The 60,948-nt window shown below is 35.0% G+C and overlaps 2 protein-coding genes across 2 annotated transcripts; both read right to left on the bottom strand.

Annotated features, from left to right (window-relative positions):
- Positions 1-12,529: 12,529 nt before the first annotated feature.
- LOC127845376 (syntaxin-16-like) lies at positions 12,530-38,472 on the bottom strand. The gene is made up of 8 exons (XM_052376252.1): positions 38,329-38,472; positions 31,449-31,543; positions 25,919-25,971; positions 24,740-24,846; positions 21,276-21,438; positions 20,571-20,671; positions 19,592-19,735; positions 12,530-17,797 (listed from the first exon to the last, which is right to left on the bottom strand). Exons 1-8 carry the CDS (start codon positions 38,407-38,409, stop codon positions 17,615-17,617), a joined length of 927 nt encoding a protein of 308 aa, XP_052232212.1. The 5' UTR covers positions 38,410-38,472; the 3' UTR covers positions 12,530-17,614.
- An 18,363-nt stretch (positions 38,473-56,835) lies between these two features.
- Positions 56,836-57,625, bottom strand: LOC127843804 (uncharacterized). Its single transcript, XM_052373618.1, has 2 exons — positions 57,478-57,625; positions 56,836-57,253 (listed from the first exon to the last, which is right to left on the bottom strand). The coding sequence occupies exons 1-2, from the start codon at positions 57,584-57,586 to the stop codon at positions 56,949-56,951; spliced, it is 414 nt and encodes a 137-aa protein (XP_052229578.1). The 5' UTR covers positions 57,587-57,625; the 3' UTR covers positions 56,836-56,948.
- Positions 57,626-60,948: the final 3,323 nt, after the last annotated feature.

The following is a 60,948-nucleotide window of genomic DNA, read 5'->3' on the forward strand; positions in this document are numbered from 1 at the left end:
ATCCTGGTGAGACGCCACGTTCTGTGGCGTCTCATCTGGATCCAAACTGTTTGCAAAGGCCTTCAAAATTTGGTTCCAGCACTGAAAGAGTCAAACAAACCATCAACCACTTTTTCAAAGGTGTATCATGACCCAGCAGAGGTTTGTATAACCCAGCTATGCAGGTTTATGACAATAATACAATGACCCTGTCACAATTTCCATTGAAGTATTGCATTATTGACTCTATCATTACTTTGTATAATGATTGGGTTATGATAGTATAGGTATTGATGTTTGTGTTAATTTGTATGGTATGCCAGTAGTGTAAATGTTGTAGTTTACATTAATCCTTTGCCAGTTTGTTTTCTGTTTTCTTTGGTTGGATTCTTATTGAATGACACTTAATTGTGTGTATTCTTTTACTTGATTTCTCATTATTTGGCAAGATTGTATTTCTTATTCTGTGACTGAATTCTTTATTCTTTGACTTGATTTCTCATACAATTTAGCAATTTTGACTGTATTCTGTATTTCATATTCTGTGACTCCTAGCTGGTTTTATTAATCTTTGACTTGATTTCTTATTAAGTGGATTCATGGATTGGATTCCCTATTCTTTCAATGGAATCTAAAATCCGTCCTTTTTGTCTGAATTCCCATATTATTTGACTGGATTATGTATTATTATATGTTTTTTTACTGTCTTACTGAATTTCTTGTTTATGCTATATACTTTATTAATGTACATAGCCGGATTCCTCATTTGTTTTCTTAAATCTGTAAGCTTAGTAGTCTTTGGCTTCATTTCTTATCCTTTGGGTTAATTCTTAGATCATTTTGCTAATTTTATTCTTTGGATTAATTACAATTTGTTTGTCTGGATTCTGTGTTGGCTTCATTTATCTATCACCTTCCATTCTTTGACTTGATAGGTTTCTATGTCTATACTGCACTCTTGGGATGTATTGATATGGCTTGGTTATGTCATCAGCAAACTTAAGATTTGTTTGAACTGGGGTAACATAAACATTTAGTGCCTGTTGATGTTAAAGAAGGATGTCTAATGCTTTATCCTGGCAACTATCAACCAACCACATGCTGTTGTTTCAATCGCTTACTTTCATTTTATGAAAGTCCAATGTTTACTTCATGCATTTACTTCATGTGTGTTGTAAAGTACATTTTTAAAGTACATTTCTTTTAGGATGGAGATAAATTATTTTACCCTTTCCCACTCAGAAGCAAAGTGAAAATGGCTGTGTGCAAACAGCATAAACCAGAACAGCTTGCGAGTAACTCGAGTCACTTGCGGACTGTTCAGGTTTTATGCTGTTTGCTGCTCATCAGTATCTAAGGGATGGAAATGAAGCCTTTAAAACATGAATTCAAAGGTAAAAAATGGCCATAAATAAGCCTGTCCGGGCCATAACTATGTTGTTCATTGTGAGATTTTAAAATCATTTGGCACATTTGTTCACCATTATTGGACGGTGTGTCGCGCGAAAGAATTACGTCGATATCTGCAACGTCAAGTTCACACTGTGAGTTCAAAGGTCTAAAATGGCCATAAATGATCTTGTCCGGACCATTACTATGTCATTTATTGTGAGATTTTAAAAAAACCTGGTACATTTGTTCACAGTCATTGGACGATGTGTCATGCGAAAGAATTATGTCGATAACTCCAAGGTCTAGGTCACACTTGGAGTTCACAAGTAAAAAAATGGCCATAAATTTGGACGGCATGTCATGCGAAAGAATTCAAGATTTCAAAAGTCGAAATGGCCATAAATGATAATGGCATTATAATTCTAAAAAATCGCCATAAATTTAATTCTCTTGTTTTGTAAAGACAGCATGCAAAATAGTCTGTGTCAATGCGGCACGTGGGGGTATACATCACGTCTGTGACAAAGCTCTAGTTTGCTTAGTAAAGATCTTCATTAACTTTTATTCAACAAAATAATGGGAGAATGTCGAATATAATCATCGTACCTTTCTGTTGGTGCATTGGTTTTTAGAGCCTTGCATTTTCCTTTAATTTATAAAGGTCATGATATTTCAAACTGTGTATAGCGTCCCACTTTTGTCAAATAACCCTGAAAATTAGGTTAAACAAGAAGATTACTCATATTTTAATTTATTAATGTGTCATATAATGAAATACAGCATTCTCTTTGCTCCATTATATTATTTTGTATAAAAAGTAGTTTGGTTTTTTTGTGTCTTAATGTGATTGTATATTTATGATGCATAAAACATGAATACTTTTCACTGTCAATCTATCGTTCTTGCAATTTTATTTTCAGAAATAGTATTTTTTGTGAACACTTAATCTAGTGAATATAATGCTTTTCTAATTGCAAACAAATGTTGTTGTTTTTTACGTTATGTATGAATGACTTACTTTATTTCCAGACTGCCGAATGTTTGGTCAGGAAAAAGCATCCCACAATGTTGCGACAGGCCCATGTTTCAGTTTATCGAGACTAGTCGTGAAACACAGACTTCTGATTCATGGAGTGCGGCAAACATATCTGTGCGACTCGTTCACTCCACTGTAAAAACCCGCACGGCATTAAAATGGATATCATCCGACGTTTGCAAACGATGGCTGCATGAGGTCTGCGTCTCACAACCTACATCCCAAGATAGCTTTGTGTGTGATGTTTGTATTGCACAATATAGTTGATGTATTGAAACCAGGCTTTAAAAATAAATCAAGGTCAACTACAATTTAAAATTAAAACTAGAAATGGCGCGGCAGAGGCCGACGAGTATCCCCACGCCGCATGTTTGACCCAGGGGCGCCCTAGGTTTGGTAATGGGGCCATGCATAGTCGAGGCTTTGTTGATTCTGGTGGCGGTGAAAATGTTAAAATCGAAGTCCTTAATACAAGAGTAAAATTCACTTGGATTTAGGTCCTCATCCTGCTCTCCTAAAAAATCTAATACTGAATCAACTTCACTGACGTCCATTATGTACATATCATCCTCATTGGAATGAGATGGTTGAACTTGCTCTGTTATAGCCAATCTTCATGCTTCTGCTTTGGAAAAGTTATGTTTTGAGGTTAAATGGTTGACTAAATAGTAGCGTCTCAGAAATTTTATATCGCAATCTTGTACACAACAATGAAAATGTTAAATTTCATGTCTGTCATTGATGTGCCTGTTCAAGAGTCCTTTTTGCTTTAAATTGTTTGTCACATTTTTCACACTTGAACATTTTGAAAGATTTTCATAATGAGTCTAAAAGTGTGATTGAACAAATTGAAAGTTTCAGCCCTTTTATAGATTCTTGAGGCGCTATTCCAGGAGTTTCTCATGCTTTTTATGCTTGACTGCATTCTATCTCTTCTCTAAAATACAGGTGTCCCTTTGCACCAATATTTTATAATCCCTTGTATAAACATTAGATGGATGAGCTAAACCATTTCACAGATGAATAAACACAAATAATTGACTACTAAATACATCTCTGCGCCACTACTGTGTAACTATATATATGTTTTCAATACACAAGCTTCATTGTTGAATAATTCCTTTGTCCGATGAAAATGCTTGCACTTCTTCTGATTGGGTAGATAACCACTTAATAGATTTCGAAATTTAAACGCGGACCGTAAGTTCAAGGTCAAGGTCACAGGGGTCAAAACTTTTTAATGCGCATGGAAAGGTCTTGTCCAGATACACATGCATACCAAATATGAAAGCAATATCTGAAGGTACACAGTAGGTATGAGCCTTTTTCGAATCGTGTTTGCAGATTTCGAAACCTAAACGCTGGCCTAAAGTTCAAGGTCAAGGTCACAGGGGTCAAAAATTGTATGCGCATGGTAAGGTGTTGTTCAGATACACATGCATAGCAAATATTATACCAATATCTGAAGGGACACAGTAGTTATGAGCCTTTTTCGAATTGCGGTCGCAGATTCAGAAACCTGAACGCTGACCTCAAGTTCAAGGTCAAGGTAGCATGTACAAAATTGTATGCGCATGAAAAGATGTTGTCTAGATACACATACATACCAAATATGACAGCAATATCTGAATGGACACAGTAGTTATGAGCCTTTTTCGAATCGCGGTCACAGATTTCAAAACCTTAAAACTGGCCCAAAGTTCAAAGTCAAGGTCACAGGGATATAAATTTTCATGCGCATGGAAAGGTGTTGTCCAGATACACATGCATACCAAATATAAAAGCAATATCTGAAGGGACACAGTAGTTATAAGCCTTTTTCTAAATCGCGGTCGCAGATTTCGAAACCTGAAAACTGACCCCAAGTTCAAGGTCATAAGGGTAAAAAAATTGGGTGCGCATGGATAGGTGTTGTCTAGATATACATACATACCAAATATGAAAGCAATATCTGAAGGGACACAGTAGTTATGAGCCTTTTTCGAATCGCGGTCACAGATTTCGAAACCTTAAAACTATCCCAAAGTTGAAGGTCAAGGGTAAAAAATTGTATGCGAATGGATAGGTGGTGTCTAGATACACATGCATACCAAATATGAAAGCAATATCTGAAGGGACACAGTAGTTATGAGCCTTTTTCGAATCGGGGTCGCAGGAAAATCACTTACCCGGCCCCACCCTGACCCGAATAACTTTTGGCCAAGGGGTCAGATCAAAATTCCGTCGCTGTCACCGTCGTATATATGCTCATAGCTACCATGTGTGTAAGTTTCAAGGTTCTAGTGCTAATAGTGTAGGAGATAATAGTGTCCAGGACGGACAGATAGACAGACGGCGGAGCTAAACACAATATCCCCACGCTTTTAAAAAAACATGGGGATAAAAAAAGGGTAAAGATGAGTACTAAAATTTTGTGTGTACATGGTTTACCTGCATAAATAGTTTGAAATTGCATATATATTTAAATTTTAGAACAACAAAGTAAATGTTGAAAATGGTTCATGATAGTTCTTTGTATATTGTTAAATCACTCATTTTAGGGCAATTATAATTTTTTGTTTAAAAAGGCAATCTTACTCAACATCTGCGGATTTAAGGTGATACATGTATTGATACTGATTTAAAGTTGATGCCATGTTTTATACAGATAACTTGAATGTACCGATAGTTTTCAATTCATTGCTTTGTAACTGAAATAATGAATTTTTTACCACCTTCCTGTTACTTTTAATTTAGTGTTTTGTGGAAAATGAGATTTTCATGTTAAAAAGTATGCATTATTCAAGATAGATTAAATCAAAGACAACTGTTGATACCTGCACATGGATATTTCATTCCTTATGTGTGTAATTTCCTATCCTTGACATGCATAAGTAATCATGTAAGAAACAATTTGTTTGCAGCTGGTTGTTACTGCATGTGTAATTTCTATTCAAAATGATGGTTTTAATAACATGTGATTCAATGAGAAATGCATTTCTCAACTGAAACATTTCTTAAATTATAGGAATCATATTTACTATATCATGTGCTCATGCATACATGTTGCTTATTGTTGATGTCTTAATAAACCAAGAGTATATTATCAATATGTGTTGTTGCTCGAAAATATGTTTTTGTAGCAGGAAGTGCTTTGGGCTCGATTTATCTAAAAACTCAACAAAATATTAATAAAATCCTTCTGTGCCTTTTAGTTCTGAAAACAGAAGTAGCCAGTTGGTATTACACATCTCCTAAACAAGTACAGCACAATGAAACTTAAGGTCCTAAAATCATAAATTTTATAAAATCTTTATATCCACACAAAAAAAATTGATGATTGTGGTGCTCAGATTGCAAAACCACCTGTTTGGCAAAAATAATGCAGATGGTTAGATTATGATAAGTGCAAGAAAAAAAGAATAACTCTGGAGATAATAATTGATATGATAATCATTGCTTGACAGAATCACAATTGACCTAGATATTTATTATGTAGTGATGTATTTTTCAATGAGTGCCTTAAGATTCCAAAAACATATTGACTTAAAATAAATAATCGCGATGGCGGAAATGACTTATCATTTCATGTTCATGAACCGGTTTTAAAATACTTTGTAGACTTATCTGCTAGGCGGTGAGGACTTTTAGACCACCTGATAAACTTCAACTATATTTGCCCTAGTTCAGTAATCGACTAAAGATATGCTAACATAATACTGATGACTGATGAGTCTGTTGTGTCTTATATTCTCAATGCTACTTAAAATATTAAGTCCATTTCAAAGTTTAGACTAATAATAAGCAAATTCGTTAAATTAATATCCCCCGCAAAATAAATTTTGATTATTGATGGGTGCAGAACTAACAGAAAAGTTTATTTGAAGGGTTGTACCCTTATCCCACTTATTTAAAAGTTACAGCATAAAAAAAAACAATTGGCAATAACTCTTATTTAAGACAGTGTAGGGTTATAGATTTTGTGCATGACACCTCTCCTTATGATATGATAAAAAAAATGATTGGGATTATACATTTCTGGAATATATATATATAATCTGAAAATATTTTCTTAAATCAATGTTATATCTTTGTATTAAAACACTGAAACACTCATGACTGTAAATTAGGCATTACCATATTTCTTTACAACGTAATGCATGTACATCATCGATATATATAACATTTAAAACGAAAATTGTTTTAAAATTCAAATGTTTGCATGGTGTTAGAACTACTGTTTTGATATCTTTGTTGTGAACAACGTGTTTAGGTTCAACGTCCGAAAAAAAGATGTCCGAAAATAACTGCAAGCTGTTAAAACGCGAAATTAAGTTGAATTGAAACAACATTGCGTTAAATATTATTTTTCATCAATCTGACATTTTTCACGGCGACTGATCGAAGAAATCTCACGGGGTACTATGAAAATCGTCAGATTTCCGATTTATGTGACAGATCTCACGATCAAACAATATTCACGCTACACCGGTCTATTTCGTTTCCGTAGAGATAGCTTATGTCGTCCGTTTGAAAGCTTAAATTTGATTGGCTGACGGGTTCAATGGCTTATTCTAAAAATAAATGCTTCTCGAGCAGCATATTGCTGCTCGAGCAGGGATTTTGCTGCTCGACCAGCATTTAAATGCTGCTCGACCAGTAAATTGCTGCTCGAGCAGCAATATGCTGCTCGACCAGCATTAAATGCTGCTCGACCAGCATTTTTTTCTGCTCGAGCAGAAGTTAAAGTTTCGACCCCTTTGGTGCGCCATACATAATAGCGTCAGCTTCGTCGTCTGTTTTTGTAATCAGCTCGATTTGATAAGACCACCTTGATATATTTCAGTGGACGTATCTTGATCTCCTGTAACGACCAATGTGTGTGTTTGAGTGCACAAGAAGTGAAATTCTTTATCCGTGCATAAAGCATTACAAATCAGAGGGATCAACTATAGTCTATTCTCAGTGACACCTAGTATAACATTCTGTGGTGGTGATGTCATGTCCCGTTAGTTTGAAGACCCTTGAGACATTGGATTGTCTATCTGTCTGATCTTGTCCCACTCTTGGTGCTGAACTACATGTATCGGTCAAACACTAAGTACACATTTAATCAAATTTGATTGTGTTTCATAGAGCCATGTATTGTTCCGTCTAAGAACCATTGAATGGCATACATGATAGCAGATCCAACTTTTACTGAACATGAGATCTGGGGCTTTCAATGTGCCGGTCAGACACGTCTTCTTTTAATTGATTATTTAGCACTGATTTGGGTGTTCTATTCTGAGTTCCTCTGTTTATGTAAACATAGCAGTATGTACTGTAACCAATTCATGGTTTTGTATACGTTTAATGTCAATTTCCCTAGATATAGCGTCTAAGCCATTCACTCTTAAATAATTCAGATTGATTTTATACACTTAGGTTTCTGAAACCCTAATGTGTTTTCTAGACACTGACATGCGTTACAACCTATTTAGATATTGAGCCATAAAAGTTGTCCGGCAATGAGTTTTCAAATTTAATAATTTGGCTTTTACCAATATATATTGCTTGATCATCATTAGCAGACGTTGGTGCTATTGTTCCATTCATAATGTTCACTGAGTGGGTGGATACTTGCCTAGATCCAACAGATCAGTATATTCTGTCAACTTTCTCCGATACTTGCTTTATCCGTAGCATCTGCATTAATCCTCTCCCGCTTTTCTTCTTTGTTTTGTTCATTAGTGACCACTTAAGTATGGTAACATGAGCTTAACTGATGCCAAGTGCAGCGGCCAATCACACTTTCTTTATGCTCGAACATACATCATCAAAAGAAATACTACCTTATTCAACCCACAATTTAGACGTACGACCGACAGATGCTATGTTGTTAACCCTTTCAGTGCGAGAACGAATTTTAAAGGCCTTTGCAAACAGTTTGGATCCAGATGAGACGCCACAGAACGTGGCGTCTCATCTGGATCCAAACTGTTTGCTATTCTGATAGTATTCTTTGAAAAAAAATCGAAGAAAATGCTAAATTTAGAAATTCTGCAGACGACATTTTAGCAGACGACAAATTTCCCAGCATGCAAAGGGTTAAGATACATCTCTAGATCATCAAATGTCTGAACATTATTTTCAGTGTATACCTTGCGCAACACTTTCTTTGATACTATTCGCAATGCCCGCACATTCTATGGATATTTCTTCCCATTTAGGAGTTTACAAACTCAAGCAAGTGTGAACTGAAGCAGCTCTTTCAACCTGCTATTTGCCATTAGCGTCCCCCTGATCCCACAAACCTCACTAGGAAGTGCATACCACCGAGACGTAATATTATATCCTGAAACTGCTACGGGAATGCCCACATAATATTGACTGCAACTCTAAATAGTTGTAGACCACCTGTAAAGACAAAGAAGTTCTGACCATACCGTGATGATAATACTGTGTGGGTCTTCAGGTTTCATATATATAAATGGCAAATAATCTATTTTTGTCTTGGGTCTTACTGTATGCCCCTGCATTCGTCAGAACCGCGTATTATATAAATTGTATAAAGGACATGACTATCTTGAAGAAATAAAGTTTGCTTTAATGATTCGCGGACACAACCATTCTGCCCGGAAGTTTCAGTCGCAAAACCTGTTTTTGTGCCATTTCTACTGGAATCTGTGCTTTTTCCGGTCCTTGAAATCGCTCAGTTCCTTCTTACCTTTGACACTTCGTTTGCTGAATAAGCTGAAGAAACATTCACCCATATGTTTTTCGGCGTAAGCTGAATAAGCCAGCTTTTCACCCTGACTTGACCTTTGTAAGTGTCCAATAATACTCAAATAAAATTTCCCGCGGCTAGGTACGAATGAATACACTTCATTTATTCCATTGGCTGATTTGAGTATAACACCAGAACATTGGAAACATATCCGCGTCTTTGTAACACTGTTTTACTGCATGAAACAATTTTATCTCTAATGAAAAGGCCCAATAGATAGAACAGTTTTACAATCAATTTTCGACATAAATACAGTTTGTGCGTTCACCTTTTATTTTCAGAGAATTACCAGCGCAAAAGCGTTTAACTAAAGGCTATGTTGTCATATTTAGTACTTACTTGCATTGCATTTCAACCCGCGAGGTTTCGGGTCAATACGCGGTCATTTTGTGAAAGTCTGAGTTTATATACAGTTCATCACCGGAGTTCGCAAAAGGGGTTGCGATCATTGTGTCTTACTGACAATAACGTAGTGACTGTAATGCATTGCTTTCAATCCGCAAGGTATCAAGGTCAGTTTGCGGTCAGTTGCAGAAATCTTTATATAAACGCCGTCTCGTAAACTTTGTGCACTTGAAGTCTGTTTTGATCAGAAAGATACTAAATAAAGATATTCGGCGATATTATTGTGGTATGTCAATCATCGATTTTTAATATGGTTTCAAAATTTGCATGATAAGGACCAATTTTGATAAAATTAATTAGAAATATTTATCCATTTAGACCAGTTTATTAAGCATGACCACAATAATTCGCTATACTATAATTATGCAATTAAATAAGATTCGAGTATTGCCGGCTGACCTATATGCACTCGTTTATTTTCATGTTTCTTGTGTTTTTCAATTCTGTAAATATAGATATCTGAGTAATAATATCACATAAAGCAAAATAAGCCACGAAATCTGGCGCAACACCCCGTAATTGATTTGCTTATGATGTAGCTAACAACTGCGCAGAAAAAAGGCATCCGCTACTTTTTATCTCATAGAGATAACTTTTGATCGTTCATAAACATCGACCACAATCAACGCCGTATATCTTTTTTTAAAGATATTTCTTGTTTTGACTAAAACATATTTTGACGGAAAATAATAGTGAAAGCAACAAGGGAAATAACTTATCTTTAAATACGCTCCACTTATCAAAGGGAAGTAACTTGGGTATTTTTTTTGTAAAGTGTTAGGAACATAATGAAACATTATAATTAGTTTTGTGTGTAATCTAATCTTGCCCGATGTAAATCAAACGGGTGTCAATCATTTGTGCTCAACGAATTTGTGTGCTTGATGTGTGCATCTAGTGTATTATAGTGTATTATGCAGTAAATTTGTATGTAAATTATGGTTTTTTAGTTTCCTTGTCTGTAATCTCTTCGTGTATTGGTAAAATAATACATTTAAGGGATTGTATTGAATAATATTGAATTATCTTTATAAAATGCCAATCAGATTTACAGTTTGTTCAGTTTTTATAGTATGCAATTCCGATTAAATGTGGTGGAATTGAATCTTAAATGCAAATATTTGCATCAGCGTCCACATTGGCAGACATCTTGCGTATAATCTAGAATTTGATTTCGATTAAATCACTTCCAAAACATTGACCATCATAACATTATTCTTTTTTAGGCTGAAAAGATCCAAAATGATTGATTAAGTGATGGTAATATATCGACATATGTTAAATTGCTGAAAACGGTGGCAATCTTTGAAGCCACCTTGGATTTCTCAAAACCCACAAAGATACCAGCCCGACATAATTAGGATTCTTCATCAGTAACATGTTCCCAAACAAAAAAACACTTTAACATTTACCATACAACTCAATGTCGGGTATATGTCATTTTCTGCCGGACTCTAAAATATCATATTCATTAAGTAAATCAAGCATAATATATTACAAAATGAAATTTTAATTGAAACAAATAAGCAAAACGTCCGACAAAAAGTAATTTGCACGAGATCCCACCCACTCAACTTTTCTCTTTGTCAAGGACAAGCTACAACCTTTTATGGTTGAATTTGACGCTTGAGCTCTAAAAGTATAATTGACCTTTTAGGTAGGAACACTATGTCTCCTGATGGTGGTTCTTTGTGTTGGGTTATTTCAATATGGCATGAGGAATGACAGAGTTACAGTCCGGACAAAGTGTTTAATGACCGAATTCGATCTTTGACCTCAAAGTGTGACCCGTCGTGTTATGATGTAGAACATTTGTGCTTATATATATAAGCAAAGATATGGTGGGTATGAATTTTCAGACTGTAAAATGGCCATATTTGACTTTTGACCTCTAAACATGATATTGATCTTGACTTAAGGAGCGTAGATGCGTTTTACACGCTACAACCCGTCTTATGATGGTTTTCAATATGCAAAGCAATTTTAAAATCAATCAATATATGGCAATTTTTTTGCAGAGACAGGAATTTTCGGACGGTTATCCGGACACTCGGCAGAACGAAAAGACATGCAGTGCAGGCTCTATATATGCCGACTTCTTCGAACAGGAAGGGGGAGTGTGTATAGTGCAGGAGCAGTCCGCACCGGTCAATCAGGGACGGCACTATGATTGTATGGATGCGGGGGAGTGTGTATAGTGCAGGAGCAGTCCGCACCGGTCAATCAGGGACGGCACTATGATTGTATGGATGCGGGGGAGTGTGTATAGTGCAGGAGCAGTCCGCACCGGTCAATCAGGGACGGCACTATGATTGTATGGATGCGGGGGAGTGTGTATAGTGCAGGAGCAGTCCGCACCGGTCAATCAGGGACGGCACTATGATTGTATGGATGCGGGGGAGTGTGTATAGTGCAGGAGCAGTCCGCACCGGTCAATCAGGGACGGCACTATGATTGTATGGAATTGTTCGTTTAAACGAGGTCTCTGCTAAACCACAATTCAGTGAAGACATTCAACGGTATACAAGATTAGCCTGCGAGTTAATGCATTAAGCCCAGTTTTTCCAGAACGCGGCTAATTTTAAAGATTAAAAGAAGACAATTTGATTAGTAATATATAAGTTTATGTATATTATGGAATGACAATATTCAACACATACAATTATTCTTTAATAAACGATTGTAAGTTATGCTTCATACATAAAATATCATTTTCAAATATGGCAATACATATATTATATATATATTATACTAAGTATTTATATGCGGTATAGAATTCATATTCATTAACACGTGATTCCCCAGAATTTACTAAGGCTACAAAAATTAACCCATAACTAATTTATGACCCAACAATTATGACCAATACTAAATTGACATTTTTCTAAGCATACAATATGTACAGACAACTCCTTCCTTAAACCCTTTGCTAAACTATGAACCTATAACACAATACAACACGGGAACAGTTACAAAGTAACACTTTATTCTTATTTAAAAGGAATAGCAGATAGATGATAACCAAGAATATGTCCAAAGTCTAGATAAATGTAACAGTCCTTGTGTTAACACAGTGCAATTGTTTCACAGTGCAGTTATGGAAATAACATGATCTGGGTTTTTTGCCTGGTATTGTTACAAAAAATGTTTCACTGAAAACTGATCATATTTTTAATACTTGATAAAATGTCATTGTCCAGTCAACAATTTTGAAAAATGTCAACATTAAGCAGTATATTTATGGTTTATGATAGCAAGAGATTTGTTGATTAAAAGATCACAACTTCAAGATATTTAATATGAATTAAACTAGATCATCAATTGGAGATGAGAAATACTCGTTGCAGTTGCTCATTTAAAAAGGTGCAAAACGTTAATATAAGTAAAATTAATCTAAAAATCATTTTGTTTTGCAACTTAACATTGATCTCACACAAAGATAAACAAAAATCATGAAATTTTATGAATCAATTGAGAAGGTTCAAGGGTGCATTGCTCTTGCACTTCTTCATAGTAAACGACACATCTATACAATGTCACGTTGATACCCAGAAAACTAGGAGACTAGTTGGCGACACAAAGTGCACATGTACTATCATGTTAAGCATCCAAAAGTCACATAAGTTCAAGGGAAAATAACTCTGCAAAAATGATGCAACATGCACAAAAAATAACGTCTTGCAACTTTAAATAGATTTTTTTTGTATAAACAACACTTCCATACAGTTTGATGCAGAAACACAAAAAACTGAGAGACCAGATCGCGACACACAGTACACATGTACAATTTTGTAGGTATCTCAAATTTGCCTTAGTTCTTGGTACATCCTTCTAAAAAGAATATTGCGACATACTCGAAAATAACGTCTTCTACTCCTACATACATGTTTATATCTATAAAGATTCATGTTTAAAGCAAACTGAGATTTCTCAACACAAAGTACATGTGTACAAATGATTTAAGTCAAAATTTGCCTAGTTCAAGGGCACATTAATCTGCTAAGAGTTTCACCACAGACGAACATAATGTCTCGCATTTTTACATAGAATAAACAACATATCTACTACATATAAACTAACTGACTGACCAACAAACTGACAGGAGGACTCCATTATACGACACATTTCGTATGATGCGCTTTAATAAATAGCAGATGATGTACATGTATTAGACACTAAAAGATTTTTGTATGGGTTGCAAGAACAGAGTTTGACATTGATCACAGATTACCTAAAAAGGTTTACCTACTATTGCACTTATAAGCACATGCTTAATTATGACATAATTGTCATCATAATACATAGTATACATATTATTACTTACTTCACCATATATATAGTAATTACACATTTTATATTTTTTACCACTTCATTCAAACAAGCTATATATTGTGAAAATCACTGGTTCTGATATGGATATGTTTCTTTAATCAATATTCAAATGCGCAGAACGTTGCCCACTGAAGCATTCTAGTCAATTACTTTTAAAAGCAAGTCCCAGGAAAATGAGTGTTTAATTTCAGAGTGGGTAGTCAATTAAAAAATAATAATATAAATTTTATAATAATTATTATCATTATTATTATTATTCTATTACTTTTACAATAACTACTTCTACTACAGTAACTGCTAATAATAAATATAATTATAATAGTTTGTAATATAATTATTTTAGTATATTATTACACAAAATGATGTTTCATTCATTTGTTAAGTAGGTCATCAAACAGATATACATGTATCTTTTGGCAATGGAAACACTCAGATTCGTACCCTTTGGTGGAAGGAAATATTTTAATCAGTTTGAAAGGAAATATTTTGAACATTTAAAATATCACTCTCTCCTTCAGAAAAGTTTTTGACTCATCCCAAAAATCAGTTCAATATATGTATACAGATACATACAAATATGCTGAATCAGTAAGCCTTTACAGAGAATTCTCAGTTATGAGTAAAACACACACACACACATACCAATGATCATCTGAATTACAAAGATATATATGGTTTCACACATGTGATCTAAAAATTAGTGAGTTCAATAATATATTGACTTATGACACAAACAGAAAACTCATGGGATGTGCCCAGCACATGACCAGTCGGTGTCACACTCAATCTGTCATTATTTGTTTTATACATATGCACTACTATATCATTATCAGTCTCACCAAGTGTTAAAATACAAATACTGTCAGAACTTTAGAAGCCAACTGGAAAAGATCTTCGACACAAAAACAAAACAGCAACCTTAAAGGAATGATTTATCAGTTATATATTGTTTTAATAATAGCTTAATATTGCAAGCTTATGTGTGTTGTCCAAAAATAATAAATTTGATATTTTGTTGTATGCTTTCACAATTATATAATATATATTTGCGAACATGCTTGCCTTGAAATACAAAGCATAAGCAAAAATCTATGGATTTATGGATTTCACATACAATTATAAGATGAATCAATTATATTCATGTCCTTATAAATGGGACAATATATATATCATTGTATTGTATATTGACCAATAAGGACAAATTTACAGTATATGAGAAATATAAACAATGACCAGCATTGTGTACATTAACATCTGTGCTACAACATGTGTATGATGACAATAACTATAATACTGCCAATACACACACAAAGTACAAACATTTGAATCATAACATTTTAAAAACAAAATAAAATCAATTAATAAACAATAGGCTCATATTGTCATAGGTCACACATCTAAAGCGAAAAAAATGCATCTTATGTGTCCAAAACTATCTCATTAATTTGCCTCTGTGAAAAAAGCTTAAGAAACTCACAGCCCAATATGACACTCAACCAAACGTGTGAGGTTGATTGCACAAACAAGTATGGCCTCTAAGATTTTTCACAAGCATTTTTTTAATGACCATATTTGGCACACCGTATGACTCAGTTTCAAACTCATCCATTCTACCATCATAGGCAAATTTCATGAAGATTGGGCAAATGATGTTGTCTTCAGAGTATTAACAAAAAGTACAAGACCCTGTGTGCAATAAAAGCTGATCAGTATCATTTCATTGGCCCATATGTTTATATCTTAGTCCATTATTAGGTCAAGGTCAAGGTCAAAATGAGGTCAAGTGTTGTGAGTGTGCTGAGTGCTTGATGGAAGTATCAAAGCTTTTTAGAATAAGTTGTATAATGTTAATTTAACAGCCAATAAAGGTTCACAAAGAATGTTGACCTTCTCAATTATTTTACGTCCAAAAGTAGCTCAATTCCAAGGTCAAAATGAGGTGAGTTGAGAGTGTTCACATAACATCCATGCACATATCAAAGCTTTGTAGAAAACTTTTTGAGGTTACAGTAAATGAGTCATTTGGGTTATCCAAGTATCTGGAATGAGTCTGAAAGAAGATCAATCTCAAGGTCAACTTGAGGTCAGGTGATGGGGGCGGATGGAAAGTGTAAAAAAAAATCATCCATGTGAGTATGAAAGCTTTGTGGGAAGCATTACTGATGTTAGAATAAAAGCAAAGTTTTTGGTTAACAAAAGAAAATGAAATTCTATTTAAGTTCTTTCTTAATACATTCAAGTTTGAAAGGCTTTATTTCCAACCCTAAGATACTGTTGAGGAACAAACAGCATAGCACCTGAACAGACTGCCAGTTACTCGCAGGCTCTTCTGGTTTTATGCTGTTTGCACATAGCCATTTTCACTTCGCTTCTCAGTGGGAAAGGGTTTGGACCTTATGAATTGGTCTAAGTCCTAAAGAAGATGAATGTCAGGGTAAACATGAGGTGTATTTATAGTGTTCATATATAACATCCATGCAAGTATCAATGGGTGTAGAATGCTGTATTGATGTTAGACAAAATGCGTTATTTTGAGTTAACCAACCAACAACTTGAACCATCAAAATTAGACAAAAGTAAGGTGAATGTCAAAATTTTATCGAGGTGAGTCGATGTGGTTGTGATGAGAGTGCTAAAATATAACATCCAGCAAGTACCAGAGCTTTGTAGCAGGCAGTATTTATGTTATACAACACGCAGATGAACTCAATAACAGACAGGTTAATCGTTATAATCCTACTGGCATAAGTAGATGACGCAGGCATAAAAACTTTACAATGAATGAAAGACAAAACACATAAGTGAAAAGACAATCACAATAGCTAACAATGAGCTAAACAAACATTAAAATGAATAATGTACAACAGTGTTTTCAATATAACCCTTCTAGTAAAATATTTCGAAAGAACAGTTATGAAGTATTTCTTTCAATTTCCTTTTGCCTTAAATAAAGTTCACATTATTAAACATGGTGCCTATTGTAAGAACCCACATTAATATCAAAAACACTATGCCTCTTAACTGACTATGGGGTTTTGAATTGTCACATTCACTGTGACGTTTTTTATAATTTCAATTAATTGAATAAAAGATCATTGCTTACCAAACCATAGTCAAAGATTATAAGTATTAAAAAAGTCGTATTTGAGAGGATCTAAGTTGGCTCACCAATACTAGTTTTTATGAAAACAAAATGTAGCCACCTTTTTTCCGCACAGTAAATTATGTAGTGACAATGGACTATGTACTGTGGATTTGGATGAAGCAAGAACTTCATACAAAAGAAAGTAGTTTTTGATTTTCAAAATATTAAGAAGATCCGTATCAACATGGAAACATCTGATCTTCATCATAACATTTGAGTTGTGTTCTGAGAAAACTGGGCACAATGCCGCGTAAACTAGCTTATTGCTATGAAGAGACTCCATTTTAACAAATGTCATAAAAGCGGAAAGTGTCGCCCTGATTAGCCTGTGCGGATTGCACAGGCTAATCTGGGATGACACTTTAGACACATGCATTATGCCCAGTTTTCCCAGAACACGACTCATATGTTCATTCATAAATCATCTCTTGTATACAACATGGTGTCATTGGCATCACTATGTGTCATATATGACAATCTGCCTCTTCAGAGATGAAACTATACTTCCTTTACATTCATAAAACCAGTCATTCAATAAATTAACATAAATTTATATTACCTAAAACTTCATTCAATGCTAACTCTTGACACCGATCAGAATCACAATAAGTACAATTATCACCAGCGCGAGTATAAAAATAAAGTACATCTTTCTGTTCTTTTTCTGATACTTTTCAGCCTTCTGCAGTTGTTGTAGGCCTTTCTCTACCTGCACTGATGCATGCTCTATGTTGTAGTCTATTCGGTCCAGTATTGTACCCTGGAAAATACATGATCATTCAAGGACTGCATTACTTATGGCCCTTGCTCTGGAAAAACGGGGCTTAATTCATGTGTGTAAAGTGTCTTCCCAGATTAGCATATGCATCTTCCCAGGCTAATTACTAGGGATGACACTTTCTGCCTAAACTGGATTTTTCCTTAGAAAAGACAATGTTTAATTAAAATAAACCACAAACCCTGACAAGCCTTTGTGGACTCACAGGCTTATCTGGGTCCACACTTTTGCACATGCATTAGGTTACGTCTTCCCAGAGCATGGGTTGTATAAAGATCATGAGGAATATTAAGCTAGTCAATTGTTCCGTGTGTTTGTATCAGTCGAGTGACTTGTGTGACGACGTATCTCACGAGAGGCGGAGCCTCAAGTGTGATACAAAAAAGCGCAAGTTGTATGGAATGCGTTGACTTCATTTAGGTAGAATAGTAATGATTAGTGCTAACTGTTAACAATTTTATTGCCCATTGTGTGTACTGTGTTTTTCAAGGGTATTGACTAATTGGCAATTGGCTTAATTGTTTCAAACACACGTTTAGAGTTATTCGGTCCCGCTAATCCGTTAATCATAACAGTGAACTTGTCAATGGCATATAATAATAAGGGCCCATTACTATCACCTGATAACAAAAGACTATTTAATTGGCATGTGAAAAACTGGACTCGCAAGTGTCCTTCTTTTTCCCCACCACAATTTGTCGCAACCGCAAAATCGCGATTTATCGCAGACATGTGGTACAAACAAATTGGATATTGACTGACCCATTTTTTTCAACATCAGACATTGGCAATTTAAGAACTGACAAAACAGTCTTCTCTTTAAAAACGGATAATATTTCGTGCTGACATAAATAAATGGTTGTACAGTATGTGAAAGCATACCCATACTTAAAGGCTCTATAAAGGTGAAGATCCGTAATTATTTACCGATTTTTAAATATTTTTTTCGTATTTTATATATAAAAGTAATCAAAAAACAATATGTATATGCTATTGGACATTACCATAAAAATATGAGCAATACAACTTGTTTTCAGCTCAAAATACAGTGTCCTCCAAGTCAATTGTGTTTACAAACAATCAGTTTATTTACATCGCTGTTTACTCGGAAAAGTGAAAGTGAAAGTGACTCAGGTCACCAAAAATATATCGTTGATTTTCAATGTTTTCCGGTATCACTCACAAAGTATGTCTCTTCTAATAATGGTCAAAACGTTTGTAGTGATCTAATTGGTTACTTTTTTGCTCGTAAATAAGTTGTTTTAAATAGAATTAAAAGTGAATGTTCTTTTGGCTATTTTTAGCATACATCACCGCTTTGGGTCTACACATCATGTTAGTTGCAAAGTTGTAAACATTTCTTCCAATTATGAAACGGGTAGCCCGGTATATCTTCAATTCTTCTTGACAACGTTGCACCTCAGCTGTGTTATTAGCATTTTTTATGCAAGAGTAACTGAAATCCGGTAAAAATTAGGCAAGTTTATATGCATAATAATTGGATTTGTCACCTTTATAGGGCTTTTAAGCCAGTAACGAACAACTTCCCAACTTGAATCAGAGGTAGAGGGAGTGGCTGTTGAAAGGATTTCATGACATATTGCCACATAAATTATATGACCAGACTGCCGATAAAAAAACACAATCATCTAATTTGTATTCCAGAGGTTTACCAACTGAGCTAGCGAGCCCATCAATATTAGGTGACCGTATCTAACATGCGTTTCGCAAACTAAGGCGTGTAAGCAATGGCCAGGGAGTCCACTGAAGTGTTACCTGATCTACCACCATCTGGGAGAGGTCCTTGAAGATGTCGTTGAGATCCTGTATGGAGCGTACTATGTTTGCGATCTCCTTGTCTCTCTGCTGCACAGCCGTCGTGTTGTCTGCCACCAGACTCACCTGCTCTTGTGAGAAACCCTGCAAGACATGCTCAAAATTAGATTACAATATACACATATACATATGAGCAGTGTTCTGAGAAAACTGGGCTTAATGCATAAGTGAAAGTGCCGTCCCACATTAGCCTATGAAATACGCAAAGGCTAAAAAGAGACGACAATTTCCACTTGTACAGAATCTTTAGTATTAAGTAGTCAATTCTAAACAAAAATTCACTATAGGCGGAAAATGTTGTTATGGATTAGCCTATGCAGCCTGTGCATATTAATCTGGACCAACACTTAACACACATGCATTAAGACCAGATAGTCCAGAAAGAGGCTCATATATTTCCACTAATTGCAAAATTAACATTCCAAGGTTTTACTTTCCTCTATTTTCTCCCTATGGGATATGCAGAATATTCATGAGGCAATTTTGGTTGATTATTGAGACGGCATTGATTGTTTTTCTTGTTGTTTAGAGCGTTGTTGTAGTTTTTTTAATTAATTTAAAAAATAGGCAGAAAATGATTGTATAAAAAGAATCCAAAGTAAGCATTTCTTTGGCATGTTTTTTTCAACGCCTTCCTAAAAATATATTTGTATTCTACACTACCTTTATTCTCTTTATATAATTATCATTTATCTTTAACAAATATTGCCAAAAAATGAGAAAATATCTCATACCTTTTAATGTTTTAATTATTGAAGCCTTCCTAAATGCTTACATATCATCTTTTTTTGGCAAGATCTTTATCTGTCACAATAAACATGCCATAAGTCTCACAGGACACGCAGGGACCTATACAAACAAATAGGTCCCTGGGACACGTTATCATTAACATACTGTCTATGACTCTGACTCCTACTACCTTGTCATAGCTGGCATACACCTCATCTTCCTGCATGAATCCTGAGTCTGACCCAATGGCATTGTCAAAGAACTGGGACCGCTCCTGACGACTCCTCATCTCTGAAAGCAGAACAACCAAACAGGGTCAAATGAGACATGTTCTTGAAAAACTGGGCTAAATGCTTAAGTTTAAAGTGTCATCCCGGATTTTAATATTTTATAAATAAATTATAAGTCATGTATTAACATCCAAACAATGTTACTTGTTAAATATCCAACTTGTTCGTTAATCCCTTAATATTCAGCCACACCCATATTTATATATTTTTGACACTTTTTTTTTACAAATCTTGAGATAATTATTAAATTAATTCTGTTAAGTCAATCACATAGATGTTTTTGCTCAAACATGTAAAATTTAAGATTTATTTCGGTAAATATTTAATACAAATATCTACACATGTAGTGAAAATGCCAGTTTTTTTCTTTAAAAAAATCACTTTTAAACTTTATTACTGCAATCATGAATCTAATAGAAGATAAGACGTGTTCAATAATTTTATTCTAAGTTAGTACAAAGTAAGGTGTTTACCTTTCAAACTGATAAAATTTTATGTAGAACTCAAGCTGTTTCTTTAGCTTAAAACACAAAAATCAGGTTTTAGTAATACAGGAATGTCTAAACTTCATATTATGAGAATTCAACAGAACAACCAATAACTACTTTTCAAGTATGTGGACTGGCTCGTTCTGAAGTTATTTGACATTTCCTGGATGGTTCTCACAAGGGAGGCAAGCATATTCTGTGAAAGTTTCCGCTCCTGATCGGTTCCCCTTTTACTACGGGCTGTTATCTGCTGTATCAACCTTTGGCAATGGGCGAACATCTACAACACATTTATTCACCATATTGAAATAAATACAAAATAAGACAAGAGGACAAGTATGGCCGTCAAGCTCTTACCTTAGTTCAAGACACACCAATTGTCAGAGAAAATAGTCAAGATTGAGTAATAAATGTCGCATATAGAGTGGTTAAATTTCTGAGCATTGACCAGGTGACCTAGTTTTTGGAAGTACATGACCCAGATTTGAACTGGGCCTTAATATTGTCAAGATAAACATTCTGACCAGTTTTCATCAAGATTGAGTCATAAAAGTTGGCTCTATAGTTACATAGTAACAAGGTTCTACCAAGATTTGACCTTTGACAAAGTTTTTGGATGCCAGTGATCCATATTCAAATTTGGAATTGGTAGTGTCAAAATAATCATTCTCGCAACGTTTGATCACAATAAGATGAAACATGAGCCTCTAGAGTGGTAATGACACTAAATTTGACAACAATCCACACCAGACCAGGAGTGACCATAAGCACTTCATCATTACATGATATAAATTTAAACCTTTACCCATTAGATACGTATTAACGAATTGTAGTCCCTAAAAAAGTTAAATTTAGCAAGAGATTGCCAAGCAATTTGGTCCCCTACCGGTGAAACTCAACCATTGTCAGTAAAAAAAATAAATATATTTGTTGCCATAACAACAGGAATTTTTGACGTAGGAACAAAATGAAATGACGTGCATATTCTCCATATTGCCATCTATCCATGTTTCAAAAGTGTGAAAGACTGACTGACTGACTGACAGACAGACAGACAGACAGACAGACAGACAGACAGACAGACAGACAGACAGACAGACAGACAGACAGACAGACAGACAGACAGACAGACAGACAGACAGACAGACAGACAGACAGACAGACAGACAGACAGACAGACAGACAGACAGACAGACAGACAGACAGACAGACAGACAGACAGACAGACAGACAGACAGACAGACAGACAGACAGACAGACAGACAGACAGACAGACAGACAGACAGACAGACAGACAGACAGACAGACAGACAGACAGACAGACAGACAGACAGACAGACAGACAGACAGACAGAGACAGACAGACAGACAGACAGACAGGACAGACAGACAGACAGACAGGACAGACAGACAGACAGACAGACAGACAGACAGACAGGACAGACAGACAGACAGACTGACTGACAGACAGACTAACAGACAGACTGACAGACAGACAGACGGACAGAGTGCAAACCATAAGGTCCCCTCCGGTTTCACTGGTAGGGGACAATAAAGGCCTTTCTTACTAGATTAAAATTTCCAACCCTTAAATACTGATTAGCAGCATATAGCATAAAACCTGTACAGACTGTGAGTTACTCGCCGGCTGTTCTGGTTTTATGCTGTTTTGCACATAGCCATTTTCATTGTGCTTCTGAGTGGGAAAAAAAAAGGGTTAAAGATGCAAGAGGCATGGTCTTTTTTTACCACAACCCTAAAATTAATTTCATCAGTTTACATGAAATGTTTTTTTATACAAAAGTAAGAGATGTAAAATGTTTCACAACAAACATATATGATCTAAGGTAAAAATTGCACAGCCCCCTGGTCCAGATTGGAAATGGACTAGAATCATTTTCTAACTCCACCAAGATATCATTAGAACAATTTTCTGAGGAAATTTCATAAAGATTTGAAAAAACAAGAGCTGTCTCCATCCGAAGACATATGCCCCCCAAAAAAGCTTTTTCGAAACCTAAACGCAGATTTTGAAACCTAAACGCGGACCCTAAGTTGAAGGTCAAAATTTTTAAGCGTATGGAAAGGCCTTGTCCATATTCACATGCATACCAAATATGAAGGTTACATCTGAAGCAATATAGAAGTTATGAGCATTTTTCGAAACCTAAACACAAAAGTGTGACGGAAAGACAGACGGACAGACAGATGGGAAGTGCGGTCACTATATGCCCTCCTTCGGGGGCATAAAAAGTGACATCTAGAGTGTCCACCATATCCATATAATGAAAGCTACGCCACCTCTTGGATGCTACGTTTTCCAAGCAAAATTTATGAAGATTGGGCAAAAGAAGTGACTTTAAGAGCACTATCAAGGTTTCATTAACCATCAAAGAAAGATGCCCCATTGCTTAAAAGCCATGTTTAATAAATGACAGGAGCTGCTTTCAATCTCAACCAAGATGTCATTAAAAAAAAAATCTGAGCAAGTTTCATGATTTTCTGGCACATTATAAAGTATTCACCACCTTTTTCTTATTAATCATACCATTGCTTTGATATCTGCCTGATATAGTGTTGCCTGATATATTTTTTATATCATGGTCATCAGGAAGTTCTTATATCAGTCATGTGTGTAGAATGGTCATATTACTCAGAATCAACTATGAAGTTATAATTTTTAGTAAAATCGAATCAGATTCAACAAAACAAATAATTTGATACCAATATGTAATATATTTTAAACACAAAATGCAACACAAACAGCAAAAAACTTTTTTTACAAATATTAAGCATGCATGTTCATGACGTCATTATTAACACGTCAAACGACAAAAGTCATATTCCCGCTAAAACTGCAGCTTTTTAGGTATTTTTTTCATTATTTCATTATATTCGGGGACATAGAGGTATGATTAGCAGAAAAACAGGTTAATGCCTGATCTTTTTGTAATATATCAGGCTTGGCACGAATAAAATAATGGCCAGGCAAGCCTCACCGTTATATTATTCTAAGCCTTGCCTGATATATTACAAAAAGATCAGGCAGTAACCTGTTATTCTCTATTTGTGACCTAATTTCTGATTCAACATGTCAAAGTTTTGAGCTTGTGTAAGATTTCATTAGGACAAATGTTCTTACAAAGTTCATTATGATTTCCACATAAGGCCTTTAATGTGTGCACATGTCTTTTTTGTCGCAACACAACTGAAAACATATTATGTACAAATTCGAACACAAAAGCTCAACATGATCACATTGCGATCAGATAAGCTAAAATCAGTCCCATAGTCTTAAAAAGTGTCTGACTTAAAAATTAATACTAGAAAAATATTTTTCAACAAGAAAAAAAGGAACATATTAAAATGCATTTAGGTGTGATTATGTAAGCTCTATAACTGAAGTACTGTTAACTGTTGTCCCCTTTTTTGGTCAACACACAGAGTTTGCTCCCCTGTGCCTTCTTGTGTTCTTCCATAAAATTTTCTATTTCTATGATTATCAGATTAAATTGTTACACATTCAACTTATGAAATGTATATATACAAAAAACCAACGTATATGGCACAACATATATGACCTGTGTAATTTCTTGTGTCATGATTTCAATGGAATGTTCCTCGTCAATACTGTCATCAAATGCAGGCCGGGTCAGGTGTTTGTCATGTAGCGAGCTCAACTCTTTCACTGAAATAAGTTTTGCACACATTTTGTAAAATATCGCCACATATTGTGACAATCATAGGGAACATTAATCTAACAATCAACTTAAAAGCACCATCTATTCCACACTGTCCCACCGAAAATATTCTATTGGTACTAATCTGTGGGAGAACAGGCTGAAAACTTTTGTTTTCATAAATATAAATGAGAAAACATATAACATATAGATGATGGTAATTACAACAATAACAAACAGGTAACGTTAAATGTGACAAGGTGAAACTCACCTAGATGTAACTGATTATATAGCATGTTGCGTTGAAGGTTAAATTTCTGTGCATAATTGTGCACAGAACCTTATTCATAAAAACAAGATTTTTCTTACCAAATCTCTCATAGCCAATCATATCACATAATGTATTAGATTGAACTTGCGTTCCAGCAATGAGGTACAAGATTATTGACGTTGATAAAAGGGAAAAGTGGAAGCTGTAACAGTTTTGAATCTGGTCAAATGGTAAATTGATGATCCTGGAATAACCTTAACTTACCTCTTTTTATTCATAAATTGATGCTTTTAAACTATAACCTAACATAAGCAACAATCAAATATGAACTGCATTTTAAAAGATACTGCTAGTTGTGTTGAGCAGGCAAGAGTAGGCATGCATGGACAAATATAAACATAACAAAAACAATAAGCATTATGCTGCACCTAAAAATATTTCTTTTTTAGAATCTTTTCATAGAACAGTGAGATAGGATAACATGTGTCATAAAAGTATATGTAACATATTATAATTTAGCTTGACATTTATCATACTAGTTTATTAACACTTTATATAAGTCATAAATATCTACATAAACATCATATTCTGCTTGCTCCATAGTGATTTTGAAGGCTTGCATATTAACATAAAATGTCATGTTTTTGGAAACTCTAAGATAAAACATTATTGCCCCTCGCTGGCATCTTAGGAATAAAACATGACTCTTTGTTTAACCAATAGAATGTGATCTGCTTGTTTGTAAATGATAGGTTTAAAAGATTCAAATTCTAACAGCAAAGCAAACCCAGTAAGTGTTGAGTACTCACTTTTCAACTTAATTCTTGTCATTTCATACTGAATTTCTTCTACACCATCAACCCTGCAAACAAAAGGTATACATAAGAATATAGATCAACACAGATAAAAACAAGAGATGTGTTTGTCAGAAACACAATGCCCCCTAATGTGCCGCTTTGAATTTTTTGTTTGACCTTTGACCTTGAAGGATGACCTTGACCTTTCACCACTCGAAATGTGCAGCTCCATGAGATACACATGCATGCCAAATATCAAGTTGCTACGTTCAATATTGCAAAAGTTATGAAGAAGGTTAAAGTTTTGGTTTAATTTTTTTATTTAATTTTTTTGACCTTTGACCTTAAAGGATGACCTTGACCTTTCACCACTCAAAATGTGCAGCTCCATTAGATACACATGCATGCCAAATATCAAGTTGCTACTTTCAATATTGCAAAAGTTATGAAGAAGGTTTAAAGTTTTGGTAAAAGTTTTGGGACACACACACACACACACACACACGGACACATACAATGACAGACAGGCCAAAAACAATATACCCCCGATCTTTCGATTCAGGGGCATAAAAGCTAAATATTATAACATATCCTTACAGTTTAAGTATGTAACTACCAATCGAAACCATCATGTAATATTCAACACTCGTAATTATCACTTACTTGTGTACAATATTCATCTAACTTAAACTATGATTTTGAATTTGAATTCGGAAATGTAAGTGTTAATTTTTTTGAAAGTGGGTACACTTTTTTTAGTAATAACATTTGAAAAATTCTTGATAACACTAAAAATCAGTCTTAACAAAAAAATAGTAAAATGGCTTTAACAACTTCAAACTTTTCTACACTGAACTCCTTTATTTGATAAACCAGCCATCAAATGTGACCTGCAGGAGTGTGTTTGGGAAAAATACCTTACACTATTGGTATTGAGACGTAATAACAAATATAATTTCAACCAGAAAATAGGCTAAAATGCCTGGGTATGTTCAACAATATTTGTTACATGATAAAATCCAATTACATCAACATGCATAAAACGTAACTCATATAAAATTTAATGGTCCATTTAATTAAATTTTTATTTTATTAAAGGGACTTGTTCACAGATTTTCATATTTTTGTAAATGTCAGAGAAATTTGTAATCATGTTAAAGTCCCATAAACACTCTAAATCAACAAATGTTTCATAAAATATTTCGTAAAATAAACTTAACCTATAAAAAACAGTGTTTCTTATAGAAATAGCCGAAATTTTAGCGCAAGATGTGGTATGGTAACATGGATTAAACAAGATACAAAATGCTCCCTTTAATTTTTTTTGTGACAATAAATTCCATGTGAATTACCCGCGACGATATCTGTACATTTATGAGCAAACGCTCTGACCTAATAGAAAGCACAGGCAAGTGCGCTCCCAATTAAAGATATTGATAAAAGATCCAGAAACACCGTTATAACTTATGAATTACCCTGCAAACACTTTCATTTGTGCATGCTCTTGTTACTTTTTTTTCTTGCTGAATCGTTAAGAACAGGACGTCTTCACTCGAGCTCTGCTTATTAATAACATAACGATTATTCATGAGAACAATGTCGTGCTTCTGATGCTGCCCAAAGCCAATCCTGCGTTCCCTCGTAAATGTTCTCATATTGTCATGGGATATAACAAAAGCTGTCAGAGGACAGCCCGCTCGACTATTCGAGTGCTTGACAGTAGAACGTAAGCCATCATGGGAAAATTGTTTATATTCAATAATTTATTAGACCATCTGTAAAAAATAGAAAAAGGAACAAAAAAATATTATTTATTTTTTTTGCAGGGGGGGGGGGGGGGGTAGAGGGGTTGAGAGGGGGTATAATGTGGGGTGTGGTCATTAATAAGACGATCTTTCAAAAAAAAAGGAAAAAAAAAAAATTGGGGGGGGGGGGGGGGGGTAGGGGGGGGTGAGATGAGGTATAACGTGGGGTGTGGTCATTTATAAAATGATCTTTAAAAATACAAAATAAAGAAAAAAAAATTGGGGGGGGGGGGGGGGGGGGGGAAAGGTGGGGGGGATTCTGGGTTTGGGCGTGGAGTTTTGTTTGGGTGGAAGCCATTGTGGTATTCAGGTAAGTGTTGTTTTGTCAAAGTATTCATAAAATCTGATCATAAATAAAGAAGTTATGGCAATTTAAGCAAAATGTTCAATTATCTAAGTATAAAAGGGGCAATAATTCTGTCAAAATGCTTGATACAGTTGTTTGCTCTTGTTTATAGGTTGGGGTCATGTTGGTAAACAAGTATGCAAAATATGAAAGCAATATGTCAAGGGACACAGGAAATATTTGGGGTAGTACGCAAACTTTAACATAGATTTATCAAAAATATGCATATTCTAAGTATAAAAGGGGCAATAATTATGTCAAAATGCTTGATACAGTTGTCTGCTCTTGTTTGTAGGTTGGGGTTATGATGGTAAAAAAAGTATGCAAATATGAAAGCAATATGTCAAGGGACACAGGAAATATTTGGGGTAGTACGCAAACTTTAACATAGATTTATCAATAATATGCATATTCTAAGTATAAAAGGGGCCATTATTCTGTCAAAATGCTTGATACAATTGTCTGCTCTTGTTTATAGTTTGGGGTCATGATGGTTAACAAGTATGCAAAATATGAAAGCAATACCATAAAACGCTGTGTATAACGCGCATTTATGTATATGGCGCATCTACTTTTTGAAGCAAAAAAATCGGGAGAAAGTTTTTGAAGCAAAAAAAATAATTAAATGATATGATGCGAGTTACCGTAACTGGGTAAATGACAGGGAAAAAATGTCTTGGCATGGCTGTAATTGTGCATAACGCTCATCAAGTTTTTAAAATTAAATTTGGGGGTAAAAAAGTGCACAACGTTTTACGGTATGTCAAGGGACAATGAAAATAATAGGGGTAGTACGGAAACTTTAACATTTGCTGCATATTCTAAGTGGAAAAGGGGCCATAATTATGAAAAAATGCTTGATAGAGTTGTCTGCTGTTGTTTACAGGTTGGGGTCATGTTGGTTAACAAGTATGCATAATATGAAAGCAATATGTCAAGGGACAATGAAAATAATTGGGGTAGTACGAAAACTTTAACATCTGCACGCTAACGCAGACGCCGACGCTGGGGTGAGTAGGATAGCTCCAATAGTCGAGCTACAGTGTTTTTTTATGGCAATTTTGGGGCCGATATTCGGCCCCATTCCCCTCAAAAAAGAGTATATATTTTTCCCCAATTTTGTAGAAAAAATCCCCTCCAGAATTTAAAAAAAAAAAAAAAAAAAAATCGGGGGGGGGGGCGTGGGGGATGGTTTTGGTGGAGTCTATTGTGGTTTGTCAGGTAAGAGTTGTTTTGTCAAAGTATCAAACAAATCTAATCATAAATAAAGAAGTTATGGCAATTTTAGCAAAATTTAATAATTTGACCTTGAGTGTCAAGGTCATTCAAAGGTCAAGGTAAAAGTCAACTTGCCAGGTAAAGTACCCTCATAATAGCATGAAAGTATTTAAAGTTTTAAAGCAATAGCCTTGATACTTTACAAGTAAAGTGAATCTAAACACAAAATATAACCATATATTCAAAGTTACTAAGTCAAAAAAGGGCCATAATTTGGTAAAAATGACAACCAGAGTTATGCAACTTGTCCTTTACTGTCCCCTTATGATAGTTTGCGAGTGTGCCAAGTATGAAAGCAATATCTATGATACTTTACCCAAATTTTCAAGTATAAAGGGCCCATAATTCCGTCAAAATGCCAGTCAGAGTTACATAACTTTGCCTGCACAGTCCCCTTATGATAGTTAGTAAGTGTTGCAAGTATGAAAGCAATAGCTTTGATACTTAAGGAATAAAATGGACCTAAACACAAAACTTAACCAAACTTTTCAATTTTAAGTATAAAAAGGGCACATACTTCTGTCAAAATGTAAGCCAGAATTATCTTACTTTGCCTGCCCAGTCCCCTCGTGATAGTAAGTAAGTGTACCAAGTTTGAATGCAATAGCATTGAAACTTTATAAGAAAAATGTGTCCCTAAGCGCAAAACTTAACCGGATGCCGACGCCAAGATGATGACAATAGCTCATAATTTTTTTTTTTAAATAGATGAGCTTATAAACCGTTAAACTAAATTTAGATTCACGTCGTACATGTATGATATACATGCTTTCGAATTCGACTGTATAGCCATTTTCGATTTCAGAACTAAATATGTATGGCTTATTTCGCATTTTTCAACACAATCATCATGTTCTTCTTAACTTAAATTTAAATTTTATTGAAATATATGTATAATAAATTTTTACACATTTTATATAAATTCATTAATATTTGACAAACTCGTATAGTCTCTCATTAAATGATTATTAAAACAGAAATACATATTTTTTTTATTGTGCCTGTACTCGGGTTTAAACTGGCAACAAACTTCAACATGCAAAATTTTCAATTAGAGTGGTAGTTTAAACTCAATTTATGTAATACACATTTGTAAATTGATGATGAAAAGTGTAAGTAACGCTTTCTTGTCTTTCTTACTGTGATTGATGATTATCAATAGAAAAAATTTATAACCATTTTTCTTTTCTTGTGTGATTTTTGTACTTATATGAATATTATGCACCCATTATCTTATGAACCTGCATATCGGGTTAATTATTTTAAAAAGTTATATTTGCAAAATTGCTAACAAATTCCTTTAATATGGACAGTGCTCTGTGAAAAGGAGGTTTTATGCATGTGCATAAAGTGTCATCCCAGATTAGCCCGTGCTGTCTGCTTTCATGATATTTTCTGTTCAAAGACAGTCTCTTCTTAGCAAAAATCTAGTTTAGGCGGAGAGTGTCGTCCCTGATTAGCCTGTGCGGACTGCACAGGCTACGTTGGGACGACACTTTACGCACATGCATTACACCCCTTTTTCGCAGAGCACGGCCCATATGTATAAAACAAATCTTGAAGAATTTATTGATTTTTATGTAGTGAAATAGGATAATGTACAGATTTTCTTATCAATGACCATCATCAGCTGATAGGCCATCAAACATTAATTGAGGTAAATAATACACCAAAAAGCCGTGTTTCAGAGGGGGTAATCATGTGATAGTCAAGATGGCGACGTCCTTGGCGAGACATTTATTTTTTGCCGTTTTATAATTTATTACTCTTTTGTAGTTTTTAAATAAAGCTCACTTTCCAGCCATATCAGTAAAAATGTAATTAGCGTTTATTTCGTATGTAAATTCGCTTTATATCTCGACTTTACTCCCTGCAAATTTTCTTAGTGGAGCCCTAATTAGGTCATCCCGCTTAGAAATTTTGCACCGAGTTAAGTCCAGATATACAGTGAATATTACTATGAAATAAACGCCAGTAACGTTCTTGCTAATATGGCTGGAAAGTGGGCAGAATTTCAAAAATAATACAAGATATTAAAGGGTATAAAACGGCGAAAATTACCAGCCTCCGCATGGACCTCGCCATTTTGATAACCCCCTCTGTGTTTACTCACCATTCAGGAGGCAGTCTATTAGATCTTGTGTTTACTGATCCAGATTCAAGATCTAGATTAACATTGGTCATAAGCCCCATCCTGTCATCAGCAAGCTGAAAATCCAGTGTACAAATTGACATAGGAAAATACTGGTATTGATGTAAATTTCTTCCTAAAATTACATTATGTGAATTCAAATATTTTAGGAACATATAGTTCAATATTATTATATCATATTTAATATAAATATATATTATATTATATAGAAAAAATATACTTTTTTGAGATTCCCTATATGTACCATAAACTTCAATTAATATCACCATGCAATTTATTCAAATTATAAATTATACATGTTACTATTAAAGCCACATAAATACTCATGATCAACGCATATTTCGTACATTTTGTTAAATAAAGTTAACCCATAAAAATTTTAACGCTAGATGTGGTCTGATAACATAGATATAACAAGATACTAAATGCCTTGTTTATTGAGACAGTATTTCAGTGTGTCTCACTACTGTTTGATAACGAAAATATAGTAGTAAGTCCATTACTTTACATGCAGCCTGGTAAATATTGGTAAAAATAAATATTTTTGAAGTTTTTTTAACCCACTTTAGATGAAGAGTATAGCGTCTCTCAGAGTAATTGAAGGTGAAAAAAGGACCTAGGGTTTTGCAAGTCTCCGACAGGTTGTTTAAAAGCTACTAAGTGAAACATCGCTTAATTGTCCAATAAGCTTGAATCTCTCATTTTTGTTCATGGTTGAAGATACACAAAAAGGAACAAACAATGATGGCGCAAAACATAACAAGTTCATATGCCATTCTGTCCTTTGAAAGGTAAAATATTGCAGCAAGGCTATGTGTTAATTTCACCAGTCTTGTGCTTTCCACAGGAGTTTTTTTAAACACCATAAATACAAATGCATAATTGTTTAGCTCTTTTTATTGAGACAAAGGAACAAGACAAAATACATGAATTACATGAAGCACTGTCTATTTGAAGCTAGAATAAACGTTGAAATTGGGAAGTGCATTTTAGATTACAAATTTAATTATGCTCATTTGGGAATAGATCAAAACATTTATAGTTGTGTGTAATGCAGTCAACAATAATTTGTTAAAACACTTTAAAAGTTGAATTAATGTTCTGACCATATTTTGCATGAAATGCCCAATTTTCATGAGGATTACACTCAGTTGCCATCATTAGTCATTTAAGTGACTTACCAGGATAACTACACTGTAAGTTACAAAGCCAACAAGCTGAAGCTGTCACAAAACCATTCACTTCTGTCAATTACATTACTCCTCTTTGTCCTAAAAAAATTAATGTTGTGGTTCCGGTCAACCGACCCTAACTAGGAAAATGCGCCGACCCTAAAGTTTTTATAGACTGTGCCGACCCTAAACTTTTTTTTACCGTTTTCCGGTAGGATAAATATCAAAGCGATATCGACTAAGCCGAAAATTGTGAGAGCCGATTTATGATCCTCTGTCAATTACGTCATGTATCTCTTTACTCACCTAAAGCCCACCTTAAGGCGGATCGTCTTTGTAATTGGCCAATGAGAGCGCACACTTTGAATGAGCGACAACACTCGTAAGCAGTCATACCTGTGCCTGCTGTAAAATCATGCAGACGACGAGTGACGTAATTTTCATAAGTGTGTGACTTTTTGGCAGTTTGTTGGCTTTGTTATCTAACACACTCATCGGTCCCTAGGTGTACACCTCCACGATGAAATCTCGGCCACTTACTTAGAAGACAGATGATGGCAACCGGATGAAATCCTCGTGGATGTTGTGCATTTCATGCATAATATGGTCAAAACATTTATTCGACACGTAATGCCCTTTAACAAATTATCGTTGAATTAATTGCGCACAACTGTAAATATTTCACTTGATTCTCAAATGAGCATTATTCAATGCGTAATCCAAAACATGCTTCCAAATTTTAATGCTAACGCTACATTAACACATTCTAGTGTGACTGTGTCAAATAAAAAGTGCTTTTTCCTTTGTCTCAACAAAAAGCGCGCAAAAATTATTCAGACATGTAGAACGTCGCATGGAAAGTATGGGTCTATTTTGAGCTGTATTAAACATGAACATCATGTCAGGCGATTTACGTGTGTTCAGTGCAAAAAAAACTATCCCGATTGAACGTTATTTCATCACATCTTCAATAGTAACAAATGCCAAAATTTATTTGATACTTAAGAAAAATGGTGAATGTTTGTGTTTCTTGGGCACTTTTATCAAATTTACCAGAATTTGCTTTAAAACTGGAATATACGGAATTATCGGGTAATAAGTAGCGACGGGAAAAGTAGTAAGTATATGCAGTAATAGATTGAAAGTATGGTTGATACTGAGGTATTAAGGAATCAATCGAGATGGGATTATGCGTATCTATGCCGAAAGGGTAAAACAATTTTTAAAAATGTCGTTATCAATGACGTCATTGCTGTTTTTTTCTTGAAGAGTCATAACGCACCAAATAACTTCATTTCACTCTACAAATGTAATAAAAATAACGTATGGAAGGTGCAAATCATGATACCCCCCCCCCCCCAACACTGAAAAAATTCCTGTGGAAAGCACTGGGTAAGTTTCATTCCATCGTGAGTGGGTGGGGTAAAACAGAGATTTTTTAACTTTCAATTAAGTGATTCAATAACGTTGATATATTTTCTTTTACCAAGTTGCATTCATTACGTTCATACACCCGTATTAAATTAAGTTTTTGGGCATAAACCGGAATCATGGTGATTGTTCTGTTGGTTTTTATCATAGGTTGAATTTCACCTGGCTAAAAAAGTTGTTAAAATGATAAATATACACAGAAGATCACTACACAATAATGGGAACACTTTTCTATGGTGTACATGGAGGTTTTATGTGAAAACCATCAGCATAAAATGACTTTTAAAAACAGGCATCTTATCTGGAGAAAATAAGCAAATAAAATAAAAAATAAAAATAATCGACCTACCCTACCTAGAAATTTTGGCAATGTTACCAGAACCACAACATTTATTTTTGAGGCCTTATGCTAATTTTACAGCAGGTATTTATAAATGCCAACGAGTGCTGTCGCTCATGCAAAGCGTGCCCTCTCATGGACAAATTTTGATTTTTTCAATAAAATGACACTCTGCCTTTAAGCAGGCCTTAGTTGGGTAAATTACATGTCAATGACAGGGGATCGTAAATTGGCTCTCTAAATATTTGTCGAAGTTGATATCCCTTAAAAATGACTAATTGCAGATACTGAAAAATACACCAATCAATAAATTTCAAGCATCCCAATACGACTAGGAACCATTGAATCATTGAATGCCCTGTGGAAAGCACTGCAGTCTAAATTGAGTCTGAAATATATGTACTACAAGTAGGAATGCATGGCTTTTTGGGGATGATTATTGAATAGCTATTAATTGGTAATGTGCACAACGGCTTAACGCATCTCTCCTCCTGATTCTAGTCCAAAATTCCCAATTAGCTTTTTGACTTTTTATGTAATAGAGACCATTAGTAAATCTAGAGGATTTTGTATTAACATGTTGCCCTCTCAATCGGCCTGTGAATTAAGTGTAAATTTACACTTAAATTACCAATTTCACAGGTACAGTTTGTATTAGTCCAAATAATAAGACGTAAGCTACCCCGCTTACGTCTAAACGGCTACCGTCGTTTTCCTATAGCAAATTGAGTTCAACTTAAACTTCAGTTTTTCTCGTTAAATCTTTGCTAATGCATAAAATTATCATTAATTAGACATAAATGTGAGCGATTACCTCTTAAATGTGTAAAAATTGTGCTTTTAAACCACTTATGTACATTTTTAAAAATAAACATACACAACACACGAAGTGTGTTTGTCGTTTATAGAATTACATTGAATTATCTTGAACGAAATTATTTTTTGAATAGGTTACACATAACTAATTGTTGTTGTACAACAAACCACATCACTTTTTAGCTTTCTGTACTCTTTAATTAAATGAAACCTATATGTGTGTGTTAAAACTACCAGTTGTATCACGGAGTGTATATTGATAGGAGATGAATCGAGTATTTGACCCTTACTGTAGTAAATTCAATCTTATGCAAAAACTAGTCATCCGATTTTATTGGTTTATACGTTATCTTGTTGTTTATTAATTCCTCTTTCAAAAAATATACGTTTTAGTATATTCCCGTTGTTATTAATGGATTTATAGCGAGATAAACACAAGAAATACACATTTTATGTTTTACCAACGCGCGTTTTATCGTGTTGTGGCTATCGATCTTGTACAATTAGCGTACAGCGAAGCGCCGAGGTTATACATTTTGATGTACCCACTCACGTCTTTTGTTGAGTTATAGTTTCATTTCTCAGCCGATTTTGACAAATTATATATCATTAGAAAGCTTACGTTACGTAGTAAACAGATATATAAATATATATTAAGTTTTTCTTCTGATTTCGACAGCCCGGCGATTTATTAATTTAACTTAAATAATAAGTTGCAAATATCATACCGTTTTGGATTTTAGAATCTAGATTTACGGTTGACATATGTTCGTACTTAATACCAATTTGTAGCGTTCTTCTGATTTCGACAGCCCGGCGAGTTATAACTTTAACTTTTGCAAATATCATACCGTTTTGGAGTTTTAGAATCTAGATTTACGGTTGACATTTTCGTACTTAATACCAATTTGTAGCGTTGATATTTGGAGTTCAGTTTTAAAAAGTACATCTTGCTTAGGAGAATAGAATTCTGTATACGATAGAAAAAAAATTGTTTAAAAACGAAAGTAATTAAGGAATGAAGGCGGAAGAAAGTAGCGCGCGTTCCTTACGCACTGAACTGATGCTACGGTCTTGGCGATTATGCTTTTGTTTAGAAACCGGCCATTGAATTTCCTTTGCCATGATTATTATATGTTTATGGAATACATTGTAATATTTTGTTCACGAAACATATCAATAAAGCTTATTATAAATAAATCTTAATAAATTAACGATTTCAGCTCTTGTTTATAACACAGAAAGGGTGTTAAATTTATGATGAAACAGCGTATATAGCGGACCCTCACGAATTTATTCGGCTTTGCATGCATACTTGAAATAAAATGGGTGTCAAAAACATTCATCGTTTGCTGTTAATTATCAACGACGGAATTATGTATAATTATATGAAATGTTATTTACCTTAAATTATCAATTTATTAAAGATTCTTGAAAATCACGGTCGGTGTTACGCGGGTCATTTCGTATTTTGACATCAGGGCATCATGTCCAACTATTCAAAATCAAATTGTTTTCACTGGGACGATGACGGCTTAGATTTAGACAGGCAGACAGATAGTTTATTCAGACTTATACAACAGTACATCGTCTGCAACTCAAATATATAAATTATTTTTAGACGAATTGTTAGGTGATTACACTTTTAGCAGTGATGATTCTGAGAATGTTGCCATGTTTCTTATCCGTGTAATCTAGAGTCCGTGGTTTGAGCATTTTTATCGCGGTGTTCAATAAAAGATATCTCAATAATCTTGTTTATTGATAGATCTGTGGTTTTATTGCCCCTGTGTTCAGCACAAACCAATTATCTCGTTATGATCAGATACTGTGCCGACCAATACTAAATAACACTATGGTGTCATACGCCACAGCAGGGACCTATACTTGTGATCATGGAGTCTAAGTGCAAGACTTAAAAAAGTATGTTGTTTCGCTTGCGGTTGTTAAAGCCAAAACGGGGCTTCCCAGCTGGCACAGCTGCTGATATTCGGATCTGAATACTTAAACTTATTCAGACCTTATCCTTAACCGTTGCGCGTTTTACGATATCGGATTTTAGGCGGGAATACAACTCTGTGAAACTATTCAATTTCTTATACAACATTAAGCATATTAACAGTTATTGAAATTAACAATATCAGCGACATCTCTTTAAAGACTAAACACCTTTTCAAGTATCGAATTTAACCTGTCAATAAAATATATTAATACCAAAAAAGGTTTCATTTAATATTGTTCACATTAAACCTTTAAATGAAAGTGTCGCTTTAACTATTTTCCGTGTCTTATTAAGCCGCGAATCGTTTGCTAAAAACAGTTAACAAAAAGGGCTACACGTTCTAATTCTTAATTAAATACAAAAATAAGTATAACATAATTAATAACGTCCATAAACACACACGGCAAGATCAAAGTTTTAATGGAAAACTAATATGACATTCCACGTAAATTATTATTTTCGTCTAAATCGAATACTATATATAGAGAAACAATGTATTTATAACCGACCAATGAGATAACATTATGCAACTTTTAATTTACACAGTGCTATATGGCAACAATATGGAATTTGAACAGTGGTAGTGTTTTAAGGTCTGGACTATCATTACTTGTAAGTTTGTATAAACATTTTTCTAATGCAATTAGTAAAATAATGTTTATATTTAATGTTTAATAATTTATTGCATGATTATTCTGTGCTGTTATATGAATTTGATGCCGTTAAAGCTTCCGACATGAATTCATGTCGGAACGATGCTATTGCAAAATAACGTTAAACGATATGAGGTCGATGTAAATCGACCTCATATTCATAGGAGTACAGTTTGTATTACCAAAATGAGGAAAAGTTAAGGAACATAAAAATACAGCATTGTGGATTTCCTTGTTGGCATTTTGACATGTTTTATGTCTGGCAGATCTTCAGTCTTATAGCAAGGTTTTTATTATCATCTAATCTACTTTTGGACTAATGAAGTATCAAATTATTCTTTGCAAATATACATTTGGAGAGTCGAGTTGAGGTCGCGAAATGTAATGATATTGTCGAAATTATTTGTAACTTTTGTCGATTTCTTACATGATCCGAAAATATATTTCTACTTTGAAGTGCATTATTCCGCATCAATATGAAAACTTCCGTTAAACTTCGCGTTGCCATTTTGATTTATGGAGAAAATCAACTGAAAATCTATCCAGCCGGCTATGTTTTGACCACCATCTTTGTGATGTCATCAATTATGTGTGTCAGAAATAATAATGTCGTGCAGTTTGCAAACAGGCTACATGCCAGTATTTAATTGACAATTAGGAATTTTTGTGTGGAATGTGATACATCTGCATCGGATATCCCTCTCAGTGACTTGATCAACTTTAAAATAACTTATTTTTATTTATTACTTGTTAGTTCATCTGTTTATGAACGATATAGTACTGTTTTTAATATTTGTCTGTATATTGATCCTTGACGCAGCAGTGTGACCACAGTTAGCTATCCGGGCCGCTACATAACTTCTCCCCTCACTTGACCAAGTTCAGAACGTGACATCAGGTATGTGTATTAACGGTATCCGCAACTCCATGCATAAATCCAAAAACGGCGAAAATATGCTGTCGTGGCTGATAATCCAGTCAGATAAGCCGATAATTATTGATTTTATCGATAACGCGTAATAGCTTCACGTTGTTAACCGAGATGATAGTTTACCTTGGTAATTTAAATCCCGATGGTCACGTCATTTGTTATTCAATATTTAAAATGTTACCCATTTTAGAAAGCTGAAATGTTGCTCTTTCTAAATATCTAATTTATATGTCAATGCATAACACATTAAAAAAGATATGACGAGTTAAACACAACGTGATTACGGTTTGTCTTCCAACTGCGACTGAGTTTGGGTAAAAAATATCGTCACCTTCACTGTAAATATATATTATTGCTCTGTCATTTTTAGTCAGAAATTTAACAAATAACATTCATTAGAAAGCTTATACATTGGCGTTTTTTCTGTTATTTTCAATTGTTTATTTGAACTATTCAATTTATTGCGCCGAGTTAAAACCAACAGTACTGGCAGCCGCGGTCGATTAAAGCAGCTGCGAGACGCGATCTTCAATTTAAGATCATCAAATATTTACCATTTTTATTTAAATTAATCAATTGATCAACACCTAAAATGCTTATTAACACCTACGTGACACGGGTCGTTAATATTGTAATTTACCCAATCTTCACCTTTGTTAAATATTGATAAACACATTACTTGACACGGGTCGTTAATATCTAAATCGATTTAATCTGCACCTTTGTAAAAATGAAGAACACCTTTGAATCCAAACTAACAACTAACCAATCAATCAAAAAAGATTAGGATTATTGTGTAAAACAAACGGATTTAATGAGTATTTAGATGTTTTAGCATTCTTCAATAAAATAATAAGATTTCCATGTACATTTGAAACAACTGTCATAATGTTCGAATAATTTGAACATTAAAATAAAAAGAATGCAAGTTATTGTCTCTTGTGTTTTTATTTTGGCATTTATCAAACACACAAACACGACTAATACGTAAAATCATACGGTAAATGTATTGTTGTTTGTAAGTTTTAGATGTATAACAATTAATATAAAACTGGCGAAAAAGGATAGACATACTGTACTTCCAATTTGCGTAAATAAATCTGATTGATTTCTGTTTGTATGAAAGGTTACGCATGTGCAATTAATTTCCTTCTATATTACAAATAAAATAGTTCAAGTTCGATATCAATTTTTACCATGATCAAGCAATGAGCCACTATATCATCATACATCATTGGAATGATAAATGCATAATCTTTTTAACAAATGGATGTCATTAAATTCTATACGTTGTAACTCAAAATATTCACCTTAGAATAGGCACACCGGTTTTGACAGCTGTGCAGGCGACCATTTTGGGCTCAAATAGTATGACCTACTTTCATAGCCGGGAACCATCAACAGAAAAATTAGAGCACAAAAATGGCTTTTTTTTCTTATTGCTTACAAAGATACCTTCAAATTGATACACAAACATTCTATTTGCAATGTATTTTACAAATCCTATGCAGCATGCACTGAACAATGTGTGCTAAGTATCAAACTGACTGCATGTAACCCTGCAAACAGGAGTTCCGGTTTGGGGTTATGTGACCTTTAAGAGAATCCAACCCCTTCAAATTTGAATTAAAGGCACTTTTCCCACAGGTATAGAGACAGATCACAAAGTTCCGGTACAATGACACACAGATTTATTCATAAAAGTTGCCATTGAAAGCGCCATGCGTAACAGCGTTTCGCGTCAAGAATTAAGGTAGAAAAGCCAAACTTGGTTACATCATACATGCAGCACTTAGACTCCATACAAGGCATCACTTTCGATTCTAATAGGCAAAGCTGATATAACATATGACTTAATAAGTGAAAAAATCAACAATTCCAATATGTGTGCATCAAAGCAGATTTTGAACCGGATTCGAACAAACTTTTGTGATTTTTTTTGGCACATTTTAGGTAAAATCCATGTAGAAGCAGCATTTCTGATGTCATTTGACCCAACAAAAGGGCTTGCTTGCATGGAAAAACAACACACTTGACTTCCTGACTAAAAAAAGTCATCGTCAGACATGAGCTTAAAGTATTTTGTCACACCTGGACCTATGATTCCTCGGCTTGAGATCCGTCTCGGACAGGCTCCGGAAAATGTCAGTCTGGCCCGGGTGCTCAATTCCGTGTAATCTGAGAAAACAAAAAGGATTTGTGTGCACATTTACCCATTACGGTGCCAACTTATGCAGGGTTAGATACAATTAGAGTAAGCTTTCAATAGTCTTTGTTGCTTTATTGGCTGCAAATTGTTAATTCACCACGCCGGCATCAAATTGTCGGGCACACTGGCAAAGTTATCGCCACAAAATGTGATTTCAGAGCTGCAGTAAATGTAAAACACCAAATTTTCCTAATTTTGGTGACAAAAGTGTGCCAGGATATCAAAGAAATTATTTTACAATAGATTTAATTGAAAATAACGGCGTACTAACCTGCAAAGACACCGATCCTCTCGACACGACTGGGCGAGTGTTGAGGGCCGTCTCCGAATCAGTCATGCTGTACAGTTTTTGATGGCCTGTCACTTCAGCCGGACTTGCAAACCAATTGGACAACAGTTCAGGCAGAGCTATAGACCCATTACGACACAGCCTACAAATGCACACTTAGGTTTTGGCATAATATTGAGGTCACTTAAACACAGATTCCCTGGTGTTTTTCACGCAGGGTCTATCACAACAACATTCTTCCAGGAAAGAAAGCATACTATTATTATCATTTTTGTGTTTTCAGATGAATACTTAATTGTACTTGAACTCAGCAAGATATCCAAACAGGAAAAATAAGGCAAAGTAGTGTTATTCTGAGTAGATCTGCCTGACGGGGTTGAAGGCGAAGGCATATAGCAGTGTGGGTCCAAACTTGGCGGGCATTTTTAACAGTAAAAGGCTAAAAAAGTAAACAATAATAACAAATGCAGATGAAATAAAGACATGCATTAGGTTCATTATTGAGATTGATGCAAATTAATGTCAAAATGTCACTGAAAAACAATACCGAGAGTTTTAGTAGTCTTAGAATATTTCTCCGGAACAGGTTTCGTTGTGATTTTCCAGCATTTACCCCCTTTATGACCCCAAGTGCAACAGCCCAATTGCAAACAGCCCTAATTTGGGTCAAAATGACATATGGCAGTTATGTTTTGCAATAGAGCGAGTTTTTGATGGTCAATTGTCAAAATTCTGGCAGACGACTAACTTGGTCGGATGTGCTTTAAGAGAATCCAACCCCTTCAAATTTGAATTAAAGGCACTTTTCCCACAGGTATAATCTGTTTTGAGAAATATCACAAAGTTCCGGTACAATGGCACACATATTTATTCATAAAAGTTGCCATTGAAAGCGCCATGCGTAACAGCGTTTCGCGTCAAGAATTAAGGTAGAAAAGCCAAACTTGGTTACATCATACATGCAGCACTTAGACTCCATACAAGGCATCACTTTCGATTCTAATAGGCAAACCTGATATAACATATGACTTAATAAGTGAAAAAAATCATCAATTCCAATATGTGTGCATCAAAGAAGGTTTTGAACCGGATTCGAACAAACTTTTGTGATTCTTTTGGCACATTTTAGGTAAAATCCATGTAGAAGCAGCATTTCTGATGTCATTTGACCCAACAAAAGGGCATGCTTGCATGGAAAAACAACACACTTGACTTCCTGACTAAAAAAAGTCATCGTCAGACATGAGCTTTAAGTATTTTGTCACACCTGGACCTATGATTCCTCGGCTCGAGATCCGTCTCGGACAGGCTCCGGAAAGTGTCAGTCTGGCCCGGGTGCTCAATTCCGTGTTATCTGAGAAAACAAAAAGGTTTTGTGTGCACATTTACCCATTACGGTGCCAACAAATGCAGGGTTAGATACAATTAGAGTAAGCTTTCAATAGTCTTTGTTGCTTTATTGGCTGCAAATGGTTAATTCACCACGCCGGCATCAAATTGTCGGGCACACTGGCAAAGTAATCGCCACAAAATGTGGTTTCAGAGCTGCAGTAAATGTAAAACACCCAATTTTCCTAATTTTGGTGACAAAAGTGAGCCAGGATATCAAAAAAATCATTTTACAATAGATTTAATTGAAAATAACGGCGTACTAACCTGCAAAGACACCGATCATCTCGACACGATTTGGCGAGTGTTGAAGGCCGTCTCCGAATCAGTCATGCTGTACAGTTTTTGATGGCCTATCACTTCAGCCGGACTAGTAAACCAATTGGACAACAGTTCAGGCAGAGCTATAGACCCATTACGACACCGCCTACAAATGCACACTTAGGTTTACGCATAATATTGAGGTCACTTAAACACAGATTCCCTGGTGTTTTTCACGCAGGGTCTATCACAACAACATTCTTCCAGGAAAGAAAGCATACTATTATTATCATTTTGTGTTTTCAGCTGAATACTTAATTGTACTTGAACTCAGCAAGATATCCAAACAGGAAAAATAAGGCAAAGTAGTGTTATTCTGAGTAGATCTGCCTGACGGGGTTGAAGGCGAAGGCATATAGCAGTGTGGGTCCAAACTTGGCGGGCATGTTTAACAGTAAAAGGCTAAAAAAGTAAACAATAATAACAAATGCAGATGAAATAAAGACATGCATTAGGTTCATTATTGAGATTGATGCAAATTAATGTCAAAATGTCACTGAAAAACAATACCAGGTGTTTTAGAAGTCTTAGAATATGTCTCCGGAACAGGTTTCGTTGTGATTTTCCAGCATTTACCCTCCTTATGACCCCAAGTGCAACAGCCCAATTGCAAACAGCCCTAATTCGGGTCAAAATGACATCTGGCAGTTATGTTTTGCAATACAGAGAGTTTTTGATGGTCAATTGTCAAAATTCTGGCAGACGACTAACTTGGTCGGATGTGCTTTAAGAGAATCCAACCCCTTCAAATTTGAATTAAAGGCACTTTTCCCACAGGTATAATCTGTTTAGAGAAAGATCACAAAGTTCCGGTTCAATGACACACATATTTATTCATAAAAGTTGCCATTGAAAGCGCCATGCGTAACAGCGTTTCGCGTCAAGAATTAAGGTAGAAAAGCCAAACTTGGTTACATCATACATGCAGCACTTAGACTCCATACAAGGTATCACTTTCGATTCTAATAGGCAAAGCTGATATAACATATGACCTAAAAAGTGAAAAAAAATCATCAATGCAAATATGTGTGCATCAAAGCAGGTTTTGAACCGGATTCGAACAAACTTTGGTGATTTTTTTTTTGGCACATTTTAGGTAAAATCCATGTAGAAGCAGCATTTCTTATGTCATTTCACCCAACAAAAGGAATTGCTTGCATGGAAAAACAACATACTTGACTTCCTGACTAAAAAAAAGTCATCGTCAGATATGAGCTTAAAGTATTTTGTCACACCTGGACCTATGATTCCTCGGCTCGAGATCCGTCTCGGACAGGCTCCGGAAAGTGTCAGTCTGGCCCGGGTGCTCAATTCCGTGTAATCTGAGAAAACAAAAAGGTTTTGTGTGCATATTTACCCATTACGGTGCCAACTAATGCAGGGTTAGATACAATTAGAGTAAGCTTTCAATAGTCTTTGTTGCTTTATTGGCTGCAAATGGTTAATTCACCACGCCGGCATCAAATTGTCGGGCACACTGGCAAAGTTATCGCCACAAAATGTGGTTTCAGAGCTGCAGTAAATGTAAAGCACCCAATTTTCCTAATTTTGGTGACAAAAGTGTGCCAGGATATCAAAGAAATCATTTTGCAATAGATTTAATTGAAAATAACGGCGTACTAACCTGCAAAGACACCGATCCTCTCGACACAACTGGGTGAGTGTTGAGGGCCGTCTCCGAATCAGTCATGCTGTACAGTTTTTGATGGCCTGTCACTTCAGCCGGACTTGTAAACCAATTGGACGACAGTTCAGGTAGAGCTATAGACCTATTACGACACCGCCTACAAATGCACACAAAGGTTTACGCATAATATTGAGGTCACTTAAACACAGATTCCCTGGTGTTTTTCACGCAGGGTCTATCACAACAACATTCTTCCAGGAAAGAAAGCATTCTATTATTATCATTTTTGTGTTTTCAGCTGAATACTTAATTGTACTTGAACTCAGCAAGATATCCAAACAGGAAAAATAAGGCAAAGTAGTGTTATTCTGAGTAGACCTGCCTGACGGGGTTGAAGGCGAAGGCATATAGCAGTGTGGGTCCAAAATTGGCGGGCATTTTTAACAGTAAAAGGCTAAAAAAGTAAACAAGAATAATAAATACAGATGAAATAAAAACATGCATTAGGTTCGGTATTTAGATTGATGCAAATTAATGTCAAAATGTCACTGAAAAACAATACCGAGTGTTTTAGTAGTCTTAGAATATGTCTCCGGAACAGGTTTCGTTGTGATTTTCCAGCATTTACCCCCTCTTATTACCCCAAGTGCAACAGCCCAATTGCAAACAGCAATTTGGGTCAAAATGACATCTGGCAGTTATGTTTTGCAATACAGAGAGTTTTTGATGGTAAATTGTCAAAATTCTGGCGACGACTAACTTTGTCGGATGTGCTTAAAGGTTACGCATGCGCAATTAATTTCCTTCTATATAACATATAAAATAGTTCAAGTTTGATATCAATTTTTACCATGATCAAGCAATGAGCCACTATATCATCATACATCATTGGAAAGATAAATACATAATCTTTTTAACAAATGGATGTCATTAAATTCTGTACGTTGTAACTCAAAATATTCGCCTTAAAATAGGCACACCGGTTTTGACAGCTATGCAGGCGACCATTTTGGGCTCAAATAGTATGACCTACTTTCATAGCCGGGAACCATCAACAGAAAAAGTAGAGCACAAAAATGGCTTTTTTTCTTATTGCTTACAAATTTACCTTCAAATTGATACACAAACATTCCATTTGCAATGTATTTTACAAATCCTATGCAGCATGCACTGAACAATGTGTGCTAAGTATCAAACTGACTGCAATGTAACCCTGCAAACAGGAGTTCCGGTTTGGGGTTATGTGACCTATGACAATGTGTCAACGCACTTTCAGACAATAACGTAGTGACGTCCCCATCTATATATAGAATGGACCTATGAAGGTTGTTGTTGTTGTTGTTATTATGTGGTTTAGTGTAACCTATGGAGGGTTACGAACTACTAATTGTCACAACCTCTGTACAGTGGACTTAATGGTTGAACCAGGTTCTGAGCATAGCTCTCAGGACATTTCTTCCGCAAGGTATATTCAAACATTATGGTTATAATAACATAATGTCTATAAACTTAAAAAACCAACTAACGAAAATATCCTAGATTGTCATACAATAAAAACCGGGAGAAACCGATAATTATCCGAACTCTCGAATAACATTACTAGCGATTAAACTTGTTATCGATCCGACCGAAAGATGCTACTATTGTATTTTTCAATGTTTTCTTAATTTCAATTATGGAATACCTGTACTTAAACTTGTTTCGATCACAAATCAAGCGTCGACAACAAACAGGTTACGGCGACGCTCAATGATCTCGTGAACGTGTGGTACGGACTATGTATTTTCGGTTAAAGAGGTGACGAACAATTGTTATATTTTAGTAACATTTGTAATCTATTTATATTCTATGCCGTAATAACGTTTACATTATAACTCGTTTCAACTGTAATATACGAGATAATTTAATACATTAATAACATCGTACATCGTTCTACTTAGTTTATCTCTACACCTTTCTTGATAGAGCCATCGCATCAGAAATAATCCTTATGACGACCTCCACGTCTTGATAGGACGAGGCGAAGACTGTTTCGAACGTGGTGCGATTATTGGATTGAAAGACATGGGGAGGTTTTCAGCATGCTGAAACCTTACGTGGTTTTGACCTGGCATTAAAATGGACGCGATCCTTACCTTGTAGAGAACACAGAACAGTTATAGATTCTTGTTCAAAGTGCTGACATTTGCTTACATGTCGACTTTTCGCCGAGTTGGCGTTGAGTTCTCACTACATTTGTAAAACGTGCGTATCATGTTTATCCTGTTCATGTCGCGTCCCACCAAGATTTTATGCAAACTGTTAAGGTACTTCTTATGTTTAGGCAGGGTTTTACCTTATTTTTAAAATGTGTACTGCGTAATTGCTAGGCATGCCCTAGATGCAATGTAAGTACTTTTAAAAAGTATACATAGATGAACAGTAACGGTTAAAATGATAAGCGAACAAAATGGAATGTACTTTACACAAAGACAACAAATCATTATTGTAGGGGCAAATAGCCAAGGTCTTCTGAGACCGTATATGGTTGTATTTTGACAGCGGGCGTCAGTATACATGTTATCATTTGTTGGGTCCAATTCATCAGCTGCAATTTGTGGATGCGAATGCATCTGTACATTTTCTAATGATACCATCGCATCTGTTCACAGAAATGGTCACATATTTTCAAGCAATACACGAAATGTCACAAATCTCTAAAGACTTGCCCGAAAATAGCCATCAGTAATCGCGATTTGATATACATACATATTGCTTTGGGTTACATGTTCCCGAATGATATGAGTTTAAGTAAAGAGTACATGTATCACGAAGCACCATATGCGAATTCATTTCAGATTTATAAGACAGATTTAAAAAAAGAGGTAATTAGCTGCCCACTCATGCTTAACTTGTTGAGTCGTATAGCCGAATAATTTGTAATGTAATGTATTAGTCCTCTTTGAGGTGTCCTTATTCGTGGTAAGAAGATAGGATAGTCCTTTATCCGCTCTACAGACGACTGTTTTAAGCCCTCGTGTCTGATATTACCTTGGATGTATTTAGCTTCTGCTCATCAATGTTCAGTGTCATTGTTACACCAACAGCTTCAATGTCGCTAGACTTTTGTTTGTGTTCTTGCTCTAAAGGTTCCACCGACGACATCCTCTGGCCAATTATTAATTATCCTATCACCTGTTTTTACTGCCATGATACATTCAATTCACTGGAAGCAAGTGGAAGACAAATATCTACGAAAAACCGTATGGATGTTTTCAATACATTATGCTTACGTGAAATCCACATTTTGACGTTATAGTCACGTAGTTCTTGCGTACTTGCTACCCAAAGCGGCACTGCGAGCGTCAATATGTGTGTGGAACAATCTTAGTGAGGACCTCTTTGATGTAGTAACGTGGCTCGAGATGGCTTTGCACAGCCGGTTATCGACATATATTTCGCCCTTTCGTCGCATCCTCATCACGTACCTTCTAATCATCAGATCAGAGTGTTGTATTTGAGAACCAAGTAAGGAAAAAGTATTGTGTGATGGAGCAATGAAACATGCGGCGGAACGACTTTTGGACTTTTCAGCAAGGTTAGCACTTGCTTTAATTTTTTTTTAAGTTTCTAATTGGAGACACAATTTGATATGATGTTAGAAAGTGAAGGCGTTTTGATTCAGAAACATAACACGTCTAATGAGGTTGTGACAATTAGTAGTTCGTAACCCTCCGTAATCATATTCTAATCATTAAATTTCTATTTGATGTTAAAATTGATAACAATTGTTAGGCTAAATTCAACTTACACCAACATAAGAAATAAGCATAATATTCCATGTACTTGTATACAGCAGACGCCGCATGCGCTCCTCTTTCTCCAACTAGAACCGTCATCGCCAGGACCGATTGTAATAACATGAAGAATTAGCCCATACTTTATAGGAAAGTGAGCGAGCGAATTTCATATTTATCCTTTTATTTTTTCGCTTTATATTTGTCCATTTATGTATGGCCGCAAAATAATAGGGGATGCGCGCGCCGGTGCGCCCCCGCCTTAAGTGGCCTACCCAAAGTGCGGAATTCGAGCTTACGTTAAGATATTTTTCATTCATAAATATGCGAAATACTTGCTGTTCTTGGAGCAGAAGCAGATGAAAACAAACCATTATTTTTTATATAAATGCAAATATATCACAACCTAACGGTGAAAAAATTGTTGTCGCGATACGACCTTTTTGCACGTACATGTAGTTTGAACAGATGTTTATTACGTATTATTAACACAATGGAGTTGAAAAAATATAATAAATGGAAATAACTGACAGTGACGCGTACCGGTTATCGGTTTCATGTATGACAAGAAATGCTGGACCGATAGCAGACTTTTTACGTGTTGGTTTTATGCGCATGCGCACTAGTAAATGGCAACCTCAACCAACGTTCTTCTTAACGCATTTAAGTAAAACCTTATTAAAGGATAATCAGTTTGGCATTCTATTTGGTAAATTTTCTTCCATTCTATGTTGTACCGAGAACAATTGTCGAGAGTTTAAATTTAAAAGCTTTCAAACAAACAAATGAGAAATATATCAAATGGACACCACATTTTAGATAAGGCTTACAGTGCTTCTTCACTTAAGTTTCAATATGCTTTCAGATAAAACCAATTTATTATACTATAAATAGTCGTACCTTTTTAAAACACTGCATCATGTGCGCGCGAGCTAGTGGTTTTCTGAAAATGAAGATAATTAATTCGATCACTTATATCATGCGATTGCGAAATACTGGTAAAATCAATATTTACCTAAGGTTATTGTGTTCTTAACACACGGCCAATCATGTGTAAATATTGCCCTATTAAGGAGAGAAACTCTATAAGAATTATTTCTTCCGTATCAATCTTTTACTGATACCAATTGTATTGGGTACTTTGATATAACCCCGGTAATGTACTTGACAAAAGAAATAAATCTGTTTTAAGGTTAAGGTTAAACATGCAATATCAAGGGCGGCTTATGAAAGAAACGAAGGGGTAAATGCAGCCCCTTATAAGATATGCCTAATCCAGTGGTCTAGTAAACTGTGGTCCAAATGCTCATATACGGTATTGTGTTGATATTGGGTGATTTTAATGTGACTTGAAAACGACAAGAACATCGAAAGTGTTAAAACTTAACAAAAGTATATGATCGGTAAATGCGCCTAAATATTAAATCAATACTAGTACATCCATTACACGAACAAATTCTTTACATCTTATAAATACCATTTATAAAACAAATTTTAATAGAAACAAAATACAAATTGTATGCCATAAAAATCATATTAGTCCGATTCGAAATTCGCCATGGTTATCCTAGTTGGTTTGGTTGGTATGGAATCGAAGAAAATGCTATTCAAAAGTCAAATGTGTTTATGATCTCAAAGTGTGCGTTGTTAAAGGTTATTAAGAATTTATATTTAATATACTTATGTGTTGCCGAATAACCCTCTGAAAACAAAAGAAAGTCACGAGTGGGAGCACGCGATACATGATATACTCCAATAGACAGTGACCAACGACAAGTCAAGTTTAGAGGCACTATTATTTTCAAATCCTAACCCGACATTGCAACAATCAAAATTCTGTCTGCCGGCTAACGATTGATTCTAAGTACCTAACTATTTCTTTTTTTTCGGATTTTAGAAAGGCAAAACACAGGTTGATATTTAAGGGTGCTTTAATAAAGAACAAATAAAACGTTTTGCAAACCTACGCTTATCTTGGCTTTGATCTTCGCGAGCTGTAATCAGAGATAAAAAGGCCGCTTTATCTGAAAGATTGCCAAACACAGACAATATGTTCAGATAAATCACCATAGGCATTAAACAGTGTGCATTTTAAAATGATCGCATAGATTTATGTAACATTAAGTTTGTGGAGGATTAACTTTTTACAGGTCATTAATTTATATTTTTTTGAAATGGATATACTTAAAAAATATCAAAGCGATCTAGAACATTACCCATCATTTCACAAGCATTCAAACGAATGGAGAAAAACTGTATTGAAAACGGAAAGTGATATCAAAATCATTATTGATAAAATAAATAACGAAATTAATAGTGATAAAAAGAGAAGAACAGTCATGGAGAATAGCAGGGATCACAATCTTCTCTCATATCTGTATTGCCTTATTAACGATAGGTCGAAGGTTGATGAGCATATCAAAGGAGCTCTCAACATTGACAAAGGGAACATTATAACATTAACGGGTCAAGCTTATGTTTATTTAGAATACGAAGAAAAGTTCAGTGAAGTGGAAAAAATCCTCAAGAAATTACACAAATTAAATGAAGAACGGCACCGTGTCCTTCAAGCAGATGCTGAAATTGAATATGGTTATTGCAGAATGGGTGCCAAATTTTACCATAATTCGGTCTCACGTTTGGAAAAGATTATTGCAGATGCTGAAACACTTACTGCTCCACCGTCGGATTGGAAAACAAGCATTTGCATTTGGAATTTTGGATTAGCTTTGGCAAAACGTCGATTGTTGACTTTGTCAAATATAACTTCCTCAGAGGAAATTGATTTATCCCATAAGAATTACAGGCGTGTTATTGACATATTGTATAAAATCACAAACAGTGAAAACAATGAGAACGTCGACAGGGTTACTGTTTACAAAGCTCGAGCTTACGCCGAAGTTGGAAGCGTGACCTTATTTGTGGAGACAAATGAAAAAGAATTTCCGAATGGACCAAACGACATTTTGCCAGAATCTGAGATAGAATTCAATTACACGTCACGCACTTATATTGAACTGGCCCTTAAGGTATGTGATAATGACGCATACGTTTTGTTAAAATGTGGAAAATATTTTCGATATATCAACGACATCGATAGGGCAGTCGAACTTTACAAGAAAGCGTTGAAATTTAATCAGACTTCTTCGGCACACGAGCACGTTGCTCTATTGTTAAAAAGAACAATAGAAAATGACATATTATCAGAAACAAAGAGCAAGAATCGGGTTCACGACAGTAAGTCAAAAAATGATCATTTACACATTGTTAAATGCCCGAAAGAGGTGCTTCAAATTGACAAAATAAAATTTAAACGACTTATAAAAGATATCTTTCATCATTTCAACGAGGCATTGAAATCACCAAATAGATCTGCTTTGTACAATAAAGGATTATTTTTGCGACAAATCGGGGATATAAAAGAAGCATATGACACATTTAAAAAACTTATCTTTGACAAAAACGATGGAAAGTGTTCCGTAATGCATTTAGCAAATGCATACGAACAAGCAGCAAACTGCATTATGGAATTCGAAAGTAATGAGCATTATAAAGAGGAAATGTTTCATTACCTCAAACGATCATTAGAAATATCTTCAGACTTGGTTGCGAAAATGCCGTCTCTTGAATCGTGCTGGACAACGGCCCCAACACTAAAAAGCTTACTAACACGCGAGGCTCAAACAAAACAAAGACAATATAATCTAGCATTTCTCTATGACAAATTGCAAACCTATGACAAGTCTTTTAAAGTTTACCAGGATCTTTTGAATATTTTAGAAGAACCGAGGGAGAAAGTGGATGTAATTCTGAGAATGATATCAACACAGGTCAAACAAGGCGATTATGACGGTTCAATTCTTGCATTCAATTTGATAGCGTGTTTACCCGACGGTCGTCAAAAACTTGTGGAGAATGAATATATTGAGGTACATATAGAAGGTTGCTTACAAGCGTTAGAACAGGATGAATGTGATGTTGCCAAAGTTAGAGTCAAGAACGCTTTGCGGTTCATTGAGAAGAAAACTGATAGCAGCTTGGATAGAAGAGATGAGATAGCCAGTGAAGATATGCACGAGGAATTCGAGGTGTTTCTGTTGTGCGATGACAATGACGACAAGCTGACAGATCACTACCGATATTTGCGAGACCATTTACAATTACTCGGAATATCAGTTACCATAAACTCAACAGATGTTCGGCCTGGCTTTACTCTACTTAATGGAGTAACAGATGTCATGAATGCTTCAAAGCACTTCGTTATTGCGTTGAAAGATAGAAATACTTCCAGAGAATTCGAACAAAGGGTTGCTATGGTACAAGAAGTTTTAAAAAGAAGAGCACGCAGTAATTGCGTTGTGCTGAGCAGTTGTGAATTACCAGTGTGGCTCACAGGAAGTCCCGTCATTATGGGCGATGACGTCATTTCACTGTTTTGCGAGGACATACACCAAATGTTGGTGAATACACGAGCACGTGACATTTTGAAGCAAATACTGCTTCACCTTTGTCAAAAGCAGCGACCAGCGACTGCAATAAGCCATCCCTAATCAAAAGCGCACGTTAAATACAGTCGGTGTATTTTAAGAATAAATCATTTAGGATTTACTTTCAAGTGGTAACATAAAAGTAACATGAAAACGTGAATTTCGTCTCAAAAGTGTGTTGTTTTTTCCACATTAAATAAAAATTCAACTCGTGGCAGCAATGCAAGGTTGTATATCATTCATTCATTAATTATGTTTTGATGTTGGCGTATAACAATTCAGACCAACACAATTAAATTTGATTGTTTAAGTAATGTCAGATTTAAACATATAATTACGTGCTTTTTTCAATGTTCTTTATTTAATGTATTATATGTTATTGCATATATTTACCTGTATACAAAATCTGTTAAGTTCTCTTAAGTGCGTGGTCTCATATGAATGCCATTTCTGTTTAATTAGATGGCAAATGCAAATAGCCAGTACGGCAGTAAGCTTTTTATTGACCACTGATATGTCTTAAACATTGATATCTTGTTTTGTATCACACGATTATTGAATTATGAATGTATAATGATATGTGTGTGCCTTTTTCCAAATTTATTGGATACTTAAATTGTTTTAAATGAATTGCAAGGACATGTAAACACGGTGAAATTCATAACATACATAATTTAATCAGGCGGTTTATATTATTTGTAAAATAAACATTTGTAATGTACGACAACTGTCTACGTTTGAATGAGTAATTACAGTTATCAAATTCAAATATTTTAAGACAGAACCTAAAAGTTTGTCTTAAAAGATATTGATTACTGTATTGTCATATCCATTGTGGTATCAGAAATGTTTAACATGAAATTCACTGATGAGCTGGCAAAAACGAAAATCGTGTTATATTTCAAAGGTTTGATGGAGGAAAGGCGTCTTGTCTGTATTTGAGAGACAGGATTTTTTTAGGGAGGGTTTTATTTTATTGTTTAGTTTGAAAAGGGATCATGTCTGAAGTGACAAATGTCCGTTCACCATGCTTAACATGTAATTGCTGCATAACGTTAGTTTATAATTATGTTACATCATTTGCATATTATTAAGGAGGTTTGGATTTTGAATGTTCTCTTTCCTAGCAAGATGAAGAGAATATATGAAATAGTGATTTAGTTAAATAATCATTGTCGCTGAGATTCGTTTTATCTTGTTTAACAAGTCGAATTTTACTTTAAATTTGACGATAAGGTAATTCACCTATTGTAAAAAAAAGAATAAAAACAAGTGTTCCAAAACATATTGAAATGAAAACATCTCATCACTTTAATCGAGCTAGAGTGAAATGGAAACATCACATTACTTTTATCGAGCTATAGTAAAATGACGCGTTGTCATCAATGGTATTTTCCACACTACGAAGATCGTGAAATAAATTGTATTGTCAGTATGTGACAATTGTCAATGACACTTTGAATGATAATTAATTTTAAAACACGAAGGCATGGATAAACAACTCACAACGTTACCAGTTTGATTATACAGAATAAAAAATGCCTTTCTATTTCATAGGTGGTTAGCGTGTGGCTATGATGTCTATTAGTAAAACCATCATTTTGAATGAAAAATATTCAAATTATAACGAAAAACAACTTCTCTGAAAAGAAAATTGTTCATGCAATAGTCACTATGTTATTAGTTGAAGAGACATCTACACATCTTCTCACTCGTCGCCAGTACACACTGACCTCTTTCGGACTTATTCAAGAACATAACGTATTTAGTGGATGAAGTCTACAGTTCAACAATAAAATCGTAGGTTTGTTCAATACTCATGCTTTAAGTCAGAGTTTATTTACATGTCCTACTACGTCTTCATTCACGACTGCTTGTATGGCCGGACCGTATTGACTTTTTAATGGACGTCGCCATTTTGAATGTTTTGACCATGTGATTCAAAATCACATGACTTCGGACGGACTACTTTCCGAGCAAATCACAGAGGTGAATGTGATGTAACCGTCGAATCTCCACGCAAAGTTGTCGTTCCTTGCTCTCACATACAACTCTGCGAAATGCTCAGCTGGCCATTTTGTCTATAAAATAGGTAAATCCGAACAAACGCATTCAATGTATATTCGATTGGATATTTAAGATCGCATGCATTAAATTACGAAATATGACTTTTAAATGTACGATAAATCGTGCAAAAACTTGCGAGTTTTAGTGCAACTCTTTGGAACTAATTTATTGCCCATTTACGCAGATGGAATCATTCCACGCACTTCACAAATGTAAACAATTGAACATATATTTTTTTAAGTGACGTTAATAAGAATTGCTTCGACGTGTGTATGTATGTTGGTTTCTTAACATAAAAAAACATATCAATTTTATAATAATGAATTAAGACTGATATAAGATATCATGGTATGAGATGGTTTTCTTTAATGCAGTGAATGCAATGTAACCGTCGTGCAAGAGATTGTTTAGTATTCTGTAACCTCAATGATGAACGCTTGGAATGATCATGACATAAATGAGACACTTTCATAACAATAGTCCGTTCTGAGCCCAACACAGAGGTGAATGTAATGTAACCGTCGTGCAAGAAATTGGTAACCGTCGTGCAAGAGATTACAATTCTCTGTATGGACACTTGCAATGACTTTATTATTTAATTTCTGTGTGCATGAGGTAGAAAAACGTTTTTCTGTACTATAAATTAGTTGTCTTTCTTTAAGGTTTGAGACAAACTAAGACATTAACAATTGGCGAGAAACACTCATCAACTGGAAAGAAGCCGGTAAAAAGAATGCCAGTCAACTCGTACCTAAGTCAACTCGTACCCTAGTCAACTCCTAACCGAATTGGTCAACTCGTACTTTAGTCATTTTTCAGATTGGTCAACTCGTACCTTTTAAATATTTGTTCTTTATGGAAACAAATTGCGATGGGTGTTTGCATGCATTAGATGTTTTTTTATGTTTATTGCAGGTACGAGTTGACCAATTAAAGTTATATTTTGGCATAGACTAATATAACTTGAATGGTTTTTTTACCAGGGTACGATATGACTAATTAAGGTTATTACCTAAGTATATATATTATTCTTATTAATATGTCCAATATACAAAGATTATATTATCTAAGAAATATATAGAAATCATTTATCTTTCAAAATTTATATTTATTAACAACTATCATTTTCGATGTGAAAAGAAAAATCTTACGGTATGAATCAGTAAAATATTTGTTAACCTCTTCCATTGCATGATTTTTATAAATATTACTAAATTGCAAAATAATTATCATACATGTCGTTACACTTGTGTATTAGTTAATAATTGTTGTTGTTGTTGTTGTTGTTGTTGTTGTTGATATATATGCCTCAAATTATGGTTCGTCTCAAAATTGAGTCAATGATTTAATCAATTAATCAACACCTAAAATACTTATTAACACCTACGTGACACGGGTCGTTAATATCGTAATTGACCTAATCTTCAACTTTGTTAAATATTGATTAACACATTACTTGACACGGGTCGTTAATATCTAAATCGATTTAATCTGCACCTTTGTAAAAATGAAGAACACCTTTGAATCCAAACTAGCAACTAACCAATCAATTAAAAAAGATTAGGATTATTGTGTAAAACAACCGGATTTAATGAGTGTTAAGATGTTTTAGCATTCTTCAATAAAATAATAAGATTTCCATGTAAATTTGAAACAACGGTCATAATGTTCGAATAATTTGAACATTAAAATAAAAAGAATGCAAGTTATTGTCTCTTGTGTTTTTATTTTGGCATTTATAAAACACACAAATTACATATACTACATTCACATTTAACACACACAAAAACATTATATTTCACACAGGGTAACAAACAAACCGTCTTATACAAAAACTACATACATGTATTTAACACAAGAACTTTTATTAAACTTAATACAACTACCGACATAGATTATGTACAGCAACAAAGTTTCACATTTAAAACAGAAACAGAACCAACACTTGTTTTCAAAGACCACAGACTTGTTCACACAGATCAACACATTGTTCAATTACTCGACGGCGTCTGTGACACTCACAGATGGCTTGTACAGGCAGCTGAACGTGGTTGCCCTCTCTGTAACTCTTCCACAGGGCGAAAGTCTTCCCCTGAGGGGTCGCATATCTTGCTCGCTGGTATCGGCGGAGTTTCATATCCGAAACAAGCTCCGCGTTTCTGACAGCGGTGACGGCCTCATCGTTCAAAAACTTCGCCAGAAGATAGAACGGCGGGCAGCTGTCGTTGGCCTTGTGGTTGAGGCGTCGGTGCCACCCTGAAAATAAGAAACAAACTATTGTCATAACATCAAAGAAGCAGTAAAATATAATAATATTTCTCCATCTTGTACATAGTAATTGAAAATGGCTGCGCAATGACGGATTCGTCTTATATATTTTACAACGTCAGTTTATATCCATCTGTTATTTCAAGATCTGCTGTAATTTTCAAGTGTATTGAATTTAATCATTAACAATGAAATAATAAATGTATATTTACCTTCGACGTCGTTGTTTGTACGGACAGAGCGTCCGTACACAGACCAACTGTGCACGGGCCACACATCCGACTCGAGCCAAGTTCGACGCACATACTCCATGAGCGGCATGACGTGTTCTGAAGCCAGGTCGACCAATGTATCGAACACGGGCACAGACTCATTGTCGGACTCGGATTCCGAGATACTGTCGTCACGGAGATACACTTCCATGACCTCAACCGATGGCCGTTCTCTACATGGCACACAAACAAACGAGAGTTCGATTACGCCTTTCACCATTCTGTTGTACTGAGCAAGTGTTACACCTTAAAAGTATACAAATCGTTTTAAAAGTTTATAGCCGTTACAATTCCATGATACATCCCTATGTACAAATACCACGACGAAATAAGACATCCTGCAGACATATATATATTATGTATACATTTAAAGACCTTGATTATTATACATTTCGTTATACCGCCATTTTCCATCAAATTCCAATAATAAAAAAATTAATATCGTATCTGCCTTTCAAATATAATATACATTATCCATCGGTTTATATAAATTTTAACAATCAGTATAATCTAATACAAACGTGATGATTCTTATAAATTGGTACATGTCGGCTTGTTTAACATACATTTCCGCCATTTTGAAATCTATCCTCTACCCAAGGCAATTATTTTCAACCCGAATTAATGACTTAATCAGCATAATCTAACATAAATAAACATGCGTAACTGATTTTGAAAACATACCTGTCATACTTTGTATATTTGGTCTCGATGCCCGTTTAATAACGGTGATTTAAACATTTTTTACATAACGAAAGACGTCTGATGCACTATTTTCGTTTTCGGCTTCAGACGAGTGCGCATGCGCGAGCATTGCGCGACAGCATGTTTGGCTTAAAATCGAGTTGCGGATACCTCTTATACACATACCTGGTGACATATAGAACACATGACGGGGTCAATAAATAGTTCAAAGAAGGTCTGGCATATCATATTGTTTTGGTGCACCATATATTGTCTTATATTTATATGTGATATATTGTATAGGTTGACTCAGTATTCGCAAAAGTGAACAGAAGCTATCATCTGCTTATACTGGTCAACTAAGACCACAACAGCATGCAAGGTACATTTGGGGCACGGGAAGCAATTACAGAAGGATTAAACTACGTCTTAAACTACCGGTATGCTGTTAAGGTCATACCTTAAACATTAAAATCCCCGTTCATAGGTCCATTATATTGTATATGGGAAAAACATCTCTGTTCTCTGTTCTGGTGAAAGTACACTCTCTTTCAACGAAATAAATTCCGTTTGCAAAAATTAATGCATAGTAAAGGGGACCTTTTCACGTTTTGGTAAATTGACAAAATTAAAAGAAAATATTCAGATTCGCACATTTTCGTTGTAGTTATGATATTTGTGAGGAATCAGTAATACTGAACATTTACCATTCTCTCAAATATCCATTACATGTATCTTTTGACGATTTAAAAACCTGAAAATTTATAAAGCGTTGCAACGCAAAACGATGAATGATCAATGTGGAGTGTTCTGTTGTCGTTATATTTTAGGATAATAAAGGCATTGCTTATATAAAGTATAAAATTAATCGCTGATTGTATCGGCAAGGATGGCCGAGTGGTCTAAGCGAAAGACTTACTCCTGGGGTCAGTGGTTCGAGCCCTGTTAATGGTTACTTTTTTCTTTCTTTAATTGTATTCTTGTTTTTTACTGGAGCCTTTTAGATCCAGTTCTTACATTTATCAATATAAAGCATTTAATGACAAACTTCAATACATGCCAAAGTCTGTGAAAAGGCCCCTTTAAAAAAGGTCCCTGGTGCGAATGGAATGAATTTTGCGTTATATGAGCGTCGTCTTATCTATTACTGCGGATGCACCACGTGACATCTAATGAACTTTAAGCAAGTAATACAATTTTTAATTACCATATTAATCGGTACGATTAAAACGATTTCTGCAAAATCATTTTTAACATTACATATATTTGGATCACGAGGCTTTTTCAGTTTGAGCTTTGTTTTACACCACAGTATGTACAGTAGATTAAAAAGTAAATTTAGCTTCTTGCAACAAATTTTTTATCTTAACGTCGACATTAAAAAAAATAATCCTGAATAATTAAAGCAAGCGTTACGTTTATATAAGCATATCACGGCTAAGTTGCACGAACTTAAATAACATAGAAGCAAACAAGATTGAAATGTCGAGTGGGTATTGACTTCATTAACTCAAAGTCGCAAATGTTGCGTGTCGACCATGAACTGTAGAATATATTAATTATATTCAATGTTGAGTTTTCGATAGTTGTTGCTTCAGTCGGTCACTTACTCTAGATTATCTTTTCCTTACAAGAGAGATTGCTAAATAGAGATTTGCAAAAAGTCTCTCATTGATCATGCTTATTCACCTATTAATGCCTAGTGGATTCTCCCATCCTTCTAAATTGGATCTTTTTTTTTCTCCAAAATTGGGAATGTCCAGTATATTTATTTCTATATTTAGAATATTTCTTACAGAAATTCCTTTAAGCAAACAGCGCAGACCCCGATGAGACGTCGCATCATGCGGCGTCTCATCTGGGTCTACGCTGTTTGCAAAGACCTTTTTTTTCTAGACGCTAGGCATAAATGGGTTAACTTGGGAAATACGTTGTTTATAATAAAACAGTTAACGAAACCAATTTTGCCGACAACCGTACCGTATTGTGCTGGAGATGCCTGTTGAAAAAACAACAACATTGTTTTACCTGTTAGAGCTTCATTAAATGTGGATAATGAACAATATACAATACGTCATTAAACCCTAGTGGTTTCCCAATGATAGTACATATATTGGCGGTTTTACACACGTTAAAACAAAAGCGAACGTGCGAAGCTTACGTTCACCTTAGTCGTGCCATGTGCTCCCAATCAAATGAGATGTAAATTACGTACTTAATCATGTTAAATGGTCTATCATTCAATATTCCTTTCATCTTTATTTAATAAATCAAGTATTTACCTCAATACCGCGCATATTATAATATGACAATAATTGTTATCACGTTCGTTATGATTAATTACATATTTGATTTAAAAACTTGCACATTACATCAAAGAATAATAACAATACGTTATTGTGTTTTTTTCTTTTTTAATAATTGTTTTGTTTAAAATTGCATTCTGAATTTGCATGCATTTGGTCGCGTAAACCTCTCCCGTTTCGAGGACATGAGTTTACCGCTCGATTATCACTTCGTGAGACAGCCAACAACGCGAAGACAGATTTATACTCAATCATCGAGATTGGGTAATAAACGTCTGACACAATTGGACACTGAATTTCTCATGACTAGTCGTGCATCTATCAACTGTCAGTGGTTCGTTTTGTTAAAGATTTATGTACAGTATTGAACTTCCTAGGGCGTATCTGCGTTTCAAACTGGGAAACATTGCTATTGGTTTGT

The sequence above is a fragment of the Dreissena polymorpha genome, chromosome 9, assembly GCF_020536995.1.
Source record: "Dreissena polymorpha isolate Duluth1 chromosome 9, UMN_Dpol_1.0, whole genome shotgun sequence".
Taxonomy (NCBI): domain Eukaryota; kingdom Metazoa; phylum Mollusca; class Bivalvia; order Myida; family Dreissenidae; genus Dreissena; species Dreissena polymorpha.

Bases quoted from the DNA above. Each gene is read 5' to 3' on its own strand.
- LOC127845376 (XM_052376252.1), bottom strand. From the start codon at position 38,409: ATGGCAACGCGAAGTTTAACGGAAGTTTTCATATTGATGCGGAATAAT. The intron at 20,672-21,275 runs GTAGTTATTGGT...TTCTGCTTTCAG, and splicing joins CCAGTCCACATACTTGAAAA to AGATGAGGAGTCGTCAGGAG. The intron at 17,798-19,591 runs GTAACACTTCAG...TGTATTTTCCAG, and splicing joins CCCAGATGGTGGTAGATCAG to GGTACAATACTGGACCGAAT.
- LOC127843804 (XM_052373618.1), bottom strand. From the start codon at position 57,586: ATGCCGCTCATGGAGTATGTGCGTCGAACTTGGCTCGAGTCGGATGTG. The intron at 57,254-57,477 runs GTAAATATACAT...TCTTATTTTCAG, and splicing joins TACAAACAACGACGTCGAAG to GGTGGCACCGACGCCTCAAC.